The 72,089-nt window shown below is 38.9% G+C and overlaps 2 non-coding genes across 2 annotated transcripts; both read right to left on the bottom strand.

Annotated features, from left to right (window-relative positions):
* Positions 1 to 43,626: 43,626 nt before the first annotated feature.
* LOC112793965 (small nucleolar RNA R71) lies at positions 43,627 to 43,733 on the bottom strand. The gene has a single exon (XR_003198649.1). It is a non-coding gene; the product is annotated as a small nucleolar RNA R71 (small nucleolar RNA).
* A 13,214-nt stretch (positions 43,734 to 56,947) lies between these two features.
* Positions 56,948 to 57,055, bottom strand: LOC112793889 (small nucleolar RNA R71). Its single transcript, XR_003198577.1, has one exon. It is a non-coding gene; the product is annotated as a small nucleolar RNA R71 (small nucleolar RNA).
* Between the last annotated feature and the right edge of the window lie 15,034 nt (positions 57,056 to 72,089).

Genomic DNA, 72,089 nt, shown 5'->3' with positions numbered 1-72,089 from the left:
TACAGATCCCTTTTTATACCTTTTTTTAATAATTTTTTATTTTATTTTAATAAAAAAAATTAACACTACTAAAACATAAATAAACTAAAACGTTGCTTAATAAATAAATAAAAAAGTAATATTTTATGATTATTTTATATTTTTATTTAAAAGTATAATTTTACCTTGGTGTTCATTTTTTAAATATTAACTTTTTTAAAAAGGTATAATTTTTGTATATTAATTGTTTAATAATATTATAATATAAAAAAAATTTTATTAATTTTTCCCTTGAATACTGCACTAATATATATTATAATATTATAATATTAATAATATGAAAGGGTTTTAAAACTCCAAATAATACAAAAGTAATCTAACATCGACCAAGATAAACGGGTAGAGTTAGTGCTCTTTTGTTTTTCAGTTATAAAGAGTTAGTAGCTTTTTTTTTTCGGGAAGGGTAGAGAGTTGGTTCTTTTTTGTTTTTTGGTGAGGGAGAATTAGTATGTTAGTGTGTTTTATTGTGTATTTGGGCCAAGCTTTTAGGCCAACAACCAGCTGTTTCCGTTTTTTTATTGAAAAGAGTTTCTTGCCATTTTTATTATAAATTATATCGGAAATTAATTCTCTCAATTTTTTATAACAATTGAGAGAGTAAAATATGATCTCTCACTATTAATTTTATAAGTGGGATAAAAAATAAATATAAAAGAAAAAGCAATAAAAAGTTAAAGATCACATTTTATACTCTTAATTTTTTTAACAATTAAGAGAATCCATTCTCAATTATATCTATCTCTAAAATAACCAATTTAGATTGGTCGAATGATCTATTTATTCGTCTGTTTAAACAAGCGTCGGAGTTCACATTTTACCTTGTGTTTTAATGTGTTTATTTTAAAGTTTATATAAGCAAGTGTCGGGGTCAACATTAATTTGATTGATTACTTAAACTTGGATGATATTTTAAGATTTATATTAGGCTATAATTATATTTTAAAATATTTATTTATAATTTATTTATTATCTGATTGAACACAATTAAATCAATTAGATTAATGAACCAAGAATATTAGTTCTTACAAATTATATATATAAAATAAATATCTAATCTGTCCTATTTATTTTCTAGAAGGATAAAATAATTTCTGTTAAAAAAATATATATTTTAGTTCGTAATAAAATTATTTTGGGACAATATGATTTTTTATTAAAACATCCATAAAATAATAACGAAATTAGTATTATAATAGTTTTATTTGTAATTTGTGTTGGTTTTAAATTCCTACAAAATTCTTTGGTATAATAGAATCAACTACCATTAGTACTACCATCATCTTCTTTATTATTATTGTTATAATTTCTACCTCTAATACTTCAATTGTGTAGTCATATTTTGTTATTATCATTATCTTCTCTACTACTATCAACATCAACAACAACACTATTAATATTACTATTTTTTTCTCCCATCTTTTGTGTAATACTATTTTTTTTAAAATTTGTATTATAATTATTTTTTCTTCCTATAATATTACTTTAATGATCCTTCTTTATTTAAATATTATTGGTGAATGAATTTTTTTAAAATAAATTTATTAATAGTTTGTGAAAGTTAATTTTCATAAATTACAAATAAAATGAACATAAAATTAATTTATATTATTATTTAATACAATTTTTAATAAAAAATCGTAATGTGCCAAAATAATTTTGTTAGAGAACAAAATATTTTATTTTTTTACAAAAATTATCTTATTTTTCGAAAAAATAAATAAGAATTGGGTGTTCATTCGTAAATATACGAATATATGAATATACAAAAATAAAATCTCTGTGAAGATTTAACGAAAATCGAGGCATATTTCAATTTCAATAGCTGATATTTATTTACTATACTTACCAAAACTTGTGTGATTAAGAACCGGCAAAGGAGGCAATTAGGCATGCTGTGTCCAAAAACTATAAATACTTTTAAGAGTTTCAATACATATTCTCCCCGGATAGGGTGCAACATATTCGATTCAATGGTATACTTTAGTAGTAGTGGCATGGCCCTATGGTTTTTGTCTTTTCCAATTACTATGACTATAGTATCTTGACAAGGAAAAAATCAATACCACTAATAACAGGATGGGACAGGTTTAAATATAGGAAACTGTTTACTATTATAAACAACACAATTACTGCCCTCACTTTGCTTTTGCTGTAAAAATTACTTTAACCTTTGACATAAAAACACTTTTAATGCATTAATTTAGCAGCAGATTACGCCTAGATTAGTGAATTACATAAATTTCTTTTTCCTTTTTATTTTCATCATCTATTATTATTTTTTAATACATAAAACTAATGTTCCATTTGCACCGCTTTTTTAAGAAAATATATAAATTAACTATTTGATCAATTTAATCGGGCGTTTCTTACCATTTTTTTTGCTGTATTTTTAAGTTCAAATCAAAAACTAATTTATCATAAATTAAAATTATATTTAAAAATTTATTACTAATCAATAAATTATTTCAAGCATAAGGCGCAATTTAAATCCGGACTTGCTCTTTACCACTTAGCAGAAAACAGAAGCATGAACGTTGACGGACCCAGAGTAACCCAATTTAGTCGACATGAGTCTCTCTCTGGGAACTGGCTTTGGCTTCTGCCACTAGAATAGTCAACTCCTTTCATAATTTTAAAATAATAAAAATGGGACCAAAATGAACATGGGATTGGAATAACTGCTTTTATTAATTATTTAATCAACAGTATCAATATTTTCAGGAAAAAATAAAAAGATATTGGCCGATATAAAATTTTGGCGGCCATGACCACTGGAAACATCATGATCGACTTTGAGCCCAAAAAATTGAAGGCGTTGCTTTTCAAGAGGTAATAATGAAATGCATTGACAAAATAAACACGTCTGCGTGCAACATTGTATGTAGTAGGATGGATAGGCCTAAGGCCTTATAGTATTTTGATTTGATTTGATTTGATTTCCTTATCGTTATTCAAACGAAACCCTAACACAGTAACACATCTACATAAGTTGCAGCAGAGTCTATTCTAGTATTTCTATAGCAATGATATCTAGGTGAGTGGTGATTAAGATATTAGTAGCTTTAGCCCATAAAATACACAAAAGGGCAATGCATGTCATTTAGCAGATAAAAGTATGACATTATTCAACATTTTTGACACCGCAGTTAATTTTACTACATTGCAGTATTGCACTAGTAAGGTGGAAGGAATAATAAGTGAATGTAACTTACTCAAGTACATGTGCATGTGTGGCTGAGATAGCCGCCGAAGTTATTTATTTGAATCCGTTAGAAAGATAATGAGAAATCTTTAGTATGTGCATAATAGGTTGGTTATTTGGTTTAATAAGAATAAATAATAAAAATTATTTCATAAATTATCTAAATTTAAAAATTCACATTCAATTATTTCACATTAAATTTTAAATTTTAAATTTTTAAAAAATCAAGTTAGTTATTTCAAAAAAAATAATCATCCGAAATTTTAATTTACCAAAGCATTTTACTCTAATATTCTTTTTTTTTCAATCGGCAGCCACTCACTTTCATCAATAATCATCTTACTTCATTGCTTGGTTTGTCATATGCCACTCACCTTTAGTAAAAATAACCATCCGCTCAATAATAAAAATAATCATCCGCATACCTAATAAATTAAACATCTAACATATTTTAATTATATATAACTAAATCCAATCCAATCCAATCAAAATAATCATCAACATAAAAATTAAAATAACCATCTGCATATCTACTAAAATGACCACCCTAAATTGACCATTAAAATAGAAGAAGAAGGAGATGAATAAACAAAAGAAGTAACTATGATCATCCAACAATTTAGTTTTTATTAAAAAAAGGAAAAATGTATAATTTGACGCATGAGTCTTATGATTTGATGTAACCATACAATTGAAGAAAAAAATGGAAAAAAAGGTTAAATAGAGGAAGAGACATTGGTGAGAATCAAAAGTAAGCAATTGAGTATTTAATTTGATATCGCCTTCAAACACACGTGTGTTACATCTACCATACTCACATGATTAATTCAAACAACGGTGTCGTTGAGCTTCTGGCCGCGTATGTGGGAACCCGTGGCGGCGTCGGCGGCACGATCGGCCGAGAATTGCAATGGCGCAGGTGAGAGAGACAAGTCTGGCACAATAGACACGCGACGGAGAGGTAGGACTTGCCGTCCGCGATTATGGCTGCCGGCAGAGGGCGAGGCGCGTCGGACTGACTGGCAGAGGCAGAGGTGGTGTCGATAGGAGACTGCGGCGGCATCGGTATGGCCGACGGGGAGTGCAGCAGCGTGATGTGAGGACCAGAAAAGATGGCAGCGAATTTTAAACGTGTATTGGAAATTATGATGAGATTAGGAATAATCGTATGTAATGTGAATGAATTTAAATGCTAATCCTAATTTTTTAAAATTTAAAATTTAAAATTAAATAATTAATAATTTAATTTTTAATTTTAATTTTATCTTTTTTTTAATCCTATTATATACATAGTATATTAAAATCATTGTTTCCTACTTTCTCTATTTATTTAACAACTATTCTCTGTGTCTAATTGTCTATCATCTCAAGATATAGTCCTATGTAGGAAACTTAGCCCTGTATTGTTTGATTGTTTCACCGTTGGAGTAAATTTAAAGTACCTTAATTTAACAACAAATAATAATATTGGAAGCAGGGAACTCGAACTTTAATGACAGTTCTATTCGAGTTCCTTGATCCCTTTTTAGAATAATGCTAACTCCTCTTTCAGATTTGTTTGATGACCCCATCTACATAGAGACTTCATGTAGTAGGGTTTCAAAAACTTTCAGTGTATTCAGCAATGAAGTTGGCGAGGTATTGCGATTTGATGGCTGTCTGAGTTTCGTATCTTAAATTAAACTTGGACAGTTCTACTGCCCATTGTAGAATCCTCTCAGCCAAGTCCATTTTTCATAGGATATTTTTCATTGGTTGATTAGTGCGGACTTTAATAGTATGGGCTTGGAAGTAAGGTCGAAGCCTTCAGATGTAAGAACTAGGGCATAAGCAAACTTCTCGATCTTTTGATAATTTAGCTCTGCACTTTGTAAGGCTTTGCTGATGAAGTAGATAGGTTCCTGCCCCTTTTCATCTTGTCGGACCAGGGCTGAGGCTATAGCCTGACTTCTAACTGATAGGTATAGCACAAGTTCTTCCCTTTTTTCAGGTCGAGTAAGTCTGGGTGGTTTTTCCAAGAATGTCTTGAAGTCTTGGAAGGCCTGTTTGTATTCTGGGTCCATTCAAATTGCTTCCTATTTCAAGGGTTGCCTGAAACTGAAGATCGATCTTGGATGAAATCTTCTGATGTGATCGGAGCTGTTGTGTCTGACTTGCTGGATCTTGAGGTGCTGCTGATCCTTGATCACCGGAGGGTGGTGGTACCTACAAGAGACTCCGATGCTTAAGTTAGCACGGGATTTAGGCAGGTTTTTTGTAGAATTAGAGTATGAGTTAACCTGGGTGCTCTAGTGTATTTATAGTAGTATGGAGTGACCTTCCTTAGGATAAGTTAAGTTATCTTATCTTATCTTTTTGTGGGTGAGATCACTTATCTTTTGGCCAGCTGCCTTCAGGTGGGTTGTGTCCTTCTGCTTTGGGCCTTGGTGCACGAAAATTACAATCACACTTTGTAATTCCGCACAACTAACCAGCAAGTGCACTTGGTCGTCCAAGTAATACCTTACGTAAATAAGGGTCGATCCCACGGAGATTGCCGCCTTGAAGCAAGCTATGGTTATCTTATTATTCTTAGTCAGGATATCAATAGTGGTTCTTAGTTTTAATTGCGAAGAGTAAAAGAGCATGAATTAAATGATACTTGTTGTGCAGTAATGGAGAACAGGTTGAGGTTTTGGAGATGCTCTGTCTTCTGAATTTCTGATTTCCTACTATCATCTTCTTCACGCACGTAGGTCTCCTTCCATGGCAAGCTGTATATTGGTGGATCACCGTTGTCAATGGCTACCAACCGTCCTCTCAGTAAAAAGGGTCCATGTACATGGCTAATCATCTGTTGGTTCTCACCAATGTTAAAATAGGATCCATTGATCCTTTTGCGTCTGTCACTACACCCAACAGTCATGAGTTTGAAGCTCGTCACAGTCATCCCATCCCAGATCCTACTCGGAATACCACAGATAAGGTTTAGACTTTTCGGATCTCAGGAATGCTGCCAACTGTTTCTAGCTTATAGCACAAAGATTCTGATCTCAAGGAATTGAAGGCTCTGTTGTCAGGAGAGGCAATCAAACGCATGGGCCAGGAACCTAAGAGATATACATTCAATCTGAGGTAGAACGGAAGTGGTTGTCAGGCACACGTTCATAGGTTGAGAATGGTGATGAGTGTCACGGATCATCACATTCATCATGTTGAAGTGCGAATGAATATCTTAGAATAGAAACAAGCGTGATTGAATAGAAAACAGAAATAATTGCATTAATTCATCGAGACACAACAGAGCTCCTCACTCCCAACCATGGGGTTTAGAGACTCATGCCGTCAAAGATACAAATTCAGATGTCAAATGTCACGAGGTACAAAATAAATCTCTAAAAGTAGTTTTTATACTCAACTAGTAACCTAGGTTTTCAGAAAATGAGTAAACTAAGATAGATAGTGCAGAAATCCACTTCAGGGACCCACTTGGTGTGTGTTGGGGCTAAGCATTGAAGCTTTCACATGTAGAGGCCTTCTTTGGAGTTGAACACCAGTTTGTAACTTGTTTCTGGCGTTTGACTCTAGCTTGCAACTTGTTTCTGGCGTTTAACGCCAGAATAGGGCAGAAAGCTAGCATTGAATGCCAGTTTACGTCGTCTAAACTCGGGCAAAGTATGGACTATTATATATTATTGGAAAACCCTAGAAGTCTACTTTCTAACACAATTTGAGAGCGTGCCATTTGGGTTTCTGTAGCTCCAAAAATTTTATTTCGAGTGCAGGGAGGTCAGAATCCAACAGCATCAGCAGTTCTTTATCAGCCTCTGAATCAGATTTTTGCTTAGGTCCCTCAATTTCAGCCAGAAAATACATGAAATCACAGAAAAATACAAAAATTCATAGCAAAGTCCAGAAATGTGATTTTTACATAAAAACTAATAAAAAATACTAAAAAGTAGCTAGATCCTACTAAAAACTATAGGAAGATTCCCCCAAAAAGCGTATAAAATATCCGTTCATCACAACACCAAACTTAAACTATTGCTTGTCTCCAAGCAACTAGATAAACAAAATATGATAGCACTGATGAGCGGATAATTTATACGCTTTTTGGCATTGTTTTTAGGTAGTTTTTAGTAGGTTCTAGCCACTTTTTAATATGTTTTTATTAGTTTTCATGCAAAATTCATATTTCTGGACTTTACTATGAGTTTGTGTGTTTTTTTATGATTTCAGTTATTTTCTGGCTGAAATTGAGGGATCTGAGCAAAAATCTGATTCAGGCTGAAAAAGGACTGCTGATGCTGTTGGATTCTGACCTCCCTGCACTTGAAATGGATTTTCTGGAGCTACAGAAGTCAAGTTGGCGTGCTCTCAAATGCGTTGGAAAGTATATATTCAGGGCTTTTCAGCAATATATAATAGTCCATACTTTGCTCGAAGATAAATGATGTAAACTGGCATTTAACGCAAGTTCCATGTTCCATTCTGGCGTTAAACGCCAGAAACAGGTTACAAGTTGGAGTTAAACGCCCAAAATAGGTTACAACCTGACGTTTAACTCTAGAAACAGCCCAAGCATGCGAAAAGCTCAAGTCTCAGCCCCAGCACACACCAAGTAGGCCCCGGAAGTGGATTTCTGCACTATCTATCTCAGTTTACTCATTTTCTGTAAACCTAGGTTACTAGTTTAGTATTTAAACAACTTTTAGAGATTTATTCTATACCTCAGGACATTTTAGATCTGAACTTTGTATCTTTGATGGCATGAGTCTTTAAACTCCATTGTTGGGGGTGAGGAGCTCTGCTGTGTCTCGATGGATTAATGCAATTATTTCTATTTTCTATTCAAACACACTTGTTTCTATCTAAGATATTCATTCGCACTTCAATATGATGAATGTGATGATCCGTGACACTCATCACCATTCTCAATCTATGAACATATGCCTGACAACCACCTCCGTTCTACCTTAGATTGAATGAGTATCTCTTGGATTCCTTAATCAGAGTCTTCGTGGTATAAGCTAGAATCCATTGGCAGCATTCTTGAGAATCCGGAAAGTAACCTTGTCTGTGGTATTCCGAGTAGGATTCAGGGATTGAATGACTATGACGAGCTTCAAACTCACAAGGGTTGGGCGTAGTGACAGACGCAAAAGGATCAATGGATCCTATTCCAGCATGAGTGAGAACCGACAGATGATTAGCCGTGCGGTAACAGCGCACTTGGACCATTTTCACTGAGAGGACGGATGGTAGCCATTGACAACGGTGATCCACCAACACACAACTTGCCATAGGAGGAACCTTGCGTGCGTGAAGAAGAAGACGGAGGGAAAGCAGAGATTCAGAAGATAAAGCATCTCCAAAACTCTAACATATTCTCCATTATTGCATAACAAGTATTATTTAATCCATGCTTTTTATTTACTACCAATCAAAACTGAGAATTATTATTATTCTGACTAAGAGTTACAAGATAACCCTAGCTTGCTTCAAGCCAACAATCTCCGTGGGATTCGACCCTTACGCACGTAAGGTATTACTTGGACGACCCAGTGCACTTGCTGGTTAGTGGTACGAGTTGTGAAAAGTGTGATTTACAATTTCGTGCACCAAGTTCTTGGCGCCGTTGCCGGGGATTGTTCGAATTTGAACAACTAACGGTTTATCTTGGTAGTTAGATTAGGAAAAATTTGTCTTTTTGGTTTAGAGTCACTAGGATTGCATCTTTTATTGTTCCTTTTAAAAATCTTTCAAAAATATTATTTTTCTTCATTAGTTTTTAATTTTTCTTTGAGTCTTTTGTTTGAGTTTAGTTTCATATCTTAAGTTTGGTGTCAATTGCATGCTTTTCTTTGTCTTTCAATTTTCGAATTGCATGTTCTTTGTTCATCCTTGATCTTCAAGTTGTTCTTGTCTATTTTCCTTGTTTGATCTTTGGTTTGTCTTGTTTTGTGTCTTTTCTTGTTTTTCTTGTGCATTTTCAAATTTTTAATTTTCAAAAAAATTTTTTTATATATATTAAAAATACCTTTTTAAAATACGTTAAATTTATAGCTCAGTTGGCCAGAGCATTGTGCTTGTGTTCTTGGTAATTGGGTATCTTCCTTTTAAAAATTTTTTCAAAAATAATTTTTTTTTATTAAATCTTATGCCAAATTTTAAGTTTGGTGTTCTCTTGTTAATTTTCCTTTAGTTTTCAAAAATTTTATTTTGGTTTTCTAAAAATTTTAAGTTTGGTGTTCTTTCTTTTGTTCTTGTTGTTCTTGTGAGTCTTCAAAGTGTTCTTGAGTCTTCTTTGTATTTTAATCTTAAAATTTTTAACTTTGGTGTGCCTTGGTGTTTTCCCTCCAAAATTTTCGAAAACAAGGAGCATTGGATCTAAAAATTTTAAGTCTTGTGTCTTTTGTGTGTTTTTCTCTTTCATAATAAAATTCAAAAATAAAAAATATCTTTTCCTTTAATTTCTCATAATTTTCAAATTTCTTGGGTTGACTTGGTCAATTTTTTTTCAAATCATATCCTTTTAAGATTTTTAAAATCATATCTTTTTCAAAACCTCCTAATCACTTTTTCTCTCTCTTTATTTTTCAAAAATCCTCACCCATTTTCCATTTTATTTTATTTTTTTTAATTTCTATTTTCTAAAAAAATATTTTAATACTATTTGAATCTCCAATTCACAACATCTCCCTTTCTCCATCATGGACCTAAGTGGAAATGAACAGTCCAGAAGGACTCTGGGGTCATATGCTAACCCCACTACTGCTTCATATGGGAGTAGTATCTGTATACCTTCCATCGGAGTCAGTAGTTTTGAGTTGAATCCTCAGCTCATTATCATGGTGCAGCAAAGTTGCCAGTATTTCGGTCTTCCACAGGAAGAACCTACAGAGTTTCTGGCACAATTTTTACAAATTGCTGATACAGTACATGATAAGGAAGTAGATCAGGATGTCTACAGATTATTACTGTTTCCATTTGCTGTAAAAGACCAAGCTAAGAGGTGGTTAAATAACCAACCTAAGGCTAGCATAAGGACATGGAAGGAGCTGTCAGAAAAATTTCCGAATCAATATTTCCCTCCAAAATGGATGACACAGCTAAGGCTGAACATCCAAGGCTTTAAACAAGGAGATAATGAATCTCTTTATGATGCCTGGGAGAGATATAGAGAGATGCTAAGAAAATGCCTCTCTGAAATGTTTTCAGAGTGGGTGCAGTTAGACATCTTCTATTATGGGCTTACAGAGAAAGTTCAGATGTCTTTGGACCACTCAGCTGGTGGATCTATACACATGAGAAAGACAATTGAAGAAGCTCAAGAGCTCATTGATACAGTTGGCAGAAATCAGCATCTGTACCTAAGTAGTGAGTCTTCCATGAAAGAAGAGGCTAAAACAGTAACTGCTGAACTCAGTCCTGCAGAACAAGTTATTGAATTCAATCAGCAATTAGATTTTCTAACAAAACAGCTAGCCAAATTCAAGGAGATACTACAAGACACAAGAATGGCTAATATGAATATGAAAGTACAGTTGAAGCAAATAAAACAGCAGTTATCAAAACAAATAACAGAAGAGTGCCAAGCAGTTCAATTAAGAAGTGGAAAAATATTAAATATCTCACTTCAAAGCAGCAGGAAGCCAAGAAATGAACAAACTGCTACCCAAAATCCCTCTGAGGACAGTAAGAGCCCAGAGAGGAATAATTCTGGCGCTCAAACGCCAGAAAAGGGTGAAGAGCTGGCGTTAAACGCCCAACCCATGCTCAGTTCTGGCGTTCAAACACCACAAATAGGTAAGGAGTTGGCGTTAAACGCCCAATGGAAGCTCAGTTCTGGCGTTCAAACGCCAGAAATAGGTAAGGAGTTGGCGTCCAATGCCAATCCAGCTTCCAACTCTGGCATTCAAACGCAGTGAGGGATCAGACACATACAAATGCTGATAGCAACCCCTCTAAAAAGGCTTCTCCAACCACCTCTGTAGGAAATAAACCTGCAGCAACTAAGGTTGAGGAATACAAAGCCAAGATGCCTTATCCTCAGAAACTCCGCCAAGCGAAACAGGATAAGCAATTTTCCCGCTTTGCAGACTATCTCAGGACTCTTGAAATAAAGATTCCGTTTGCAGAGGCACTTGAGCAAATACCCTCTTATGCCAAGTTCATGAAAGAGATCTTAAGTTATAATAAGGATTGGAGAGAAACTGAAAAAGTTTACCTCACTGAAGAATGCAGTGCAGTCATTCTGAAAAGCTTACCAGAGAAGCTTAAAGATCCTGGAAGCTTTATGATACCATGCACATTAGAGGGTACTTGTACCAAGACAGCTTTATGTGATCTTGGGGCAAGTATCAACCTAGTACCTGCATCCACTATCAGAAAGCTTGGCTTGGCTAAAGAAGTCAAACCAACCAGGATCTGTCTTCAACTTGTTGATGGCTTCGTTAAATACCCATCAGGCATGATTGAGGATGTGATTGTCACAGTTGGGCCATTTGCATTTCCCACTGACTTTGTAGTGCTGGAGATGGAGGAGCACAAGAGTGCAACTCTCATCCTAGGAAGACCTTTTCTAGCAACTAGACTAACCCTCATTGATGTTGAAAAAGGGAAAGTGACCCTGAGAGTCAATGAGGATGAGTTCAGGTTGAATGTTGTTGAAGTAATGAAGCATCCAGACACATCAAATGACTGCATGAGCGTTGATGTTATTGACTCCCTGGTAGAGGAGATCAATATGGCTGAGAGTCTCGAGTCAGAGCTAGAGAATATCTTTAAAGATATTCAGCCTGATCTGGAGGAATCAGAGAAAATAATAAAACCTCTGAAAATCCCTCAGGAAGAGGAGAAACCTCCTAAACCTGAGCTCAAACCATTGCCACCATCCCTGAAATATGCATTTTTGGGAGAAGGTGACACTTTTTCTGTAATCATAAGCTTTGCTTTAAAACCACAGGAAGAGAAGGCACTAATTCAAGTACTAAGGACACACAAGACAGCTCTTGGGTGGTCCATAAGTGATCTTAAGGGCATTATCCCAGCCAGATACATGCACAAGATCCTATTGGAGGATAATGCTAAGCCAGTGGTTCAACCACAAAGGCGGCTAAATCCAACCATGAAGGAAGTGGTGCAGAAGGAGGTCACTAAATTACTAGAGGCTGAGATCATTTATCTTATTTCTGATAGCCCCTGGGTAAGCCCTGTCTAAGTCGTCCCTAAGAAGAGAGGCATGACAGTGGTTCATAATGAAAAGAATGAACTGGTTCTTACAAGAATAGTTACTGGGTGGCACATGTGCATTGACTACAGAAGACTCAATACAGCCACCAGAAAGGATCATTTTCCTTTACCATTCATAGGCCAGATGCTAGAAAGACTAGTAGGTCATGATTACTACTACTTTTTGGATGGCTATTCAGGTTACAACCAGATTGCAGTAGATCCCCAGAATCAAGAGAAAATAGCATTCACATGTCCATCTGGAGTATTTGCATACAGAAGGATACCATTTGGCCTGTGCAATGCACCTGCAACTTTTCAGAAATGCATGCTCTCTATTTTCTCTGATATGGTGAAAAAATTTCTGGAAGTCTTTATGGATGACTTCTCAGTATTTGGAGACTCATTCAGCTCCTGTCTTTACCATCTGGCACTTGTTCTAAAAAGGTGCCAAGAGACTAATCTAGTTTTAAACTGGGAAAAATGTCACTTTATGGTGATTGAAGGAATTGTCCTTAGGCACAAAATTTCGAACAAAGGAATAGAGGTGGATCAAGCTAAGGTGGAGGTAATTGAAAAATTACCACCACCTGTCAATGTTAAGGCAATCAGAAGCTTTCTGGGGTATGCAGGATTCTACAGAAGGTTTATAAAAGGATTTTTCAAAAATTGCAAAACCTCTGAGTAATCTGCTAGCTGCTAACACGCTGTTTATCTTTGATAAGGAGTGTCTGCAGGCGTTTGAGACTTTGAAAGCTAAGCTGGTCACAACACCAGTCATCTCTACACCAGACTGGACATTACCATTTGAATTAATGTGTGATGCCAGTGATCAAGCCATTGGTGCAGTGTTGGGACAGAGGCATGACAAGCTTCTACACGTCATTTATTATGCCAGCCGTGTTCTAAATGATGCACAGAAAAACTACACAACCACAGAAAAGGAATTGCTTGTAGTGGTTTATGCCATTGACAAGTTCAGATCCTATTTAGTAGGATCAAAAGTGATTGTGTACACTAACCATGCTGCTCTTAAATATATACTCACAAAGCAGGATTCAAAATCCAGGCTCATAAGATGGGTGTTGCTTCTGCAAGAGTTTGATATAGAAATAAGAGACAGAAAAGGGACAGAGAACCAAGTAGCAGATCACCTGTCCCGAATAGAACTAGTAGAAGGGGCGTCCCTCCCTCTTACTGAGATCTCTGAAACCTTTCTGGATGAGCAACTCTTTGCCATCCAGGAAGTACCATGGTTTGCAGACATTGCAAACTACAAGGCTGTGAGATTCATACCTGATGAGCGGATAATTTATACGCTTTTTGGCATTGTTTTTAGTATGTTTTTAGTATGTTTTAGTTAGTCTTTATTATATTTTTATTAGTTTTTAGTTAAAATTCACTTTTCTGGACTTTACTATGAGTTTGTGTGTTTTTCTGTGATTTCAGGTATTTTCTGGCTGAAATTGAGGGACCTGAGCAAAAATCTGATTCAGAGGCTGAAAAGGACTGCAAATGCTGTTGGATTCTGACCTCCCTACACTCGAAGTGGATTTTTGGAGCTACAGAAGCCCAATTGGCGCGCTCTCAACTGCGTTGGAAAGTAGACATCCTGGGATTTCTAGCAATGTATAATAGTTCATACTTTTCCCGAGATTTGATGGCCCAAACAGGCGTTCCAAGTCAGCTCAAGAATTCTGGCGTAAAACGCCGGAACTGGCACAAGAATGGCAGTTAAACACCCAAACTAGCACAAAAGCTGGCGTTTAACTCCAAGAAGAGTCTCTACACGAAAATGCTTCAATGCTCAGCCCAAGCACACACCAAGTGGGCCCGGAAGTGGATTTTTATGTAATTTACTCATCTTTGTAAACCCTAGGCTACTAGTTCTCTATAAATAGGACCTTTTACTATTGTATTCTCATCTTGGTAGCTAGCTTTGAGTAGTCTTATGCTATCTTAGATCATTGGGAGGCTGGCCATTCGGCCATGCCTAGACCTTGTTCTTATGTATTTTCAACGGTGGAGTTTCTACACACCATAGATTAAGGTGTGGAGCTCTGCTGTACCTCGAGTATTAATGCAATTACTATTGTTCTTCTATTCAATTCAGCTTGTTCTTGTTCTAAGATATCACTTGTTCCTCAACTTGATGAATGTGATGATCCGTGACACTCATCATTATTCTCACCTATGAACGTGTGCCTGACAACCACCTCCGTTCTACCTTAGATTGAGTGGATATCTCTTGGATCCCTTAATCGGAATCTTCGTGGTATAAGCTAGAATTGATGGCGGCATTCAAGAGAATCCGGAAGGTCTAAACCTTGTCTGTGGTATTCTGAGTAGGATTCAAGGATTGAATGACTGTGACGAGCTTCAAACTCGCGATTGTGGGGCGTTAGTGATAGACGCAAAAGAATCACTGGATTCTATTTCGACATGATCGAGAACCGACAACTGAATAGCCGTGCTGTGACAGAGCGCGTTGAACATTTTCACTGAGAGGACGGGACTGTAGCCATTGACAACAGTGATGCCCAACATACAGCTTGCCATGGAAAGGAGTAAGAAGGATTGGATGAAGACAGTAGGAAAGCAGAGAGACGGAAGGGACAAAGCATCTCCATACGCTTATCTGAAATTCTCACCAATGAATTACATAAGTATCTCTATCTTTATTTTATGTTTTATGTTATCCTCCATAACCATTTGAGTCCGCCTGACTGAGATTTACAAGATGAACATAGCTTGCTTCATACCAACAATCTCCGTGGGATTGACCCTTACTCGCGTAAGGTTTATTACTTGGACGACCCAGTGCACTTGCTGGTTAGTTGTGCGAAGTTGTGATAAAGAGTTGAGATTGCAATTGAGCGTACCATGTTGATGGCGCCATTGATGATCACAATTTTGTGCACCAATACCCAAAGAGTATAGTAGGCAGTAATCAAAGAAATTGATCTCAGATGCAAAGTACTTTCTGTGGGATGAACCATATCTCTTCAAGAGATGTGCAGACAAAATAATCCGTAGATGTGTGCCTAAAGAAGAAACACAGAAGACCATCTGGCATTGCCATGGATCACAGTATGGAGGACATTTTGGAAGTGAGCGAACAGTCACAAGAGTCCTCCAATGTGGCTTTTACTAGCCTACTCTCTATAAAGACTCCTGAGAGTTTGTACGTAATTGTGACAGTTGCCAAAGATCTGGCAATCTGCCTCACAATTATGCCATGCCTCAACAAGGGATCTTGGAGATTGAGTTGTTTGATGTATGGGGTATTGACTTCATGGGGCCTTTCCCACCATCATAGTCAAACACTTATATTCTGGTGGCAGCGGATTATGTATCCAAATGGGTGGAGGCTATTACAACACCCACTAATGATACTAAGACAGTGCTGAAATTCCTCCAGAAACATATCTTCAGCAGATTTGGTGTCCCTAGAGTACTAATCAGTGATGGGGGTGCTCATTTCTGCAATAAACAGCTTTACTCTGCTATGGTTCGATATGGAGTTAGCCACAGGGTGGCAACTCCATACCATCCACTGATAAATGGGTAAGCTGAAGTCTCTAATAGAGAACTTAAAAGAATCCTGGAACGGACTGTGATTAACTGTAGAAGGAATCGGGCAAGAAGCTTGGATGATGCTCTGTGGGCATACAGAACAGCATTCAAGACTCCTATAGGGACCTCTCCATACCATCTTTTGTATGGAAAAGCCTGTCACTTGCCAGTGGAACTGGAACGCAAGGCCTACTGGGCAACTAGATTTCTAAACCTTGATGCAAAGTTAGCTGGAGAAAAATGATTGCTCCAGTTAAATGAGCTAGAGGAATTCAGACTCAATACTTTCGAAAATGTAAAAATTTACAAAGAGAAAGCAAAACGATGGCATGATAAGAAGCTGTCATCCAGAGTCTTTGAGCCAGGGTAGAAAGTTTTACTGTTTAACTCTAGGCTTAGATTATTCCCTGGAAAGTTGAAATCCCAGTGGAGAGGACCATATGTGATTACAGGCGTGTCACCATATGGATATGTAGAGCTTCATGATAGTGACTCTGACAAAAAGTTCATTGTTAATGGGCAAAGAGTCAAGCATTATCTTAAAGGCAATGTTGAGCAAAAATGCTCAAGACTGAGACTGGATTAAAGCTCAGTAATAGTCCAGCTAAAGACGCTAAAGAAGCGCTTATTGGGAGGCAACCCAATTTTATCTATCTATGTTAAAATTCCATTGTTATTTTGTGTTTTCTTTAGGTTGATGATCATGTGAAGTCACAAAAACAACTGCAAAAATTAAAGCAAAATCAAAAACAGCATTAAAAATAGCACACCCTGGAGGATAAGCTTACTGGCGTTTAAACGCCAGTAAGAAGCATCAGACTGACATTTAACGCTAGAAAAGAGCATCAAGCTAGCGTTAAATGCCAGAAACAGGCTGCAAGTTGGCGTTTAACGCCAGAAACAAGCAGCAGTCTGGCGTTAAACGCTAGGATTGCACTAAGAGGGCGTTCAACACGCCTAAATGGTGCAGGGATGAGAAATCCTTGACACCTCAGGATCTGTGGACCCCACAGGATCCCCTCCTACCTCACCATTCAAATTCAAACCATTCCCCTCCCAAACCCACCCATTCACACACCTCCATCTCCTCCACTTCTCCTTATACTCCCTTCTTTCTTCTTTTGCTCGAGGATGAGCAAACCTTTTAAGTTTGGTGTGGAACCTTTTTGTTTTTCCATAACCTTTTATGGCACCTAAGGCCAGAGAAACCTCTAGAAAGAGGAAAGGGAAGGCAGTTGCTTCCACATCTGAGTCATGAGAGATGGAGAGGTTCATCTCAAGGGTCCATAGTTCAGTGGTAGAGCATTTGATTGCAGATCAAAGAGCCTTGAGGGAAGAGCAACAAAGGCAAGGAAGAGACATAGAGGAGCACCATTAGATCTTCAAAAGGAAGAACAAGCCGCCATCACTAAGGTGGACTTATTCCTTAACTTCCTTGTTCTTATTTTTCTATTTTTTCGATTTTCATACTTTATGTTTGTCTATGTTTTGTGTCTTTACTACATGATCATTATTGTCTAGTGTCTATGTCTTAAAGCTATGAATAACTCCATGAATCCTTCACCTCTCTTAAATGAAAAATGTTCTAAAAACAAAAGAACAAGAAGTACATGAGTTTTGAATTCATCCTTGAAATTAGTTTAATTATATTGATGTGGTGATAATACTTTTTGTTTTTTGAATGAATACTTGAACAGTGCATATTTTTTATATTAAATTTTATGAATGTTAAAATTGTTGGCTCTTGAAAGAATGATGAATAAGAGATATGTTATTGATAATCTGAAAAATCATAAAATTGATTCTTGAAGCAAGAAAAAGCAGTGAATAACAAAAGCTTTCGAAAAAAATGGCAAAAAAAAAATATAAAAGAAAAAGAAAAAGCAAGCAGAAAAAGCCAATAGCTCTTAAAACCAAAAGGCAAGGATAAAAGGATCCAAGGCTTTGAGCATCAATGGATAGGAGGGCCCAAGGAAATAAATCCAGGCCTAAGTGGCTAAATCAAGCTTTCCTTAACCATGTGCTTGTGGCATGCAGGTCCAAGTGAAAAGCTTGAGACTGAGCGGTTAAAGTCATGATCCAAAGCAAAAGAGTGTGCTTAAGAACTCTGGACACCTCTAATTGGGGACTTTAGCAAAGCTAAGTCACAATCTGAAAATGTTCACCCAGTTATGTGTTTGTGGCATTTATGTATCCGGTGGTAATATTGGAAAACAAAGTGCTTAGGGCCACGGCCAAGACTCATAAAGTAGCTGTGTTCAAGAATAAACATACTAAACAAGGAGAATCAATAACACTATATGAATTCTGAGTTCCTATAGATGCCAATCATTCTAAACTTCAAAGGATAAAGTGAGATGCCAAAACTGTTCAGAAGCAAAAAGCTATTAGTCCCGGTCATCTAATTAGAACTAAACTTCATTGATATTTTGGAATTTATAGTATATTCTCTTCTTTTTATCCTATTTGATATTCAGTTGCTTGGGGACAAGCAATAATTTAAGTTTGGTATTGTGATGAGCGGATAATTTATACGCTTTTTGGCATTATTTTTAGGTAGTTTTTAGTAGGTTCTAGCCACTTTTAGTATGTTTTTATTAGTTTTCATGCAAAATTCATATTCCTCAACTTTACTATGAGTTTGTGTATTTTTTTATGATTTCAGGTATTTTCTGGCTGAAATTTAGGGATCTGGGCAAAAATCTGATTCAGGCTGAAAAAGGACTGCTGATGTTGTTGGATTCTGACCTCCCTGCACTCGAAATGAATTTTATGGAGCTACAGGAGTCCGATTGGCGCGATCTCAATTGCGTTGGAAAGTAGACATCCAGGGCTTTCCAGAAATATATAATAGTCCATACTTTGCTTGAAGATAAATGACGTAAACTGGCGTTTAACGCCAGTTCCATGTTCCATTCTGGCATTAAACGCCAGAAACAGGTTACATGTTGGAGTTAAACGCCCAAAACAGGTTACAACCTTGCGTTTAACTCCAGAAACAGTTCAGACACATGAAAAGCTTAAGTCTCAACCCCAGCACACACCAAGTGAGCCCCCAGAAGTGGATTTCTGCAAACCTAGGTTACTAGTTTAGTATTTAAACAACTTTTAGAGATTTATTCTGTACCTCAGGGCATTTTAGATCTGAACTTTGTATCTTTGATGGCATGAGTCTCTAAACTCCATTGTTGGGGGTGAGGAGCTCTGCTGTGTCTCGATGGATTAATGCAATTATTTCTGTTTTCTTTTCAAACACGCTTGTATCTATCTAAGATATTCATTCGCACTTCAATATGATGAATGTGATGATCCGTGACACTCATCACCATTCTCAATCTATGAACGCGTGCCCAACAACCACCTCCGTTCTACTTTAGATTGAATGAGTATCTCTTGGATTCCTTAATCAGAGTCTTCGTGGTATAAGCTAGAATCCATTGGCAGCATTCTTGAGAATCTGGAAAGTCTAAACCTTGTCTGTGGTATTCCGAGTAGGATTCAGGGATTGAATAACTGTGACGAGCTTCAAACTCACAAGGGTTGGGCGTAGTGACAGACGCAAAAGGATCAATGGATCCTATTCCAGCATGAGTGAGAACCGACAGATGATTAGCCATGCGGTGACAGCGCACCTGGACAATTTTCACTGAGAGGACGGATGGTAGCCATTGACAATGGTGATCCACCAACACACAACTTGCCATATGAGGAACCTTGCGTGCATGAAGAAGAAGACAGGGGGAAAGCAGAGATTCAGAAGACAAAGCATCTCCAAAACTCTAACATATTCTCTATTATTGCATAACAAGTATTATTTAATCCATGCTTTTGATTTACTACCAATCAAAACTGAGAATTATTATTATCCTGACTAAGAGTTACAAGATAACCATAGCTTGCTTCAAGCCAACAATCTCTATGGGATTCGACCCTTACTCACGTAAGGTATTACTTAGATGACCCAGTGCACTTGCTGGTTAGTGGTACGAGTTGTGAAAAGTGTGATTTACAATTTCGTACACCAAGCACGAAGATCAAGAGGCAATCTCAGAGTTTTACATGAAGCTCAATTCTAATTAGATGAGCGGGACTAGTAGCTTTTTGCTTCTGAACAGTTTTGGCATCTCACTTCATCCTTTGAAGTTTAGAATGATTGGCATCCATAGGAACTTAGAATTTAGATAGTGTTATTGATTCTCCTAGTTTAGTATGTTGATTCTTGAACACAGCTACTTTATGAGTCTTGGCCGTGGCCCTAAGCACTTTGTCTTTCAGTATTACCACCGGATATATAAATGCGATAGACACATAACTGGGTGAACCTTTTTAGATTGTGACTCAGCTTTGCTAAAGTCCCCAATTATAGGTGTCCAGAGTTCTTAAGCACACTCTTTGGATAACGACTTTAACCACTCAGTCTCAAGCTTTTTACTTGGACCTGCATGCCACAAGCACATGGTTAGGGATAGCTTGATTCAGCCGCTTAGGCCAGGATTTTATTCCTTTTGCCCTCTTATCCCTTAGTGCTCAAAGCCTTGGATCCTTTTTATCCTTGCCTTTTGGTTTAAAGGGTTATTGGCTTTTTCTGCTTACTTTTTTCTTTTTTTTTTTTGCTTTTTCTTACTTCAAGAATCAATTTTATAATTTTTCAGATTATCAATAACATTTCTCTTTTTCATCATTCTTTCAAGAGCCAACAGTTTTAACATTCATAAACAACAAGATAAAAAATATGCACTTTTAAGCATTCTTTCAGAAAACAAAAAAGTGTTGCCACCACATATAAATAATTTGAATTTTTCTTATTAAGAACTCGAAAAAAATTGCCTCCTTATTCTAAAAATATCTGCTATTTCATTCATGTTTAATGATGATGAGAAAAATAAATTATAGCTTACTTGGAGATGATAAAAATAAAAATAAAAATACTAACTACTACTACTCATATGACTCCTAAAATAGATTTCTAATAGCAAAAGTGATCACAGAGTTAAGATAAGGACTCAACAACCAATTTTGGGAGATGGATGCTCCTTCAATCTGTGGGGTGTCTGGTCCCTCAAGGGAGAGCCTACGGCGCTTCAGTTCCTGTAGCTCATGCCTTTGCTTTTCTTGTTCTTTAAGCAGCTTGCAGATCATACTATTTTGATTTTGCTGTTCTTCCTTAAGTTGATCCATAGTTTCTTGCAGCTTGGTGACAGATGCTTCTAGGCAGGTCCAGTAGTCAATCTGAGGGATTTCTAGGAGGAACTCCTGCGCCCTCCTTTTGATGGAGTTTTCTTGTTCTTGTTGTCCCTCTATTGACTTCTTGGTGATTGGATGTTCGACTGGGATGAACTCATCTACTCCCATCTTCACCCCAGCCTCTTTACATAGCAGAGAAATCAAGTTTGGGTAAGCTAATGTGGCTTCCTTGGAGTTCTAATTTGCAATTGTGTAGAGCTCACAAGAAATCAGATGATGAATCTCCACTTTGTTTCCTTGCATAATACGATGGATCATCACTGCTCTCTTGATAGTGACTTCGAAGCGGTTGCTAGTAGGCAGTATGGAACGCCCAATGAAATCCAGCCAGCCCCTAGCAACTGGTTTGAGATCCCCTCTCTTGAGTTGGTTTGGAATACCTTTTGTGCTGGTTGTCCACTTGGTTACAGGGATGCATATGTCCTCTAGAATTTGGTCTAAGCGCTTATCATCACACACCATTCTCCTATTAAAGGATTTTGGATCATCTTGTAGTTGAGGCAGCTTGAAGACCTCTCTTATTTTGTTAAGGTGGAAGTAAATCATCTTCCCTCTGACCATGGTTCGAAAGGTATAGAAAGCGGTTCTAGTCATTCTCTGCCTCTCTGTTTGCCACAGATTTGAGTAGAATTCCTGAACCATATTTCTACCCACCTTTGTCTCAGGATTAGCTAGAATTTCCCAGCCTCTATTTCGAATCTGCTCTTGGATCTCCAGATATTCGCCTTCTTTCAGATCGAATTTAACTTCCGGGATCACTGACCTTAGACCCATTATTTTGTGGTAATGGTCCGAATGTTCCTTGGTTAAGAACCTCTCTTGATTCCAAAGTGATTTTGGATTATTCTCTTTCTTGCCTCTTGAAGTGGTTTGTTTTCCCTTAGGAGCCATAATCTTAGTGAGTCTTAGCTCAGTGATCACGCAAAACACACCAAACTTAGAGGTTTGCTTGTCCTCAAGCAAAAGAAAGGAAAGGAGAGGAGAAGGAGGAGAGCCACATTCGAATTGTGGAGGAGAGGGGTTAGCCGAATATTAATTTAAAAGGGAGGGTGGGTTCGAAAATTTTTGAAAAAGATATGATAGAAGATATGATTTGTAAAAGATAAGTATGAAATGCAAAATATGCAATTTTAAAATTTAAATGATATGAGAGAATTTTGAAAAAGATAAAATTAAATTGGAAAAGATATTATGATGAGTTGAAAAAGATTTGAAAAGATATTAAAAAGATAGATGGGTTTTGCAAAAGATTTGAAAAGAAATAAAAAAGATATATGAGTTTTGAAAAAAAAAGATTTGAAAAGAAGAAAAGATTTTTAAGATTAAGAGTTATTTTTGAAATTTGAAATTGAAAGATGAGGATTTGTAATATGTTTATGCAAGAAATTATGGATGAAAACAAAAAAAAAATAAAAAATTTGAGTTGGAAAATAAAACTACCTCATCTCCACGTTCTTGGTGTTAAATGCCCAACTGTTACCTGTTTTGGGCGTTTAACGCCCAATTGTAGCTTGTTTTGGGCGTTTAACGCCCAGTTGTTGCTTGTTTTGGGCGTTTAACGCCCAGCCAGGTGGCGTTAAACGCCAGAAAGCCTTTGTCACTGGGCGTTTTTCTAAACGCCCAGGATGCTGTAAGTCTGGCGTTAAACGCCAAGAATGGTACCCATTCTGGTGTTTAACGCCCAGAAAGGGATCCTTACTGGCATTAAATGCCCAGAATGGTGCCCATTCTGGCAGTTAACGCCCAAAAGTGCCTCTTATTGGCATTTTCGTGCCAGTGAGCTTCTTTTCTCTGCTATTTGCTCTGAATCCTTCTGTAACTCTGTGAACTATGTAAATGAGAATTAGTTCTGATGATAATTTATTAAACTCGCATAATTATTATTTAAATAACAAATAAACTACAGTAATGGCTGGGTTGCCTCCCAACAAGCGCTTCTTTATTGTCTTTAGCTGGACCTTACTGAGCTTTAATCTAGTCTCAGTTTTGAGCATTCTTGCTCAAAATTGCTTTCAAGATAATGTTTGACTCTCTGTCCATTAACAATGAACTTTTTGTCAGAGTCAATATCCTGAAGCTCTACATATCCATATGGTGACACGCCTGTAATCACATATGGTCCTCTCCACCGGGATTTTAGATAATTTCCCAGGGAATAGCCTGAGCCTAGAGTTTAACAGCAGAACCTTTTGTCCTGGCTCAAAGACTCTAGATGACAGGTTCTTATCATGCCATCTCTTTGCTTTCTCCTTGTAAATTTTGGCATTTTCAAAAGCATTGAGTCTGAATTCCTCTAGCTCATTCAGCTAGAGCAATCTTTTCTCTCCAGCTAATTTGGCATCAAGGTTTAGAAATCTGGTTGCCCAGTAGGCTTTATGCTCTAGTTCCACAAGCAGGTGACAGGCCTTCCCATACACAAGCTGGTATGGAGAGGTTCCTATAGGAGTCTTGAATGCTGTTCTGTATGCCCGTAGAGCATCATCCAAGCTCTTTGCCCAATCCTTTCTACAGGCAATTATAGTCCGTTCCAAGATTCTTTTTAGTTCTCTATTAGAGACTTCAGCTTGCCCACTGGTCTGTGGATGATATGGAGTTGCCACCTTGTGGCTAATTCCATATCAGACCATAGCGGTATAAAGCTGTTTATTGCAGAAATGAGTGCCTCCATCACTGATTAGTGCTCTAGGGACACCAAATCTGCTAAAGATATATTTCTGGAGGAACTTCAGTACTGTCTTAGTATCATTAGTGGGTGTTGCAATTGCCTCCACCCATTTAGATACATAGTCTACTGCCACCAGAATGTAAGTGTTTGAGTATGATGGTGGGAAAGGCCCCATGAAGTCAATACCCCATACATCAAACAACTCAATCTCTAAGATCCCTTGTTGAGGCATGGCATAACCATGAGGCAGATTACCAGTTCACTGGCAACTGTCACAGTTACGTACAAACTCTCGGGAGTCTCTATAGATTGTAGGCCAATAGAAGCCACATTAGAGGACTTTGGTGGCTATTCGCTCACCTCTGAAATGTCCTCTATATTGTGATCCATAGCAATGCCATAGGATCTTCTACGCCTCTTCTCTAGGCACGCACCTATGGATTAGTCCGTCTGCGCATCTCTTAAAGAGATATGGTTCATCCCACAAGTAGTACCTCGCATCAGAAAGTAGTTTTTTCTTTTGCTGCCTGCTGAACTCCTTAGGAATGAATCTTGCAGCTTTATAGTTTGTAATGTCTGCAAACCATGGCACTTTCTGAATGGCAAAGAGTTGCTCATCCGAAAAGGTTTCAGAGATCTCAGTGAGGGGGAGAGATATCCCTTCTACTGGTTCTATCCAGGACAGGTGGTCTGCTACTTGATTCTCTGTCCCTTTTCTGTCTCTTATTTCTATATCAAACACTTGCAGAAGCAACACCCATCTTATGAGCCTGGGTTTTGAATCTTGCTTTGTGAGTAAATATTTAAGAGCAACATGGTCAGTGTACACAATCACTTTTGATCCTACTAGATAGGATCTAAACTTGTCAATGGCATAAACCACTACAAGCAATTCTTTTTCTGTGGTTGTGTAATTCATTTGTGCGTCATTTAGAACACAGCTAGCATAGTAAATGACATGCAGAAGCTTATTATGCCTCTGTCCTAATACTGCACCAATAGCATGGTCACTGGCATCACACATTAATTCAAATGGTAATGTCCAGTCTGGTGCAGATATGACAGGTGCTGTGACCAACTTAACCTTCAAAGTCTCAAAAGCTTGCAGACACTCTGTGTCAAAGATAAATGGCGTGTCAGCAGCTAGCAGGTTGCTTAGGGGTTTTGCAATTTTTAATAAATCCTTTATAAACCTCCTATAGAATCCTGCATGTCCCAGAAAGCTTCTGATTGCCTTAACATTGGTAGGTGGTGGTAATCTTTCAATTACCTCTACCTTGGCTTGATCCACCTCTATCCCCTTGGTCGAAATTTTGTGTCCAAGGACAATTCCTTCAGTCACCATAAAGTGACATTTCTCCCAGTTTAAAACCAGGTTGGTCTCTTGGCACCTTTTCAGAACAAGTGCTAGATGGTCAAGACAGGAGCTGAATGAATCTCCAAATACTGAGAAGTCATCCATGAAGACTTCCAAAAATTTTTCTACCATATCAGAGAAAATAAAGAGCATGCATCTCTGAAAGGTTGCCGGTGCATTACACAGACCAAATGGCATCCTTCTGTAGGCAAATACTCCAGATGGACATGTGAATGCTGTTTTTTCTTGATCTTGGGGATCTACTGCAATTTGGTTGTAGCCTGAGTTGCCATCCAGAAAGCAGTAATAGTCATGACCTGCTAGCCTTTCTAGCATTTGGTTTATGGATGGTAAAGGAAAATGATCCTTTCTGGTGGCTATATTGAGTCTTCTGTAGTCAATACACATATGCCACCCTGTAACTGTTCTTGTAGGAACCAATTCATTTTTTTCATTATGAACCACTGTCATGCCTCCTTTTTTGGGTACAACTTGGACAGGGCTCACCCAGGGGCTATCAGAAATAGGATAAATAATCCCAGCCTTTAGTAATTTAGTGACCTCTTTCTGCACTACCTCCTTCATGGCTGGATTCAGCCGCCTTTGTGGTTGGACCACTGGTTTGGCATTATCCTCCAGTAGGATCTTGTACATGCATTTGGCTGGGCTAATGCCTTTGAGATCACTAATGGACCACCTAAGAGCTGTCTTGTGTGTTCTTAGCGCCTGAATTAGTGCTTTCTCTTCCTGTGGCTCTAAGGCAGAGCTTATGATTACAGGAAAAGTTTCACCTTCTCCCAGAAATGCATATTTTAGGGATGGTGGTAGTGGTTTGAGCTCGGGTTTAGGAGGTTTCTCCTCTTCTTGAGGAGTTTTTAGAGGTTCTTTTATTTCCTTTGGTACCTTTAGATCAGGCTGAACATCTTTAAAGATGTCCTCTAGCTCTGATTCGAGACTCTCAGCCATACTGATCTCCTTTACCAGAGAGTCAATAATATCAACTCTCATGCAGTCCTTTGATGTGTCTGGATGCTTCATTGCTTCAACAACATTCAGCCTAAACTCACCCTCATTGACTCTCAGGGTCACTTCCCCTTTTTGGACATCAATGAGTGTTCATCCAGTTGCTAGGAAAGATCTTCCTAGAATGAGTGTTGTACTCTTGTGCTCCTCTATTTCCAGCACTACAAAGTCAGTGGAAAAGGCAAATGGCCCAACTGTGACAATCATATCCTCAATTATGCCTGATGGGTATTTAATGGAGCCATTAGCAAGTTGAAGACAAATCCAGGTTGGTTTGACCTCTTCAGTCAACCCAAGCTTTCTGATAGTGGATGCAGGAATTAGGTTGATACTTGCCCCAAGATCACATAGAGCTATCTTGGTACAGGTACCCTCTAATGTGCATGGTATCATAAAGCTTCCAGAATCCTTAAACTTCTCTGGTAAGCTCTTTAAAATGATTGCACTGCATTCTTCAGTGAGAAAAACTTTTTCAGTTTCTCTCCAATCCTTCTTATGACTTAAGATCTCTTTCATGAACTTAGCATAAGAGGGTATTTGCTCAAGTGCCTCTACAAATGGAATCTTGATTTCAAGAGTCATGAGATAGTCTGCAAAGCGGGCAAATTGTTTATCTTGTTTCGCTTGGCGGAGTTTCTGAGGATAAGGTATTTTGGCTTTGTATTCTTCAACCTTGGTTGCTGCAGGTTCATTTCCTACAGAGTTAGGTTGAGAAGCCTTCTTGAGGGAGTTATTATCAGCACTTGCAAGTGTCTGACCCCTCATAGGCGTTTGAATTCCAGGATTGGGGGCTAGATTGGCATTTAACGCCAGATTCCCTCCCTTTTCTGGCATTTGAACGCCTGAACTGAACATGGGTTGGGCGTTTAACGCCAATTTTTCTCCCTTTTCTGGCGTTTGAACGCCAGAACTGGGTGTTTAACGCCAGTTTTTCACCCCTTTCTGGTGTTTGAATGCCAGAATCATTCCTCTCTGGGCTTACTTTCCTCAGAGGGATTTTGGGTAGTAGTCTGCTCATCCTCTATTATTTTTTCTTTTCTTGTCTTTCTGCTGCTTTAAGTTGAGGTATTCAATGTTTTTCCACTCCTTAATTGAATTGCTTGGCACTCTTCTATTATCTGTTTTGATAACAGCTGTCTTGTCTGGTCAAGTTGTGCTTCCATGTTCCTGTTAGAATCCTTAGTGCCTTGTAACATCGCTTTAAATTCTGCCAACTGTTCTTTCAGATAACATAATTTCTGATTGATTTCAGCAACTTGTTCTAGAGGACTAAGTTCAGTGGATACTGCCTTAGCCTCTTCTTTTATGGAGGACTCACTACTTAAGTACATATGCTGATTTCTAGCAACTGTATCAATGAGCTCTTGAGCCTCTTCAATTATTTTTCTCATGTGTATAGATCCACTAGCTGAGTGGTCTAGAGATATCTGAGCCTTTGTTGTAAGCCCGTAGTAGAAGATGTCTAACTGCACCCATTCTGAAAACATTTCAGAGGGGCATTTCCTTAGTATCTCTCTGTACCTCTCCCAGGCATTGTAAAGGAATTCATTATCCTCTTGTTTAAAGCCTTGGATGTCCAGCCTTAGCTGTGTCATCCTCTTAGGAGGGAAATATTGATTTAGGAATTTGTCTGACAATTGTTTCCATGTTCTTATGCTAGCTTTAGGTTGGTTATTTAACCACCTCTTAGCTTGGTCTTTTACAGCAAATGGAAACAGTAATAATCTGTAGACATCCTGATCTACTTCCTTATCATGTACTGTGTCAGTAATTTATGAGAACTGTGCCAGAAACTCAGTAGGTTCTTCCTGTGGAAGACCAGAATACTGGCAATTTTGCTGCACCATGATAATGAGCTGAGGATTCAACTCAAAACTACTGACTCTGATGGAGGGTATACAGATACTACTCCCATATGAAGCAGTAGTGGGGTTAGCATATGATCCTAGAGTCCTTCTGGACTGTTCATTTCCACTTAGGTCCATGATGTAGAAAGGGGAGACGATGTGGATTTATTTTATTTACTTTATTATATTTATTTATTAAATTATTTTTTCGAAACAAAAAGAATAAGAAAAAGGATATTAAAATAATAAAATAAATAAAAAATTTGAAAATATTTTGAGGATTTTTGAAAAAGAATGAGGGGAGAGAAAGTGGTTAGGAGTTTTTGAAAAAGATTTGATTTTTTTTAAAATATTAAAAAGATATGATTTGAAAAATTTTGACCAAGTTAACTGATGAGCGGATAATTTATACGCTTTTTGGCATTGTTTTTAGGTAGTTTTTAATAGGATATAGTTACTTTTAGGGATGTTTTCATTATTTTTTATGCTAAATTCACATTTCTAGACTTTACTATGAGTTTGTGAGTTTTTCTGTGATTTTAGGAAATTTCTGGCTGAAATTGAGGGACCTGAGCAAAACTCTGATAGAAGGCTAACAAAGGACTGCTGATGCTGTTGGATTCTGACCTTCCTGCACTCGAAATAGATTTTCTGGAGCTACAGAACTCCAAATGGCGCGCTCTCAACGGCGTTCAAAAGTAGCCATCCAGAGCTTTCCAGCAATATATAATAGTCCATACTTTATTCGTGATTAGATGACGTAAACTGGCGCTCAACACCAGTTCCATGCTGTATTCTAGAGTCAAACGCTAGAAACACGTCACGAACCAGAGTTGAACGCTAAAAACACGTTACAACTTGGCGTTCAACTCCAAAAGAAGCCTCTGCACGTGTAAAGCTCAAGCTCAGCCCAAGCACACACCAAGTGGGCCCCAGAAGTGGATTTCTGTATCAATTACTTACTTCTGTAAACCCTAGTAGCTAGTCTAGTATAAATAGGACATTTTACTATTGTATTCAGTGTCTTTTGACCACGTTACATCTTTGGTCTCGGTTTTAATTTATTATTCACCTTTTGAGACTATTGATCACGTTTTGGGGGGCTGGCCATTCGGCCATGCCTGAACCTACATCACTTATGTATTTTCAACGGTGGAGTTTCTACACACCATAGATTAAAGGTGTGGAGCTCTGCTGTACCTCGAGTTTTAATGTAATTACTACTATCTTTTATTCAAATTTAATCTTATTTCTGTTCTAAGATACTACTCGTACTTCAACCTAATGGATGTGATGATCCGTGACACTCATCATCATCCATCCCTATGAACGCGTGCCTGACAACCACTTCCATTCTACAAGTGAAAGCTAGAGTGTGTATCTCTTGGATTTCTGATGCACGACGCATGGTTGCCCTCACCTGACAACCGATCCTTCCATTCCGTGAGATCAGAGTCTTCGTGGTATAAGCTAGAATTGATGGCGGCATTCATGAGAATTCGAAAAGTCTAAACTTTGTCTGTGGTATTCCGAGTAGGATTCAGTGATTGAATGGCTGTGACGAGCTTCAAACCCGCGATTGTTGGGCGTAGTGACAGACACAAAAGGATCAAAGGATCTTATTCCGACATGATCGAGAACCGACATATGATTAGCCGTGCTGTGACAAGTGCATTTGGACCTTTTTCACTGAGAGGATGGGATGTAACCATTGACAACGGTGATGCCCTATATACAGCTTGCCATGGAAAGGAGTAAGAAGGATTGAAGGAAGGCAGTAAGAAAGCAGAGATTCAACAGGAACAAAGCATCTCCATATACTTATCTGAAATTCTCACCAATGATTTACATAAGTATTTCTATCTTTATTTTCTGTTTATTTATTATTATTATTATTCGAAAACTCCATAACCATTTGAATCAGCCTAACTGAGATCTACAAGATGACCATAGCTTGTTTCATACCAACAATCTCTGTGGGATCGACCCTTACTCACGTAAGGTTTATTACTTGGACGACCCAGTGCTCTTGCTGGTTAGTTGTGCGAAGTTGTGAAGAAAGTGCTGAGTTATAAACGCGCATTCCAAGTTGAGCGTCATTGTTAGAGATCACAATTTCGTGCACCAAGTTTTTGGCGCCGTTGCTGGGGATTGTTCGAGTTTGGACAATTGAAGGTTCATCTTGTTGCTCAGACTAGGTAATTTCCTTTTTTGTTTTATTTTCAAAAATTTTTCAAAAATCTTTCAAAAATTTATCACCTATTTTCGAAAATTTCAAAGTTTTCAAGAATGAATTCTAGAGTTTCATATAACATGTTTTAGCTTGGCTGGCTATTAAGCCATGTCTAATTCATAGGATTTTGATTGAGGACTTTGGATTCATTACTTTCTTTTTCCTATATGTTTTTCGAAAAATATAAAATAAAATACAAAAAATAATAAAATCATAAAAATAAAAAATATTTTGTATTTCTTGTTTGAGTCTTGAGTCAACCTTTAAGTTTGGTGTCAATAGCATTTTTCTAAAAATTTATGCATTTTTTGAAAATCCATGCATGGTGCCCTTCATGATCTTCAAGTTGTTCTTGGTAAGTCTTCTTGTTTGATCTTGATGTTTTCTTGTTTTGTATCTTTTGTTGTTTTTCATGTGCATTTTTGCATTTATAGTGTCTAAACATTAAAGATTTCTAAGTTTGGTGTCTTGCATGTTTTCTTTGCATTAAAATTTTTTCAAAAATATGTTCTTGATGTTCATCATGATCTTCAAAATGTTCTTGGTGTTCATCTTGACATTCATAGTGTTCTTGCATGCATCATATGTTTTGATCCAAAATTTTCATGTTTTGGGTCATAATTGTGTTTTTCTCTCTCATCATTAAAAATTAAAAAATATCTTTTCCTTTTTTTCTCTCAAAATTTCAAAAATTTGGGTTGACTTAGTCAAAATTTTTTTTAAATTAGTTGTTTCTTGTAAGTCAAGTCAAATTTTCAAATTTTAAAAATCTTATCTTTTCAAAACTTTTTCAAAAATTAAATCTTTTTCAATTTTCTTATTAATTTACGAAAATCCTTTAAAATATTTTTCAAAAATCTTTTTCTTAGTTTTATCTTTATTTTCGAAAATTATGCTGACAATTAATATGATTGATTCAAGAATTTGAAGTTTGTTACTTTCTTGTTAAGAAAGGTTCAATCTTTAAATTCTAGAATCTTATCTTTTAGTTTCTTGTTAGTAAAGTAATCAATTTTAATTTTAATCATATCTTTTTATCTTATCTTTTATATCATATCTTTTTCAAAAATTTGATTTTAAAATATCTTTTCTAACTTCTTATCTTCTTATCTTTTCAAAATTTGATTGTCAAATCTTTTTCAACTAACTAATTGACTTTTTGTTTGTTTCTTATCTTTTTCAAAACCACCTAACTACTTTTCCCTCTCTAATTTTCGAAAATTTCTCCTTCCTTTTTAAAATTCTTTTAATTAACTAATTGTTTTAAATTTTAATTTTAATTTTATTCCCCCTTTAATTTTCGAAAATCATTAACTCCTTTTCAAAAATTACTTTCGAAAACTTCTCTCTCTCATCTTATTCTATTTATTTATTCACTTACTAACACCTCTCTTCACCTCTCTTCATCTCAAATCACTGCCTCTATCCTCACCCTTGTGTTTGGATTATTCATTCTTCTTCACTCTTATTCCCTTTCATCTTCTACTAACAATAAAGAACCTCTTTATTGTGACATAGATGATTCCTCTTCTTTTTCTGTTCTCTTCTCTTTCATATGAGCAGGAACAAGGAAAAAGACATTCTTGTTGAAGCTGATCCAGAACCTAAAAGGACTCTGAAGAGAAAACTAAGAGAAGCTAAATTACTACAATCCAGAGACAACCTTGCTAAAATTTTTGAACAAGAAAAGGAGATGGCAGTCGAACCCAACAACAATAATGCAAGAAGGATGCTTGGTGATTATACTGCACCTACGTCCAAGTTTGATGGAAGAAGCATCTCAATTCCTGCCATTGGAGCAAACAATTTTGAGCTAAAACCTCAATTAGTTGCTCTAATGCAACAGAACTACAAGTTTTATAGACTTCCATCAGAAGATCCCTACCAGTTCTTAATTGAGTTCTTGCAGATCTGTGAGACTGTTAAGACTAATAGAGTAGATCCTGAAGTCTACAGACTCATGCTTTTTCCTTTTGTTGTAAGAGACAGAGCTAGAGCATGGTTGGACTCTCAACCTAAAGATAGCCTGGACTCCTGGGATAAGCTGGTCACAGCCTTCTTGGCTAAGTTCTTTCCTCCTCAAAAGCTGAGCAAGCTTAGAGTGGATGTTCAGACCTTCAAACAAAAAAATGGTGAATCCCTCTATGAAGTTTGGGAAAAATACAAGCAGATGACCAAAAGATGTCCTTCAGACATGTTTTCAGAATGGACCATGATAGATATATTCTATTATGGTCTATCTGAGTTCTCTAAGATGTCACTGGACCATTCTGCAGGTGGATCCATTCACCTAAAGAAAACGCATGTAGAGGCTCAAGAACTTATTGACATGGTTGCAAATAACCAGTTCATATACACTTCTGAGAGGAATTCCGTGAATAATGGAACGCCTCAGAGGAAGGGAGTTCTTGAAATTGATGCTCTGAATGCCATATTGGCTCAGAACAAAATGTTGACTCAGCAAGTCAACATGATTTCTCAAAGTCTGAATGGATGGCAAAATGCATCCAACAGTACTAAAGAGGCATCTTCTGAAGAAGAAGCTTATGATCCTGAGAACCCTACAATAGTAGAGGTAAATTACATGGGTAAACCTTATGGAAACACCTATAATTCATCATGGAGAAATCATCCAAATTTCTTATGGAAGGATCAACAAAAGCCTCAACAAGGCTTTAATAATGGTGGAAGAAACAGGCTTAGCAATAGCAAGCCTTTTCCATCATCTTCTGAGCAACAGACAGAGAATTCTGAACAGAGCTCCTCTAATTTAGCAAACATAGTCTCTGATCTATCTAAGGCCACTTTAAGTTTTATGAGTGAAACAAAATCCTCCATTAGAAATTTGGAGGTACAAGTGGGCTAGCTGGGTATGAAAGTAACTGAAACTCCTCCTAGTACTCTCCCAAGCAATACTGAAGAGAATCTAAAAAGAGAGTGCAAGGCCATTGACATAATCAAAATGGCCGAACCTAGGGAGAAAGGAGAGGACGTGAATCCCAATGAGGAAGATCTCATGGGATGTCTCTTAGGCAAGAAAGAGTCCCCTATGGAGGACCTAAAGGAAGCTGAGGCTCATATAGAGACCATAGAGATTCCATTAAACCTCCTTCTACCATTCATGAGCTCTGAAGACTATTCTTCCTCTGAAGAGGATGAAGATGTAACTGGAGAGCAAGTTACTCAATATCTAGAAGCCATTATGAAGCTGAATGCCAAATTATTTGGTAATGAGACTTGGAAGGTGAACCTCCCTTGCTCATTAGTGAACTAGATACGTGGGTTCAGCAAACTTTACCTCAAAAGAGACAAGATCCTGGCAAATTCTTAATACCCTGTACCATAGGCACCATGACCTTTGAGAAGGCTCTATGTGACCTAGGGTCAGGCATAAATCTTATGCCCCTCTCTGTAATGGAGAAGCTAGGAATCATTGAGGTACAACCTGCCATATTCTCCTTACAAATGGCAGATAAGTCAGTAAGACAAGCTTATGGATTAGTAGAGGATGTGTTAGTAAAGGTTGAAGGCCTTTAGATCCCTGCTGATTTCATAAGCTTAGACACTAGGAAGGAGGAGGATGAATGCATCATCCTTGGAAGACCTTTCCTAGCCACAGCAGGAGCTATGATAGATGTTAACAGAGGAGAATTAGTCCTTTAACTGAATGGGAACTACCTTGTGTTTAAGACCCAAGGGTATTCTTCTGTATACATGGAGAGGAAGCATGAAAAGCCTCTCTCAGTACAGAGTCAAACAAAGCCCCCACAATCAAACTCTAAGTTTGGTGTTGAGAGGCCACAGCCAAACTCTAAGTTTGGTGTTGAATCCCCACATCCAAATTCTAAGTTTGGTGTTGGGAGTCTACAACATTGACCTGATCACTTGTGAGGCTCCATGAGAGTCCACTGTCAAGCTATTGACATTAAAGAAGTGCTTATTGGCAGGCAACCCAATTTTTATTCATCTAATTTTATTTTTCTTTTATTGTTCTTTAATGTTTTATTAGGTTCATGATCATGTGGAGTCACGAAAAAAATACTAAAATTAAAAATGGAATAAAAAACAGCAGAAGAAAAATCACACCTTGGAGGAAGGACTTATTGGCGTTCAAACGCCAGTAAGGAGCATCTGGCTGGCGTTCAACGCCAGAACAGAGTATGGATCTGGCATTGAACGCCAGAAACAAGCAGCATCCTGGCGTTTGAACGCCAGGAATATACCCTGAGGAGAGCTGGCGCTGAATGCCAGAAACAAGCATGGAACTGGCGTTCAACGCCAGAAACATGCTGCAATTGGGCATTGAACACCCAAAATATGCATCACTTCGGCGTTTAAACACCAGAATTATATGCAAAAGGTGTTTTACATGCCTAATTGGTGCAGGGATGTAAATTCTTGACACCTCAGGATCTGTGGACCCCACAGGATCATCCCAGGATCTGTGGACCCCACAGGATCCCCACCTACCTCAACTCACCTTCTCTCCTCTTCTTCACATTCATCCTCTCTTCACACAACTCAATAACTCTCTTCCCCATTACCTCTTCACCACTCACATCCATCCATCCTCCCCACCTAAACCCACCCTAAATGGCCGAAACACAAACCTCTCTCCCTCTCCTCCATATCTTCTTCTTCTTCTATTCTTTCTTATTTTGCTCGAGGACGAGTAACATTCTAAGTTTAGTGTGGTAAAAACATAGCCTTTTTGTTTTTCCATAACCATTTATGGCACCTAAGGCCAGAGAAACCTCAAGAAAGAGGAAAGGGAAGGCAATTGCTTCCACCTCTGAGTCATGGGAGATGGAGAGATTCATCTCAAGGGTCTATAGCTCAGTAATAGAGCATTTGACTGCACATCAAGAGAGCATGAGGAACTCCCTCATCAAGAAATTCCTGAGATACCTCAGGGGATACATTTTCCTCCACAACTATTGGGAGCAACTAAGGATAGGAGCACCAAAATCACTAGGGATCATGCAACAGAGGCAAGGAAGAGACATAAAGGAGCTCAAAAAGCACCCTTAGTCCTTCAAAAGGCGCCACCCTCACTAAGATGGACTCATTCCTTAACTTCCTTGTTCTTATCTCTCTGTTTTTCGATTTTTATGCTATATGTTTGTTTATGTTTTGTGTCTCTACTTCATGATCATTAGTATTTAGTAACTATGTCTTAAGACTATGAATAAACTCCATGAATCCCTCACCTCTCTTAAATGAAAAATGTTTCTAATTCAAAAGAACAAGAAGTACATGAATTTCAAAATTATCCTTGAATTTAGTTTAATTATATTGATGTGGTGACAATACTTTCTGTTTTCTGAATGAATGCTTGAACAGTGCATAATTTTGATCTTGTTGTTTATGAATGTTAAAAATTGTTGGCTCTTGAAAGAATGATGAACAAAGAGAAATGTCATTGACAATCTGAAAAATCATGAAAATTGATTCTTGAAGCAAGAAAAAGCAGTTAATAGCAAAAGCTTGCGAAAAAAAAAAGTGAAAAAAATTAAATAGAAAAAAAAAAGAAAAAGCAAGCAGAAAAAGCCAATAGCCCTTAAAACCAAAAGGCAAGGGTAAAAAGGATCCAAGGCTTTGAGTATCAATGGATAGGAGGGCCCAAGGAAATAAAATCCAGGCCTAAGCGGCTAAATCAAGCTGTCCCTAACCATGTGCTTGTGGCATGCAGGTCCAAGTGAAAAGCTTGAGACTGAGTGGTTAAAGTCGTGATCCAAAGCAAAAAGAGTGTGCCTAAGAACTCTGGACACCTCTAACTGGGGACTTTAGCAAAGCTGAGTCACAATCTGAAAAGGTTCACCCAGCTATGTGTCTATGGCATTTATGTATCCGGTGGTAATACTGGAAAACAAAGTGCTTAGGGCCACGACCAAGACTCATAAAAGTAGCTGTGTTCAAGAATCAACAAACTTAACTAGGAGAATCAATAACACTATATGAAATTCTAAGTTCCTATAGATGCCAATCACTCTAAACTTCAAAGGAAAAAGTGAGATGCCAAAACTGTTCAGAGGCAAAAAGCTACAAGTCCCGCTCATCTAATTAGGACTAATATTCATTGATATTCTGGGATTTATAGTATATTCTCTTCTTTTTATCCTAATTGATTTTCAGTTGCTTGGGGACAAGCAACAATTTAAGTTTGGTGTTGTGATGAGCGGATAATTTATACGCTTTTTGGCATTATTTTTAGATAGTTTTTAGTATAATCTAGCTATTTTTAGGGATGTTTTCATTAGTTTTTATGCTAAATTCACATTTCTGGACTTTACTATGAGTTTGTGTGTTTTTCTGTGATTTCAGGTAATTTCTGGCTGAAATTGAGGGACCTGAGCAAAACTCTGATCGAAGGCTAACAAAGGATTGCTGATGTTGTTGGATTCTGACCTCCCTGCACTCGAAATGGATTTTCTGGAGCTATAGAACTCCAAATGGCTTTCTCAAGGGCTTTGGAAAGTAGACATCTAGAGCTTTCCAGCAATATATAATAGTTTATACTTTATTCGTGATTAAACGACATAAACTGGCGCTCAACGCCAGTTTCATGCTGCATTCGGGAGTCAAACGCCAGAAACACGTCACGAACCAGAGTTGAACGCCAAAAACACGTTACAACTTGGAGTTCAACTCCAAAAGAAGCCTCTGCACGTTTAAAGCTCGAGCTCAGCCCAAGCACACACCAAGTGGGCCCCGGAAGTGGATTTCTGCATCAATTACTTACTTCTATAAACCTTAGTAGCTAGTCTAGTATAAATAGGACATTTTATTATTGTATTAGACATTCTGGATTGTATTTTTGATCCTGTGATCACGTTTTGGGAGTTGGCCATTCGACCATGCCTAAACCTTCATCACTTATGTATTTTCAACGGTGGAGTTTCTACACACCATAGATTAAGGGTGTGGAGCTCTGCTATACCTCGAGTTTTAATGCAATTACTACTATCTTTTATTCAAATTCAATCTTATTTCTATTCTAAGATACTACTCGTACTTCAACCTGATGGATGTGATGATCCGTGATACTCATCATCATTCATCCCTATGAACGCGTGCCTGATAACCACTTCCGTTCTACAAGCGAAAGCTAGAGTGTGTATCTCTTGGATTCCTGATGCACGACGCATGGTTGCCCTTACCTGACAACCGAGCCTTCCATTTCGTGAGATCAGAATCTTCGTGGTATAAGCTAGAATTGATGGTGGCATTCATGAGAATCCGGAAAGTCTAAACCTTGTCTGTGGTATTCCGAGTAGGATTCCGGGATTGAATGACTGTGACAAGCTTCAAACTCGCGATTGTTGGGCGTGATGACAAACGCAAAAGAATCAAGGGATTCTATTCTGACATGATCGAGAACCGACAGATGATTAGCCGTGCCGTGACAGAGCATTTGGACCTTTTTCACTGAGAGGATGGGATGTAGCCATTGACAACAGTGATGCCCTACATACAGCTTTCCATGGAAAGGAGTAAGAAGGATTGGATGAAGGCAGTAGGAAAGCAGAGATTCAGAAGGAGCACAGCATCTTCATACGCCTATCTGAAATTCCTATCGGTGATCTACATAAGTATTTCTATCTTTATTTTCTGTTTATTTATTATTATTATTCGAAAACTCCATAACCATTTATTATCCGCCTGACTGAGATTTACAAGATGACCATAGCTTGCTTCATACCAACAATCTCCGTGGGATCGACCCTTACTCACGTAAGGTATTACTTGGACGACCCAGTGCACTTGCTGGTTAGTTGTGTGAGGTTGTGAAGAAAGTTCTGAGTTATAAACGTGCATACCAAGTTGAATGCCATTATTAGAGATCACAATTTCGTGCACCAGTCTTTCCCCAAAATGACAAAAAACTGTTGGTTCTTATAATCTGAATGACAAGGATTTTGATGGTGTGGGTTTTGCTACTGAGCTAATTGCGCCTCATGGTAAGATTCCTTTGGATGATGTGCCTTTTCTTCATCACCTTGATTTTATTACCAGTAATAGTATTCAGATGGCCAATATTGCTGCGGTTTTATCGCGGGTTGTTATGTAGTCTCCAAGTTCGTGCCACTAAAGCTTTTATGAAAAATGCCAAGTCTGAATATGATAGAATCAAGGGTTTGAAGGATGAGCTTGATGCTAGGGTGATTAAGCTGGAGTTGGATGTGGAGAGGGAGAAATCTCGAGCTACTACTGCTGAGGCATCGACCAATTTGGCTGAGGAAATGGCCAAGAAGTCCAAAGAGAGCTACACTTGCACATATGCCGAGTTGTTGGAGACTAGGGAGAGGCTTCAGTCTGCCCAAGCTAATTATGCCGAACTTCAAAGTCATCTAGTGGACTGTGTGACTGATGCATATGAGAACTTGAAGGCCCAAGTCCGAGTTCTTGCCCCTGAGCTCGGTCTAACTCTATTTAGTAGATAATATAGTGGAGGATGGCAAGATTGTGCCTGCCCCGGACAATAAAGATGAGGGTCCTCCTCTTGTGCAACCAGGGAAAGTCTCAGCAGCTTCAGCTTCTTCCGTCCCTTCAGAGGTTAATTATCCAGAGTCCAAGCCTGATGTGCAAATTCTGAACTGGTCGGATGGAATTGTTAATACTGTCCCGCTCTCGACCATTCCTCTTCCTTCAGCCAAGGATGCTTCTACTGGGGAGAATTTGAATCCTTTATGACTTTTCTGTGCTTATATTATAGTCCGACTTGTGGACTTTTGAACTTGTTTTTTGTAACTCTTTCTGTGGTTGACTTTTTTGACATTTGGTTGTTTTTTAGCAACTTTATTTTGCAAAAATAAAACACTTTTTAGTTAAACCTCATCAGGTCGCTTTCTATGGATTACTTTTTATAACTTCTTGCATTAATCTGCTTCTATCGCTTTCACCTTGCCGACTTCTTTATAATCGGTCGATGAATTTGGTTTTCACCTTGCCGACTTCTTTGTAATCGGGCGATGAATTTGGTTTTCACCTTGCCGACCTTTTTTGTTATCGGGCGATGAATTTTTGCATTTTATGAGATTAGATTAATGCATTTTGGTAGAAAACTTTTTAGGGAATTTGAAAACTTTATTCAAATAAAAAATAGAAATATAAACAGGAGTATATACATATGAGTGCTTACCCTTCTAGGTCAGACAATTTTGTAAACCTTGGCCCGGTGCCTCATTAAAAAACCTTTTCAGGAAAAAGAGTGCACCTTGACCTAAGATCTTTATTACTTTCTAATTATAGTACTTTCTTAGGATATAGGCATGCCATGACCTTGTTAGCTCTCGCCCCTCGAGGTCGGACACCTTGTAGTAACCTTTTCCCAGTACTTCTACAACTCGGTAAGGTCCTTTCCAGTTAGCTGCTAGCTTCCCTTCTCCTGAACAATCTGCTCCGATATCGTTTCGGATTAAGATAAGATCGTTGGTGGCGAAGCTTCGTTGGACTACCTTCTGATTATATCTCAAGGCCATCTGACGCTGTAGTGCTTCCTCTCTAATCCGAGCTCTTTCTCGGGCTGCTGGAAGTAGGTCGAGCTCCTCCATTTGAATTTGGGAGTTGGCTTCTTCATTGTAGAGGATCCTTCTAGGAGATCCTTCTTCTATTTCCACTGGAATCATTGCCTCCCTTCCATAAGCAAGTCGGAAGGGTGATTCTCCTGTGGTTGAATGTGGGGTTGTCCGATATGCCCAAAGGACTTGTGGGAGGTCTTCAGCCCAAGCTCCCTTTGCGTCATGTAATCTCCATTTTAACCAAGCCAGTATAACTTTGTTGGCAACTTCTGCCTGTTCGTTGGCTTGTGGGTGTTCTTCGGATGTAAACTGGTGCTTTATTTTTAGGTCAGCTACCAAGTTCCTGAAACCCGTATCGGTGAATTGAGTGCCATTATCTGTGGTAATGGAGTAAGGAACCCCGAACCTTGTGATAATATTTCTATATAGAAATTTCCAACTTCTTTGGGCGGTGGCGGTAGCTAAGGATTCTGCCTCAATCCATTTTATGAAATTGTCTATTCTTACAATGAGGAATTCAACTTGTCCTGGTACCTGGGGGAAAGGTCCAAGGAGGTCGAGCCCCCACTTTGCGAATGGCCAGGGCAACGTAACAGTGATGAGTTCCTCTGGTGGGGCGATACGGAAGTTAGCATGCTTTTGACATGGTGGGCACGTTTTGACGAACTTTGTCGCTTCCTTTTGCAAGGTTAGCCAGAAAAATCCAGCTCGGAGTACCTTTTTGGAAAGAGATCGTGCCCCAAGATGGTTGCCACACATACCACTGTGTATTTCTTCTTGAACTTCCTTTGTTTTAGAGGTCTGTGATGCCAAGGCATCTAGGCCAGTTTCACTGACCTTTTCTTTACTGTTTTAGGGTAGTTTCATGCATTTTCTTAGTGAATAAGGCAAGTTTTGGATGAAAATACACTTACACCTTGATTCAAGCAACTATTGTGAATTTCACATGATTTCATGAGGATTTTGCTAGAATTGAATGATAAATTGATAATGCATAATCTCATGATTTTGGTTAGAGCTTTGATGCACTTTATTTGCTTGATTTTAGGACAAAGGAAGTAAGGAAGAACCACGTTAGTACTCACGTTAATCTAGTTAACGTGACCACTAATGTGGAATGGTAAATAGCTTGCAACGTTAAGGAGAAAAGTGATCACCAATAACGCCTGCGAAGCCATCATAAGCCCACGTTAATTGCCACGTTAACTAAGTTAATATGGTAGTTAACCTGGAGACAAAAGAAAGCTCCAACGTTAGTGGTAAACGTGAACACCACTAACGTTCCAAGATTTGGCAATGAGCCACGTTAAGAGTCACGTTAACTTAGTTAACGTGAACTCTAACATGGAAGAGAGGAACAATGCCAACGTTAGTGACACTCACCTTTGTCACTAACGTTGGATCAACTAGCATTGCCCACGTTAGTTGTCACGTTAAGACCACTAACGTGAAAGTTAACGTGAGCTCTAACGTGGAAAGTAGGGGCACTTTGAGCGTTAGTGACAAAGGTAAATGTCACTAACGCTCTCGAAGGTGAGGCATAGCCACGTTAAGAGCCACGTTAGTTACACTAACGTGAACTCTAACGTAAGGACAAAGGGCATAAGGCAACGTTAATGAGAAAGGTGAGTCCCAATAACACTAGCGAAGATTCACAAGGCAACATTAGTGGTCACGTTAGTGCCACTAACGTTGGAGTTAACGTAGGCTATATAGGGGTTGGAACGTTAGTGAAAATTGTGATTGCCACTAACGTTCTCGAACCCACAATGTCACTAATTCATACTTCTCTGCAAGCTGGGCCCACTAAAGATTGGAACTGCTTCAACTCAAGATCCAAAGCCCACATCCAAGACTTGAAGAACTCACTAGAAGATCAAGAGGAGTAGTATATATAGGAGTAGTTTTGAACTATAGAGAAGCTTGGCACTTTGGAGAACTACTCTCTGTATATTTACTTTTCTGCACTTTTAGCTTGGATGTATTACTTTCTTCCATTTTTCATTTCTAGAGCTATGAACAACTAAACCCCTTTCATTGGGTTAGGGAGCTCTGTTGTAATTTGATGGATCAATTATAGTTTTCATTCTCTTCTTCTTTCTTCTCTTTTGATTTACTAGAAAGCTTTCGATCTTAATTCAATTGGTTAGTTGTCTTGGAAAAGAAACTCTCCATAATTGGATCTCCTTTGAACCTTGGAAAAGGGATGAGGAGATCATGCTAGAAATGCTTTCTCATGTTGGACCAAATTGAGGTCTAGGCGGATATAGTGACATGTAATCCTCCCAACACTTTGATTTGAAAATACATGTGGTAGAATCAGTGACCAAACTTCATCTCTTCCCATGAGCAATTAAATCAAGGAATTGGGAAATTGTTCAAGCTTAGAGAGATTGGATTACCAAGGAATTGGAATCCAATCACCTAAGATTGCCAAGGAGATCAATAGATGCATTGATTGAGGAAGAGATGAAAATGAACTTGATCCGGAGAATATAACATCTCCTGAGCCCAATGAATTCCCCATTTTTGATCTTCCCCATTCTCTTTATTTTCTGTCATTTATTTTCATGCTCATTACCCCAAATATCCATTTAAGATTCTGCACTTTAAATTCTACTATTTACTTTTCCGTCATTTCATTTTCTGCAATTCTCAAACCACACTCTGTTTAGCTCAACTAGAATACTCTTCCAACTAAAGTTGCTTAACCAATCAATCTCTGTGGGATTCGACCTCACTCTATTGTGAGTTTTTACTTGACGACAAATTCGGTATACTTGCCGAAGGGAAATTTGTTGAGAGACAAGTTTTCATGCATCAAATTTATGGCGCCATTGCCGGGGATTGATTTTGTATCAACAATGTTAAGTTGGAAGCTCGCTAGATTGAGCATTTTTCTTTTGTTTGTTTACTTTATTTAGTCATTTATTTTCACTTTGTTTAACTTCTTCCTCATCCTCTATACTCTCTCTGTTTTACTTTTTTCCTTGTTATTATCTACAATTCTGCTCACTAACCCACTAACTGTTTGATAATTTGCATCACTCACACTAACAATCACTCTAACAAGAATAACATCTTCATTTTATTTCTTGCTGCGTGTTTTGTTATTTGAATGACAGGGAGAAGAGGGGGCACCTCAATTTCCTTTGATTCAGAACCTGAGAGAACCCTCTGGAGATTAAGGAGGGAAGCAAGAGGGAAAGGAGTTATTAGTGCTGAGGAAGAGGAAGAGTACTTTGAACCCAACATGGAAGAGAACTTGAAAAATAATCATGAAGAAGAGGCTCACAACCATGCCAGAGAAGGTCCTGCAAATCATGCTAGGAAAGAAAGGAGAGTTCTAGGATCCTACATCAATCCAAATCCAGGAAACTGTGGGAGTAGCATCCAGAAGCCCACTATACATGACAATAACTTTGAACTAAAATCCCAGCTCATCACCCTTGTTCAGAAAAATTGCTCATTTGGAGGAAGTGCTCAAGAAGACCCCAATCAACATCTAACCACCTTCCTGAGAATTTATGACACTGTGAAGTCTAATGGAGTGCACCCGGATGTCTATAGGCTGCTGTTGTTCCCTTTTTCACTCAGGGACAAGGCATCCAAGTGGCTCGAATCATTTCCAAAGGAGAATTTGACAAATTGGAAAGATGTGGTGAACAAATTTTTGGAAAGATTCTATCCTCCTCAAAGAATTAACAGGCTGAGAGCTGAGGTACAGACTTTCAGGCAACAAGATGGGGAGACTCTCTATGAGGCATGGGAGAGGTTCAAGGACTTAACAAGAAGATGCCCACTAGATATGTTCAATAAATGTGTTCAACTTCACATTTTCTATGAAGGTCTTTCCTATAAGTCAAAGAAGGTTGTAGATCATTCATCAGGGGGCTCTCTAAACAAGAAGAAAATCATTGAAGAAGCCATAGATGTCATTGAAACAGTAGCTGAGAATGACTACTTCTATGCCTCTGAAAGAAGTAACACTCGAGGAGTAATGGAGCTGAACCACATAGATGCATTGCTAGCTTAAAACAAGGTGATCACCAAGCAGCTAGCAGATCTCACCAAGAAGGTGGAGGAAAACCAAGTTGCAGCAGTCATCACTTCATCACCAACTCAAGAAGGAGTGAATATAGGAGAAGAAAGTGACTGGGAACAAGCCAACTATGTTGGAAACTCACCTAGACAAATCCATGACCCATACTCCAAAACCTACAACTCTGGATGGAGAAATCACCCTAACTTTGGTTGGGGAAATCAACAAGACCAAGGTCAAGACCAGAGACGCCACAACCTCAACTCCAACAACAATGCAACCCACCAATATACCTCACAAAGATCCTATCAACACCCACCTAACCACCCTTCTCAACCACCTAATCTCAACCCACCACCACTAACAGAGGATAGACTTTCAAAGATTAAGACTCTACTTGAAGATTTATGCAGAGAAGTCCAAGACAACAAGGTGTTCAAGGAAGAAGTGCGAGCCAATATCAAAAACCAAGGAGAAAACATCAAGAGACTGGAGTCCCAAGTAGGGTATCTATCTCAACAAATTTCCAAACCCACTGATGGATTTCCTAGTGACACGGAGAAGATCCCAAGAGGAGAAACAAAGAAAGTAAGGTGGGAAGAACGTAAGATGATCACCACAAGTGATGAGAAGAGTATGAATGAAGTAGAACACCTCCAAGACAATCAAAAGGGAAACCAGGAAGAAAGGAGCCATGCACCGTAACCCACACTCAAAGAAGAGCGGAAGAAGAAGGAGACACTTAACCCATATGCACCCTTTCCCCAAAGGCTTAAATGTGGTGTAGCAGGGAGAATGTATTCAAGATTCCTCGACATGTTTGCATCTCTTGATGTAAATATACCATTTATTAAAGCCCTCCAGCAAATGCCTTTCTACATAAAGTATATAAAGGAGCTGTTAGCCAGAAAGAGTTCATTGAAAGGTAGATAAACAATAAAGATGAATAGGGATTGTAGTGCTCTCATTCAACCAGGGCCACCCACAAAGAGGAAGGATCCATGGAGTTTTCATATTCCCTGTGTCATAGGAGAAACAATGATTGATAAAGGACTCTGTGACCTGGGAGCGAGCATCAACTTAATGCCTCTATCCCTCATGAAAAAGCTTCAAATCAATGAGCTAACACCCACAGATGTAATCATTAAGTTGGCTGACAAAACTCAAAAATAGGCAATAGGAGTGGTTGAGAATGTGCTAGTGAAGGTTGGAAACTACTTCCTCCCCACAGACTTTGTTGTCCTGGAAATGGATGAGAACCCCATTTACCCCTTCATTCTAGGAAGGCCATTCTTAGCCACAGCCAGAGCACTCATAGATATGGAATGAGGAGAGCTAGTGTTGAGAATACATGATGATCAGCTCACTTTCAATATTTTCAACCTCTCACAAGAAGCAGATCATGATAACAAAGAGTTGATGGAGGAGCCAAACAAGGAAGCACAAGTACCACACATAAGGACTCCTGTGGTTAACAACCAATGTGATAAAAAAAAGCAACAACCAAGTATAATCCAAAAGGAACCAGACCCACCAGAATCACATGAATTAGACAACAAAACCATTCTCAAAAAGGAAACCACAAGGAACAAGTTGGCATCAACAAACAAAAAAAAGGTCCCAAGGGGATAGAAAAAGAAGAAAATCCCTACAGAAGATTTCTCGCCCAGAGATGAAGTAGTCTCTACATACTTCCCATCGATACCACCTCACCTCCCCACTATTCCATCCCAGATGCCTCCAGTGTACACCATCAACAAAATCTTGTCTCTAGAGCATATGGAGCTTATCAACAAGGCCAATAGACATAGGTTCACTGATTGAAAACTTGTCTCTAAACAAATTTCCCTTCGGCAAGTATACCGAATTGTCGTCAAGTAATAACTCACAAAAGAGTGAGGTCGAATCCCACAGAGATTAACGGATTAAGCAATCAATGGTTAATTGATTATCCTAGTTAGACGAATCATATTGGAGTGATAAGTAATAAGGAAATGTAAATAGCATAAAAGTAAAGAAAGCAATAAAGTGCAGAAAAGTAAAATGGCAAGAAAAGTAAATGTAAGAACTAAAAATAAAATGAACATTGGGATAAAGAGATATTGCAATCCTCCGGATCAAGTTCATTCTCATCTCTTCCTCAATCAATGCATTCATTGATCTCCTTGGCAATCTTAAGTGATTGGATCCCAATTCCTTGGCAAACCAATCTCTCTAAGCTTGAACAATTTCCCAATTCCTTGATTTAATTGCTCATGGGAAGAGATGAAGTTTGGTCACTGATTATACCACACACATTCATAGATCAAAGTATTGGTAGGATTAAATGTCACAATATCCATCCAACCCCCAACCTAATCCAATGTGAGAGAGCATTTCTAGCATGATTTTCTCATTCCTCTTCCAAGGTTCCGAGGAAATCCAAGTATGAGCAATTTCTCTTCCAAGACAATTACCCAATTGGATGAAGATCGAAAGCTCTCTATTAAAATCAAGAGAAAAGAAAGAAGAAGAAGAATAAGAACTACCATTGATCCATTGAATCACAATAGAACTCTCTAACCCAATGAAAAGAGTTAGTTGATCATTGCTCTACCAAAATAGAAAAGAAAGTAAGTGCAGAAAAATAAAGATGAAGATTAAATTGAAATTTAAACTTCAAAATTCATAAATGGAAGGTATAAAGAAAAGAAACTACTCCTAAGGAAGAAAAGAAGAGAAAAGGAAGAAGAGTGGTTGAGGGGAGGGGTCCGAAGACCCACTCCCCTTTGAGTGTGCCAATTCACAAAAGTTCGAATTGGTCTTCACTCTCTCCCCCTTCCTTCAATTCTCCGTTTCTAAATGATCTTGAATGTAAAGACTAAGGCCTTTGTATAGGCTCTCCTAAATTACAAAAAATGAAATTAAAAGCAAATTACAATTAAATGAAAATTCCTATTCTAGATCTTTCTTGTGGCCTTGATTGGTTGACAATTGTGGGCTTGCTTGCTTGAGCTTTGAAGTGGACTTAAGAGAGAAGTGAATCAAGTTGAGGTTCAGGTGCCTATCGTTCATGCTGCCGTTAGCCACACTAACGCTACAAGTGTGGCGTTAGTGCTAAAGTTATTGTGGCTAACGTTGCACTTGCTACCCAGTTGGTGTTTTTGGGGCTTAAAAGATGCCTCTTGTTTGTACTCCAATTTCATGCCCACTATAGACTATTATATATCTTTGAAAAGCTCTGAATGTCACCTTTCAAACGCAACTCGAATCATCTCAATTGGATCTCTATAACGCAAGTTATGCTCCTTTGAAGTGGATATGGTCGCTGGCATAGTCGCTAGCGTTACTGGAAAAAGTGAGTCACAATAACGCTAGCGATCAGGGCTTCATTATTGCCAGGTTCTGGAGTTCAAACTTAATGTCCACCCGATACTATTATGTATTGTTGGAAAGCTCTAGATGTCTACTTTCTAACTCTTTTGAAAGCGCATCATTTGGAGCTCTACAAGTTGAGTTACACTTCTTGGAAGTTGAAGAGGTCAGCTGGCCTTACTACAGGTTGATACCATGTTCATCTTTGCACTTTTGGGGCAGGTTTTTACCCTCAAATTTAGTGTCCACCATGTAGTGCCATATATGCTTGGAAATCCCTGGAATCCTACTTTCCAATGCCTTTGGAATCACTTCATTTAGAGTTTTGTTGCTCAAGTTATTCTTGTTTGAAGAAGGCATGGTCAGGCTGCCAGGTGAGATTTTTGCCTACGTTAACTTCCACGTTAACGTAGTTAACGTGGCCATTAACGTGGATTTTTTTGCTTTGCAGACGTTAGTGGAGATCACCTTTTCCACTAACGTTGGCATCTCCCTTTCCTTCTACGTTAACTTCCACGTTAATGTAGTTAACGTGGCCATTAACGTGGGTCTTTTTGCTTCGCAAACGTTAGTGGCACTCACTTTTTCCACTAATGTTGGCTTTTTCCTTTCCTTCCACGTTAGTTGTCATGTTAATGTAACTAACGTGGAGACTAACATGGGTCTTCTTGCACCTTCGCTAGCGTTATTGGCACTCACTTTTGCCACTAACGCTACTCCTTCTTCAAAGTTGATGCCATTAACGTTCCCACTAACGTTCCAACTTTTCTTCTTTCCATGTTAGTGCCCACGTTAGTAGCACTAATGTAGCCACTAACGTGGCTCTTCTCTGCTTCTTCTGGCCTGAAATCAAATAAACAAAGTGCATCAAGGTAACATACAAGATGATCTTTATATACTAAGTGTGCTAATAATACTTCAAAATCAAAACTTCACTTAGTGTGATCTATTTTATCATATTTACCCTGTATATTAGCTAAAATTCACCTTTGCTTGAGATTTTGTTTCATGCAGAGATTTTTCATGCTATTACTCATATATTGGCAATATTTGTATGAAAACTAAACAGAAATCTACTGAAATGACTACTAAAAGTAGGTAATGATGCACGCGCATCACAACACCAAACTTAAATCTTGCTTTTCCCTAAGCAAGTACTGAAACATAGGAAGAATGAAATGAAACAACAAGAAGATAAAATAGAAGTAGAATTCCTGGTTTATGGAGTTTCATGCATAGCAACTTAGGTTCTTTCCTTTTAGGTTTCAAGCCTTTATCTATTCCTTGGTCACTTTCTTGATTGCATCCTTTGAGACTCCTTTCTTGTTGATCCTTCCTAAAGTTTATTACATTTTTCTTTTGGCTAAGTGCTCTGTAAGAGGGCGACTCTTTATGATAAGTTTCCAGCCAACACTCCCGAACCAGTTGGTTCAAGGTGTTAGGCGTTAAAACACCCCTAAGGACTTACTCCCTCAAGTCTCTTTCCCTCATACATACACACCACAGGCACATGGTTTGTTATTTTTCCTTCTTGAGACCTTGGTGTCCAGTACCTCTTTGGGTTACTAAGTGTTCTGTAGCAAAGGTCACTCTTGATAGTGGACTTTCAGCTGATAATCCCGGATTAGTTAATCCAAGTTACCAAGTGATAAGGCACCCCTAAGAGCTTATTCATCCAAGCATATCCCTTGCACATGAACACCACAGACACATGCCTCAATCTTAAAACCCTTGGTGCCTAGCATTGTTTCTTATTGTGTTTCTTTTTTTTTTCACTTTTATTGCTCTTTTTCTTTTCTTAATGGGATCTTATTATTGAGTTTGTCTCATAGGATGTGTTTCAAGCATAGGACTTAGGATAGATAGTTGCTTTTTTTTTCCTTGTTTGGTGAACTAACTTAGCTTACTAATCATCCTACCAGAAACATTCAGAATTCACTTCACAAAATAACTCCACTCTTGTTCTTTTCATAACATTTTCTTTTTGATTAACTTAAAGGACAAGCATACAAGTAAGAAAGATGAAGGTGCAATGATAAGCGGTGAACCATGCTTATTACTAAAAGTAATCATAACAGAACAGAGGTAGACCACAAAATTCAAAACAAGAGACATTCATGATTGCTATAAGTCTACTGGGAGTAAATGAGAAGGAAAATAACTTTACAACCTTTGTAGCTCATCTTCGCCCTTGTTGTCCCTTCCTGCAGACTTCCTCCCTCCAATGACCATCTTAGAATAAGTGCTTTACAGGCAAGCAACAAGTAGGAGCAGTGGTGTTGAGATTGTGGTTCAACCATGAATGTCAAAAAAGAGAAACAAGATATGAGTAATGCATAAAATTAAGCAAGCTTGGTTAAAAAATGACACTACAGGCCTAAGAAGCAAAAGCATTATGATTGTACAAACAAGTGGTGTTGCTGGATACATTGCATAGAAAAATAACTGGCACACCAAACTTAGTGTGACACTTTCTCTTGGAATTGATGCAAGTATCCAGAAAGATTGAAAACAGATTGTTGCAGGGCAACACCAAACTTAGAATGTGATCATATGCCAATTTTATTTGAAAAGAAGCTAAGTAAAAGAAATTATTGTATTAATGACAAAATCACCAAGAGCCAGAGCTGTCTCCAATAGGGGCTTCTTGGTGAGGCATTAACACAAACAGTTACAGAGCATAGAAAATAAAGAACAAAGCAATTACATGAACAAACCAAAACAAAGGAAAATGTCTAATCTAGGTAATCAACCAACCGGTAGTTTGTTAATCACAATTAATCTCCGGCAACGGCGCCATAAACTTGACGCATGAAAACTTGTCTCTCAACAAATTTCCCTTTGGCAAGTATACCGAATTGTCGTCAAGTAATAACTCATAAAAGAGTAAGGTCGAATCCCACAGAGATTAACGAATTAAGCAATCAATGGTTAATTGATTATCCTAGTTAGACGAATCATATTGGAGTGATAAGTAACAAGAAAATGTAAATGGCATAAAAGTAAAGAAAGCAATAAAGTGCAGAAAAGTAAAATGGCAAGAAAAGTAAATGTAAGAACTAAAAATAAAATGAACATTGGGATCAAGAGATATTGCAATCCTCCGGATCAAGTTCATTCTCATCTCTTCCTCAATCAATGCATTCATTGATCTCCTTGGCAATCTTAAGTGATTGGATCCCAATTCCTTGGCAATCCAATCTCTCTAAGCTTGAACAATTTCCCAATTTCTTGATTTAATTGCTCATGGGAAGAGATGAAGTTTGGTCACTGATTATACCACACACATTCATAGATCAAATTATTGGTAGGATTAAATGTCACAATATCCATCCAACCCCCAACCTAATCCAATGTGAGAGAGCATTTCTAGCATGATTTCCTCATTCCTCTTCTAAGGTTCGGAGGAAATCCAAGTATGAGCAATTTCTCTTCCAAGACAATTACCCAATTGGATGAAGATCGAAAGCTCTCTAGTAAAATCAAGAAAAAAGAAAGAAGAAGAAGAATAAGAACTACAATTGATCCATTGAATCACAATAGAGCTCTCTAACCCAATGAAAAGAGTTAGTTGATCATTGATCTACCAAAATAGAAAAGAAAGAAAGTGCAAAAAAATAAAGATGACGATTAAACTGAAATTTAAACTTCAAAATTCATAAATGGAAGGTACAAAGAAAAGAAACTACTCCTAAGGAAGAAAAGAAGAGAAAAGGAAGAAGAGTGGTTGAGGGGAGGGGTCCGAAGACCCACTCCCCTTGGAGCGTGCCAATTCACAGAAGTTCAAATTGGTCTTCACTCTCTCCCCCTTCCTTCAATTCTCCGTTTTTGAATGATCTTGAATGTAAAGACTAAGGCCTTTATATAGGCTCTCCTAAATTACAAAAAATAAAATTAAAAGCAAATTACAATTAAATGAAAATTCCTATTCTAGATGCTTCTTGTGGCCTTGATTGGTTAACAATTGTGGGCTTGCTTGCTTGAGCTTTGAAGTGGAATTGAGAGAGAAGTGAATCAAGTTGAGGTTGAGGTGCCTACTACAACTCGAGTTACACTTCTTGGAAGGTGAAGAGGTCCGCTGGCCTTACTACATGTTGATACCATGTTAATCTTTGTAGTTTCGGGGCAGATTTTCCCCCTCAAATTTAGTGTTCACCATGTAGTGCCATATATGCTTGGAAAGCTCTGGAATCCTACTTTCCAATGATATTGGAATCACCTTATTGGGAGTTTTGTGGTTCAAGTTATTCTTGTTTGAAGAAGGCATGGTCAGGCTGCCAGGTGAGATTTTTGCCTACGTTAACTTCCACGTTAACATAGTTAACGTGGCCATTAACGTGGGTCTTTTTGCTTCGCAGATGTTAGTGGAGATCACCTTTTCCACTAACGTTGGCATCTCCCTTTCCTTCCACGTTAACTTCCATGTAGTTAACGTGGCCATTAACGTGGGTCTTTTTGCTTCGCAAACATTAGTGGCACTCACTTTTTCCACTAACGTTGGCTTTTCCCTTTCCTTCCACGTTAGTTCCCACGTTAATGTGACTAACGTGGAGACTAACATAGGTCTTCTTGCACCTTCGCTAGTGTTATTGGCACTCACTTTTGCCACTGACGCTGCTCCTTCTTCAAAGTTGATGCCATTAACGTTCCCACTAACGTTCCAACTTTCCTTCCTTCCACGTTAGTGCCCACGTTAGTAGCACTAACGTAGCCACTAACGTGGCTCTTCTCTACTTCTTTTGGCCTGAAATCAAACAAACAAAGTGCATCAAGGTAACATACAAGATGATCTTTATATACTAAGTGTGCTAATAATACTTCAAAATCAAAACTTCACTTAGTGTGATCTATTTTATCATATTTACCCTGTATATTAGCTAAAATTCACCTATGCTTGAGATTTTGTTTCATGCAGAGATTTTTCATGATATTACTCATATATTGTCAATATTTGTATGAAAACTAAACAAAAATCTACTGAAATGACTACTAAAAGTAGGCAATGATGCACGTGCATCATTAACTGCAAGGGGGGAGGATTTCAAGCACTATCAGCCACCTTGACAAGGACCAAACGTCAAGCTAATGACGCTAAAGAAGTGCTTCATGGGAGGTAACCCATGTTCTATGCCCTCTTCCTTTAATTTCTAATAGTAGTAATAAGGCAAATTTCATGGATTTTTAAATCAATTTTGACGACCAATATAAGACCCCTTTACATGCAGCGTATAGTACATGATAAGTTTGGTGTTCAAAGCACACCAAGTGAGCTTGAACACACTTTATGAGGTAAAATTATTCCCTAAACTTGTTGCACCATATGATCACAAACAAGTTTGGTGTATCAACGTTGCATGCATGGGAAATTTAGTGGTTGATTGATTTGCATTCATGGAAAGCATTTAGTCATATAAAAATAAAAGAAAAAGATTTTTTTTGCTAGTACACACCTTAAGTTTTCCCACCGAAAATTTTAAATTTACTATTTGCATTCTTTTTTTTCGAATATAGGGAATCAAAATGGACATTGATGGTACTTGATAGGACAATTAAGGAAGGGAGATTCGACCACTATACCAAGGAAATCTCACACTTGTCTCAAAGGGGAATATCTTTGGAAGTGTTGCCATGCAACATTGGGAGTTGGATAGCTTTGGAGACCAAACCAAGACCCTCATAAAAGAGGTGATCCTTGTGCTCATTCAATACTAAACCCCAATCGTCCACTGATGAGCGGATAATTTGTACGCTTTTTGGCATTGTTTTTAGTATGTTTTTAGTATGATCTAGTTAGTTTTTAGTATATTTTTATTAGTTTTTAGTTAAAATTCACTTTTCTGGACTTCACTATGAGATTGTGTGTTTTTCTGTTATTTCAGGTATTTTCTGGCTGAAATTGAGGGACCTGAGCAAAAATCTGATTCAGAGACTAAAAAGGACTGTAGATGCTGTTGGATTCTGACCTCCCTGCACTCGAAGTGAATTTTCTGGAGCTACAGAAGCCCAATTGGCGCGCTCTCAACGGCGTTGGAAAGTAGACATCCTGGGCTTTCCAGAAATATATGATAGTCCATACTTTGCCCAAGATTTGATGGCCCAAACCGGCGTTCAAAGTCACCCTCAGAAATCCCAGCGTTAAACGCTGGAACTGGCACCAAAATGGGAGTTAAACGCCCAAACTGGCATAAAAGCTGGCGTTTAACTCCAAGAGAAGTCTCTGCACGAAAATAATTCATTGCTCAGCCCAAGCACACACCAAGTGGGCCCGGAAGTGGATTTTTATGTCATTTACTCATTTCTGTAAACCTTAGGCTACTAGTTTTCTATAAGTAGGACCTTTTACTATTGTATTGAGATCATCGAGGGGTAGCTATCTTCATTGTTATGCTATCTTAGATCACTGGGAGGCTGGCCTCATGGCCATGCCTAGACCTTGTTCTTATGTATTTTCAACGGTGGAGTTTCTACACACCATAGATTAAGGTGTGGAGCTCTGCTGTACCTCGAGTATTAATGCAATTACTATTGTTCTTCCATTCAATTCCGCTTGTTCTTGTTCTAAGATATCACTTGTTCTTCAACTTGATGAATGTGATGATCCGTGACACTCATCATCATTCTCACCTATGAACGTGTGACTGACAACCACCTCCGTTCTACCTTCAAATGGGTGAATATCTCTTGGATTCCTGATTGCACGATGCATGGTTGATCGCCTGACAACCGAGTGCTCGCCTGACAACCGAGCCAACCATTCCGTGAGATCAGAGTCTTCGTGGTATAGGCTAGAACTGATGGCGGCATTCAAGAGAATCCGGAAGGTCTAACCTTGTCTGTGGTATTCTGAGTAGGATTCAATGATTGAATGACTGTGACGTGCTTCAAACTCCTAGCAGGCGGGGCGTTAGTGACAGACGCAAAAGAATCACTGGATTCTATTCCGGCCTGACCGAGAACCGACAGATGATTAGCCATGCTGTGACAGAGCATAGGAACATTTTCACTGAGAGGATGGGAGGTAGCCACTGACAACGGTGAAACCCTTGCATAAGCTTGCCATGGAAAGGAGTAAGAAGGATTGGATGAAGACAGTAGGAAAGCAGAGAGACGGAAGGGAAGGCATCTTCATGCGCTTATCTGAAGTTCCTACCAATGAATTACATAAGTACCTCTATCTTTATCTTTGTGTTTTATGCGTCTATCACTATATCCATTTGAGTTTGCCTGACTAAGATTTACAAGATGACCATAGCTTGCTTCATACTAACAATCTCCGTGGGATCGACCCTTACTCGCGTAAGGTTTATTACTTGGACGACCCAGTGCACTTGCTGGTTAGTTGTGCGAAGTTGTGTTAATGCCATGGTATTGAACACCAAGTTTTTGGGGTTCATGACCGGGGATTATGAGAGTTGTGAAAAGTATTGTTCACAATTTCGCGCACCAAGTTTTTGGCGCCGTTGCCGGGGATTGTTCAGTTTGGACAACTGACGGTTCATCTTGTTGCTTAGATTAGGTATTTATTTTTTTTTCGAAATTGTTGAAGAAGAATTCTAGAGTTTCATGATGATTTGTTGAAGTCTGGCTGGCTGAGAAGCCATGTCTAATCTCATTGGACCGAGGTTTCAACTTATCATCAGAAGAGCTTGTTGATTTTTATCAATCTTGCTTTTGGAGCAGTGATCTGCTAAGGCTTGGCTGGCCATTGGCCATGTCTAGTGTTTTGGACCGAAGCTTTCTTTGAAAGCTTGGCTGGCTGTGAAGCCATGTCTAATTCCTGGACCGGAGTCTTAGACTAGCATTGCACTGATTCCTGGAATTCTCATTAAGAATTTTGATATCTTTTTCCACTTAATTTTCGAAAAAGCACAAAAAAAAAATTTTACAAAATCATAAAAACCAAAAATATTTCTTGTTTGAGTCTAGTGTTTCATTTTAAGTTTGGTGTCAATTATATGCATCCATTCATGTGTCTTAAGGATCTTCAAGTTGTTCTTGATGATTTTCGTGCTCTGATCTTTAAATTCAATTGACTTGAGTGTTTTGTGTGTCTCATATGCATTCTCATTTTGTTAGTGTCAGTGGTATACAAACTGCTAAGTTTGGTGTCTTGCATGCATTGTTATTTGATTCTTGTTGCATTTTGATTTATCCTTATTATTAAAAATCCAAAAATATTTGTAATTTGTGTCTTTTCAAGTCAATAATACAGAAGAATTGAAGATTCAGAACATTCAGCAGAGGAATTGCACAGAAAAAGCTGGGCGTTCAAAACGCCCAGTGAAGAAGGACAGACTGGCGTTTAAACGCCAGCCAGGGTACCTGGTTGGGCGTTTAACGCCCAAAAGGGTATAGTTTTGGGCGTTAAACGCCAGAATGTGCACCATTCTGGGCGTTTAACGCCAGGATGGCTAAAGGGGGAAGATTTTGTTTTCAAATCCGATTTTTTTTCAAGTTTTCAAAATCTTTTTAAAATCAAATCTTTTTCAAATCAATTTTTCAATCAAATCTTTTTCAAAATCAATTTCTTTCCATTTTCAAAGATACTTACTATCAATTAATGATTTGATTCAACATTTCAAGTATGTTGCCTTTTCTGTTGAGAAAGGTTTAATGTTTGAATCATATCTTTTCTTGTTAGTCAAGTTTTTAATTTTCAAAATCAAATCTTTTTAAAATGTTTTTCAAATCATATCTTCTCAATCACATTTTTTTAAAACCAATCATATCTTCTTAACCACATCTTTTTCAAAATAGTTTTCAATCAAATCTTTTTGATTTCTAATTTCAAAATCTTTTTCAAAAAACACTTGATCTCTTTCCCACTTTCATTTTCGAAAATCAAGTAGTGTTTTCAAAAATGTTTTCAAAATCTTTTACTTAATTTTCGAAAATTACTTCCCTCCTTCTCATATCCTTCTATTTATGGACTAACACTATCCCTTAATGCAAAATTCGAACTCCATCTCCTTTGATAAGTTCGAATTTTCTACTTCTGTCTTCTACTTTTCTTTTCCTCTGACACCTAAAGGAATCTCTATACTGTGACATAGAGGATTCCACATTTTCTTGTTCCCTTCTCTTTCTTATGAGCAGGAGCAAAGACAAAAACATTCTTGTTGAGGCTGATCCTGAACCTAAAAGGACCTTGAAGAGAAAGCTAAGAGAAGCCAAAGCACAACTCTCTTTAGAGGACCTGACCGAATTCTTCAAAGAAGAAGAACCTATGGAAGCCGAAAACAACAACAATGCCAACAATGCAAGGAAGGTGCTGGGTGACTTCACTGCACCTACTCCCGATTTCTATGGGAGAAGCATCTCTATCCATGCCATTGGAGCAAACAACTTTGAGCTTAAGCCTCAATTAGTTTCTCTAATGCAACAGAATTGCAAGTTCCATGGACTTCCATTGGAAGATCCTCATCAGTTTTTAGCTGAATTCTTGCAAATCTGTGACACTGTCAAGACTAATGGGGTTGACCCTGAGGTCTACAGACTTATGCTATTCCCTTTTGCTGTAAGAGACAGAGCTAGAACATGGTTGGACTCACAACCTAAAGAAAGCCTGGACTCTTGGGAAAAGCTAGTCAATGCCTTCTTGGCAAAGTTCTTTCCACCTCAAAAATTGAGTAAGCTTAGAGTGGAAGTCCAAACCTTCAGACAGAAGGAAGGAGAATCCCTCTATGAAGCTTGGGAAAGATACAAACAATTAATCAGAAAGTGTCCTTCTGATATGCTTTCTCAATGGAGCATCATAGGTATTCTCTATGATGGTCTCTCTGAACTGTCCAAGATGTCTTTGGATAGCTCTGCTGGAGGATCTCTTCATCTGAAGAAGACGCCTACAGAAGCTCAAGAGCTGATTGAAATGGTTGCAAATAACCAATTCATGTACGCTTCTGAAAGAAATCCTGTGAACAATGGGACTAGTCAGAAGAAAGGAGTTATTGAGATTGACACTCTGAATGCCATATTGGCTCAGAACAAAATATTGACTCAACAAGTCAATATGATTTCTCAAAGTCTGTCTGGAATGCAAAATGCACCAAGCAGTACTAAAGAAGCTTCATCTGAGGAAGAAGCCTATGATCCTGAGAACCCTTCAATGGAAGAGGTGAATTACATGGGAGAACCCTATAGAAACACCTATAATCCTTCATGGAGAAATCATCCAAATTTTTCATGGAAGAATCAACAGAGACCCCAACAAGGTTTCAACAATAATAATGGTGGAAGAAACAGGTTTAGCAATAGCAAGCCTTTTCCATCATCTTCTCAGCAACAGACAGAGAGTTCTAAGCAGAATACCTCTGACTTAGCAACCATGGTCTCTGATCTGATCAAAACCACTCAAAGTTTCATGACTGAAACAAGGTCCTCCATTAGAAATTTGGAGGCACAAGTGGGTCAGCTGAGTAAGAAAATTACTGAACTCCCTCCTAGTACTCTTCCAAGCAATACAGAAGAAAATCCAAAAGGAGAGTGCAAAGCCATCAACATGGCCGAATTTTGGGAGGAAGAAGAGGCAGTGAACGCCACTGAGGAAGACCTCAATGGACGTCCACTGGCCTCCAATGAGTTTCCCAATGCGGAACCATGGGAATTTGAGGCTCAAACTGAGACCATAGAGATTCCATTGGACTTACTTTTGCCATTTATGAGCTCTGATGAGTATTCTTCCTCTGAAGAGGATGAGTATGTCACTGAAGAGCAAGTGGCTAAATACCTTGGAGCAATCATGAAGCTAAATGACAAGTTATTTGGAAATGAGACTTGGGAGGATGAACCCCCTTTGCTCACCAAAGAACTGGATGACTTGTCTAGGCAGAAATTACCTCAAAAGAGACAGGATCCTGGGAAGTTTTCAATACCTTGTACCATAGGCACCATGACCTTCAACAAGGCCTTGTGTGACTTAGGGTCAAGTGTAAACCTCATGCCTCTCTCTGTAATGGAGAAGTTAGGGATCTCTGAGGTACAAGCTGCAAAAATCTCACTAGAGATGGCAGACAACTCAAGAAAACAAGCCCATGGACTTGTAGAGGATGTTCTAGTTAAAGTTGAAGACCATTACATCCCTACTGATTTCATAATCCTAGAGACTGGGAAGTGCATGGATGAATCCATCATCCTTGGCAGACCCTTCCTAGCCACAGCAAAGGCTGTGATTGATGTTGATAGAGGAGAGTTGATCATTCAAGTGAATGAAGAATCCTTGGTGTTTAAGGCCCAAGGATATCCCTTTGTCATCATGGAGAGGAAGCATGAAGAGCTTCTCTCAAAAACAGAGCCCCCACAGTCAAACTCTAAGTTTGGTGTTGGGAGGCCACAACCAACTTCTAAGTTTGGTGTTGAACCCCCACATTCAAACTCTAAGTTTGGGGTTGGGAGGTTCCAACATAGCTCTGAGCATTTCTGAGGCTCCATGAGAGTCCTCTGTCAAGCTAATGACATTAAAGAAGCGCTTGTTGGGAGGCAACCCAATGTTTTATAATTAACTATTTTCCTTTGTCATTTTATGTTTTTTTATGTAGGTTGATGATCATGAGAAGTCACAAAATCAATGAAAAATGCAAAAACAGAATGAAAAACAGGAAGAAAAACAGCACACCCTAGAGGACGCACCTACTGGCGTTTAAACGCTAGTGAGGTTAGCGGATGGGCGTTTAACGCCCAGTCTGGCACCATTCTGGGCGTTTAACGCCAGAAAGGGGCACCAGACTGGCGTTAAACGCCAGAAAAGGGCAAGAAGCTGGCGTTAAACGCCAGAAATGGGCACCAGCCCGGCGTTTAACGCCAGAATTGGCACAAAATGAGATTTTGCTTGCCATTTGGTGCAGGGATGACTTTTCCTTGACACCTCAGGATCTGTGGACCCCACAGGATCCCCACTTACCCCACCACTCTCTCTCTTCTTCACCCATTCACCAATCACCTCAACACCTCTTCCCCAAAAACCCTTCACCTATCAAATCCCATCTTTCTCTTCACCACTCACATCCATCCTTCATAAAACCTCACCTACCTCACCATTCAAATTCAAACTACTTACCCACCCAAACCCACCCTCCCTTGACCGAACCCTACCCTTCCCCCACTCCTATATAAACCCTCCTTCACTCCCTCATTTTAACACAACATACACACCACTTCTCCCCTTCTTGGCCGAAAACAAAAGCCATTCCCTTTCCCCTCATTTCTTCTTCTTCTACTCTCTTCTTTCTTCTTTTGCTCGAGGACGAGCAAACCTTTTAAGTTTGGTGTGGTAAAAGCACTGCTTTTTGTTTTTCCATAACCATTTATGGCATCCAAGGCCGGAGAAACCTCTAGAAAGAGGAAAGGGAAGGCAAAAGCTTCCACCTCCGAGTCATGGGAGATGGAGAGATTCATCTCAAGGGTGCATCAAGACCACTTCTATGAAGTTGTGGCCTTGAAGAAGGTGATCCCCGAGGTCCCTTTTTCACTCAAAAAGAGTGAATATCTGGAGATCCAACATGAGATCCGAAGAAGAGGTTGGGAAGTTCTTACCAACCCCATTCAACAAGTCGGAATCTTGATGGTTCAAGAGTTCTATGCCAATGCATGGATCACCAAGAACCATGATCAAAGTGTGAACCCGGATCCAAAGAATTATCTTACTATGGTTCGGGGGAATACTTGGATTTCAGTCCGGAAAGTGTAAGGTTGGCATTCAACTTGCCCATGATGCAAGGAGATGAACATCCTTACACTAGAAGGGTCAACTTTGATCAAAGGTTGGACCAAGTCCTCACAGTCATATGTGAAGAGGGCGCCCAATGGAAGAGAGATTCAAGAGGGAAGCCGGTTCAATTGAGAAGGCATGACCTCAAACCCGTGGCTAGAGGATGGTTGGAGTTTATCCAACGCTCAATCATTCCCACTAGCAACCGGTCCGAAGTTACCATAGACCGGGCTATCATGATTCATAGCATCATGATTGGAGAAGAAATAGAAGTTCATGAGGTTATAGCTCAAGAACTTTATAAGGTGGCGGACAAGTCCTCTACCTTGGCAAGGTTAGCCTTTCCTCATCTCATTTGTCACCTCTGTTATTCAGTTGGAGTAGACATAGAGAGAGACATCCCTATTGATGAGGACAAGCCCATCACTAAGAAGAGGATGGAGCACACAAGAGACCCCACTCATCATGAGATCCCTGAGATACCTCAAGGGATGCACTTTCTTCCACAAAACTATTGGGAGCAACTAAATACCTCCCTAGGAGAATTGAGTTCCAACATGGGACAACTAAGGGTGGAGCATCAAGAACACTCCATCATCCTCCATGAAATTAGAGAAGATCAAAGAATCATGAGAGAGGAGCAACAAAGACAAGGAAGAGACATTGAGGAGCTCAAGCACTCCATAGGATCTTCAAGAGGAAGAAAGAGCCGCCATCACTAAGGTGGACCCGTTCTTTGATTTCCTTGTTCTTTATTCTTCTATTTTTCGAATTTTATGCTTATGTTTATCTATGTTTGTGTCTTGTGATCATTAGTGTCTATGCCTTAAAGTTATGAATGTCCTATGAATCCATCACCTCTCTTAAATAAAAACATGCTTAATTGAAAAAGAAAAAGAATTGCATGAATTTTGAATTTTATAACAGTTTAATTATTTTGATGTGGTGGCAATACTTTTGTTCTCTGAATGTATGCTTAAACAGTGCATATGTCTTTTGAATTTGTGGTTCATGAATGTTGGCTCTTGAAAGAATGATGAAAAAGGAGACATGTTACTGAGGATCTGAAAAATCATAAAAATGATTCTTGAAGCAAGAAAAAGCAATGAAAAAAAAATCGAAAAAAATAGAGAAAAAAGAAGAAAAACGAAAAAAAAAATATAATAAAGTTGTGATCCAAGGCAGAAAGAGTGTGCTTAAGAACCCTGGACACCTCTAATTGGGGACTCTAGCAAAGCTGAGTCACAATCTGAAAAGGTTCACCCAATTATGTGTCTATGGCATGTATGTATCCGGTGGTAATACTGGAAGACAGAGTGCTTTGGGCCACGGCCAAGACTCAATAAGTAGCTATGTTCAAGAATCATCATACTTTACTAGGAGAATCAATAACACTATCTGGATTCTAAGTTCCTAAAGAAGCCAACCATTCTGAATTTCAAAGGATAGAGTGAGATGCCAAAACTATTCAGAGGCAAAAAGCTAAAAGCCCCGCTCATCTAATTAATACTGATCTTCATAGATGTTTTTGGAATTCATTGCATATTCTCTTCTTTTTATCTTATTTGATTTTCAGTTGCTTGGGGACAAGCAACAATTTAAGTTTGGTGTTGTGATGAGCGGATAATTTGTACGCTTTTTGGCATTGTTTTTAGTATGTTTTTAGTATGATCTAGTTAGTTTTTAGTATATTTTTATTAGTTTTTAGTTAAAATTCACTTTTCTGGACTTCACTATGAGATTGTGTGTTTTTCTGTGATTTCAGGTATTTTCTGGCTGAAATTGAGGGACCTGAGCAAAAATCTGATTCAGAGACTAAAAAGGACTGCAGATGCTGTTGGATTCTGACCTCCCTGCACTCGAAGTATATTTTCTGGAGCTACAGAAGCCCAATTGGCGCGCTCTCAATGGCGTTGGAAAGTAGACATCCTGGGCTTTCCAGCAATATATGATAGTCCATACTTTGCCCAAGATTTGATGGCCCAAACCGGCGTTCAAAGTCACCCTCAGAAATCCCAGCGTTAAACGCTGGAACTGGCACCAAAATGGGAGTTAAACGCCCAAACTGGCATAAAAGCTGGCATTTAACTCCAAGAGAAGTCTCTGCACGAAAATGCTTCATTGCTCAGCACAAGCACACACCAAGTGGGCCCGGAAGTGGATTTTTATGTCATTTACTCATTTCTGTAAACCTTAGGCTACTAGTTTTCTATAAGTAGGACCTTTTACTATTGTATTGAGATCATCGAGGGGTAGCTATCTTCATTGTTATGCTATCTTAGATCACTGGGAGGCTGGCCTCATGGCCATGCCTAGACCTTGTTCTTATGTATTTTCAACGGTGGAGTTTCTACACACCATAGATTAAGGTGTGGAGCTCTGCTGTACCTCGAGTATTAATGCAATTACTATTGTTCTTCCATTCAATTCCGCTTGTTCTTGTTCTAAGATATCACTTGTTCTTCAACTTGATGAATGTGATGATCCGTGACACTCATCATCATTCTCACCTATGAACGTGTGACTGACAACCACCTCCGTTCTACCTTCGATTGGGTGAATATCTCTTGGATTTCTGATTGCACGATGCATGGTTGATCGCCTGACAACCGAGTGCTCGCCTGACAACCGAGCCAACCATTCCGTGAGATCAGAGTCTTCGTGGTATAGGCTAGAACTGATGGCGGCATTCAAGAGAATCCGGAAGGTCTAACCTTGTCTGTGGTATTCTGAGTAGGATGCAATGATTGAATGACTGTGACGTGCTTCAAACTCCTAACAGGCGGGGCGTTAGTGACAGACGCAAAAGAATCACTGGATTCTATTCCGGCCTGACCGAGAACCGACAGATGATTAGCCATGCTGTGACAGAGCATAGGAACATTTTCACTGAGAGGATGGGAGGTAGCCACTGACAACGGTGAAACCCTTGCATAAGCTTGCCATGGAAAGGAGTAAGAAGGATTGGATGAAGACAGTAGGAAAGCAGAGAGACGGAAGGGAAGGCATCTTCATGCGCTTATCTGAAGTTCCTACCAATGAATTACATAAGTACCTCTATCTTTATCTTTGTGTTTTATGCGTCTATCACTATATCCATTTGAGTTTGCCTGACTAAGATTTACAAGATGACCATAGCTTGCTTCATACTAACAATCTCCGTGGGATCGACCCTTACTCGTGTAAGGTTTATTACTTGGACAACCCAGTGCACTTGCTGGTTAGTTGTGCGAAGTTGTGTTAATGCCATGGTATTGAACACCAAGTTTTTGGGGTTCATGACCGGGGATTATGAGAGTTGTGAAAAGTATTGTTCACAATTTCGCGCACCATCCACTATCAAACAACACCATCAATCCACACCCTTCAATCATTTGCCATCTTCATATAAAAATCCCTTCACACAACCTCTCCGTACACACTTCTTACTCTCATTCATCTCCCTTCCTTTTCTCGGATACACACACTTCATCCTCCTCCAAAAAGTTTCACACACTCTCCTAGCCACGTCTAGTAAACCGCAACCACTCATCAATCATCTTGCATGGCATCCTCAAGCTCCAAGAGGTAAAAAGGAAAGGAGCCCATGGAGCAACCTCCTTTCGACGCCGGGAGATTCAAAACTGCCTTTCATGAGCTTCAATATGAATGGATCAAGAACAAAAAAATATTGCCAGAGTTGACATTCCAATTCAATGAGGATGAATGCCCTAAAATTAGAGAAAAGATTGCACAGTAGGGTTGGCAAAAGCTCACCAATCCAAAGACAAAGATAAATGCAAACTTCATCAAGGAGTTCTATACAAATGTAGTCAGATAAGACAGCACTAGAGTCCCCACCTTCAAAAGTTATGTGAGAGGAATAGAGGTGGACTTTAGCCCCACTGCTATAACAAGGACTCTTCAACTGAAATCACCACATTTTGATGAGCCTAGCTATTAAGTAAGAATAAGTAATGCCCCTAATGAAGATGAACTTGAAGAAATCATGAGTGATATGTGTGTTATTGGGTCTGATTGGGAGAGATACTCGGACAAGAGGCCGAAGTTCATTAGGAGAGGAGACCTTATCCCAGAAGCCAAGGGATGGTTTGAGCTAGTGAGGAGGTCTATCCTTCCAGCCGCAAACAATTCTGAGGTCAATATAGCTCGAGCCACCATGGTGCATTGCCTAGTGAAGGAATCCAGGATTCAGCAGAAAAGAATGATCCAGGTGCTAGACTTTGGTACCCCAGCACCATCCTGCGGCTATGCATGAAAGCCAAAGTGGTATTCGAAGACAACAATCCACAATGGGTGGATCTTGGGAGATTAGTCACATTCCAACGCATACACTATGTGACACCTGCTCAACAACAAAGAAGACCTCGAATAGGAAAAAGAATTGCACAAGAATAATCCCACCTAGAAGAACCTCACCAAGAAGAACCCCAACAAACAGGGCACCAGCAAGAAGGACGATTTGATCCAACCAACATAAATCTGTATCACATCAAGGAAGCCATTGTGTATATGGCGAGTAGCTATATGGAGGGACAAGAACAGCAACTACATGTCCAAGCTCAAAGGATGGATCATCAAGAAAAACTACTCTCTAGTTGGATGGATCAACAAAGAGAGTGGCAGAAACAACAAATGGAGTTACAACAGGTGCATTACTCCCAGCTCACCCAAGCCATCAATCAAGTGTCCGAAAGGCAAGAAAGTCAAGATAAACGCCTTCAAGAACTCAACCAACGCCAGATGGCTCAAATGAAAGCATTCAATGAATTCATTGTGCTCAATGAAGGAAGGCAACTGCATCGAGAAGAATTCAGCATAAACACTCAGGCCAAGTTAAACTATATGACTGGGCATATGCATAACTTGCACCCTGCCATCCCAAGTTATGAGGCAGTCTGCAAGGACTTAACAGAGCAAGAAAAGGGGAAGGTGAAACAGCAAAAGGAAGCATTAAAGAAGAAGATGGAAGATGCTGGTTTCTGGAAAAAGGTGATAGGAAAGCGCAAAGGGAATAGGGACTCAAGCAATCAAGAAGGATCCCAAGACAAAGGAACATGATCATTTCAGGTGGTGGAGTCCCTTTTCTATCTAATTTACAGCTTTAAATAAGGAAAATCATATATGAAATAGAACATGCTTCCATGGTAGCTTAGGATTTTTAATTCTGCATTTAAATTTTTTATTGCTTAGGTTATGTTTATTAAGCTTGATGTCTCTAGTGTTCACCTCCACCCTTCCTACTTGTATGCTTGTCCTTTAAGTTAATCAAGAAAAGAAAATGTTATAAAAAACAAGAGTGGAGTTATATTGTGAAGTAAGTTCTGAATGTTTGTGGTAGGATGATTAGTAAGCTAAGTTGGTTCACCAAACAAGGAAAGAAGGCAACTATCTATCCTGAATCCTATGCTTGAAACACATCCTATGAGACTAACTAAATAATAAGATCTTAATAAGAAAAGAGAAAGAGCAATAAAAGTGAAAAGGAAAGAAACACAATAAGAAACAATGCTAGGCACCAAGGGTTTAAAGATTGAGGCATGTGTCTGTGGTGTTTATGTGCAAAGGATATGCTTGGATGAATAAGCTCTTAGGGGTGCCTCATCACTTGCTAACTTGGATTAACTAATCCGGGATTACCAGCTGAAAGTCCACTATCAAGAGTGACCGTTGCTGCAGAACACTTAGTAACCCAAAGAGGTGCTGGACACCAAGGTCTCAAGAAAGAAAAATAACAAACCATGTGCCTGTGGTGTGTATGTATGAGGGAAAGAGACTTGGAAGAGTAAGTCCGTAGGGGTGTCTTAACACCTAGCACCTTGAGCCAACTGGTTCGGGAGTGTTGACTAAAAGCTTATCATAAAGAGTCGCCCTCTTACAGAGCACTTAGCCAAAAGAAGAATGTAATAAACCTTGGATAAGAAGGAAGGATCAACAATTAAGAAGTCTCAAAGGGTGTAATCAAGAGAGTGACCAAGGATTTGATAAAGGCCTGAAACCTAGTAAAGGAAAGAACCTAAGTTGCTATGCATGAAACCCCATAAACCAAGAATTCTACTTCTATTTTATCTTCTTGCTCTTTCATTCATTCTTCCTATGTTTCAGTACTTGCTTAGGGACAAGCAAGCTTTAAGTTTGGTGTTGTGATGCCAGGGCATCTAGGCCAGTTTCACTGACCTTTTCTTTATTATTTTAAAGTAGTTTCATGCATTTTCTTAGTGAATAAGGCAAGTTTTGGATGAAAATACACTTACACCTTGATTCAAGCAACTATTGTGAATTTCAAATGATTTCATGAGGATTTTGCTAGAATTGAATGATAAATTGATGATGCATAATCTCATGATTTTGGTTAGAGCTTTGAAGCACTTTATTTGCTTGATTTCAGGACAAAGGAAGCAAGGAAGAACCACGTTAGTACTCACGTTAATCTAGTTAACGTGACCACTAACGTGGAATGGTAAATAGCTTGCAACGTTAAGGAGAAAAGTGATCACCAATAATGCCTGTGAAGCCATCATAAGCCCACGTTAATTGCCACGTTAACTAAGTTAACGTGGTAGTTAACGTGGAGACAAAAAAAAGCTCCAACGTTAGTGGTAAACGTGAACACCACTAACTTTCCAAGATTTGGCAATGAGCCACGTTAAGAGTCACGTTAACTTAGTTAATGTGAACTCTAATGTGGAAGAGAGGAACAATGCCAACGTTAGTGACACTCACCTTTGTCACTAACGTTGGATCAACTAGCATTGCCCACATTAGTGGTCATGTTAAGACCACTAACGTGAAAGTTAACGTGAGCTCTAACGTGGAAAGTAGGGGCACTTTGAGCGTTAGTGACAAAGGTAAGTGTCACTAACGCTCTTGAAGGTGAGGCATAGCCACGTTAAGAGCCACGTTAGTTATACTAACGTAAACTCTAACGTAAGGACAAGGGGCATAAGGCAACGTTAATGGGAAAGGTGAGTCCCAATAACGTTTTCGAAGGATTATAAGCCAACGTTATTGGGAAAGGTGAGTCCCAATAACGCTAGCGAAGATTCACAAGGCAACGTTAGTGGTCACGTTAGTGCCACTAACATTGGAGTTAACGTAGGCTATATGGGGGTTGGAACGTTAGTGAAAATTGTGATTGCCACTAACGTTCTCGAACCCACAATGTCACTTAACGTTAACTTCACTAACGCCCATGCCTAATTCATACTTCTCTGTAAGCTGGGCCCACTAAAGATTGGAACTACTTCAACTCAAGATCCAAAGCCCACATCCAAGACTTGAAGAACTCACTAGAAGATCAAGAGGAGTAGTATATATAGGAGTAGTTTTGAACTATAGAGAAGCTTGGCACTTTGGAGAACTACTATCTGTATATTTACTTTTTTGCACTTTTAGCTTGGATGTATTACTTTCTTCCATTTTTCATTTCTAGAGCTATGAACAACTAAACCCCTTTCATTGGGTTAGGGAGCTCTGTTGTAATTTGATGGATCAATTATAGTTTTCATTCTCTTCTTCTTTCTTCTCTTTTGATTTACTAGAAAGCTTTTGATCTTAATTCAATTGGTTAGTTGTCTTGGAAAAGAAACTCTCCATAATTGGATCTCCTTTGAGCCTTGGAAAAGGGATGAGGAGATCATGCTAGAAATGCTTTCTCATGTTGGACCAAATTGGGGTCTAGGCGGATATAGTGACATGTAATCCTCCCAACACTTTGATTTGGAAATACATGTGGTATAATCAGTGACCAAACTTCATCTCTTCCCATGAGCAATTAAATCAAGGAATTTGGCAATTGTTCAAGCTTAGAGAGATTGGATTACCAAGGAATTGGAATCCAATCACCTAAGATTGCCAAGGAGATCAATAGATGCATTGATTGAGGAAGAGATGAAAATGAACATGATCTGGAGAATACAACATCTCCTGAGCCCAATGAATTCCCCATTTCTGATCTTCCCCATTCTCTTTATTTTCTGTCATTTATTTTCATGCTCATTACCCAAATTCCCATTTAAGATTCTGCACTTTAAATTCTGCTATTTACTTTTCCGTCATTTTATTTTCTGCAATTCTCAAACCACACTTTGTTTAGCTCAGCTAGCATACTCTTCCAACTAAAGTTGCTTGACTAATCAATCCCTGTGGAATTCGACCTCACTCTATTGTGAGTTTTTACTTGACGACATATTCGGTATACTTGCCGAAGGGAAATTTGTTGAGAGACAAGTTTTCATGCATCAGTCAGCACACATTTTAGGAGGGGTGCTGAAATCCCTCTCCTGTATAGGATGTTGCCCACTATGGTGTAGTATTGTGCTTCTCGTATTAGCCTTTTCGCTTTCTTTTTATCTGTGGGAAGTATCTCAGACTTGAGGTAGTTGATTATGGGGGTCATCCATCCATGATCCTGACCTGATATGGTTAGGACCTTTTCTTCCTCCGAGATTGATGGATTTTGCAATGTTTCTTGGACGAGGCTTCTATTATTGCCCCCTGGTTTGGTGCTGGATAGTTTTGAAAGTGCATCAGCTCGGGCATTCTGTTCCCGAGGTATATGTCGGACCTCATATCCCCCAAACTGTCCAAGCTATTCTTTGGTTTTGTCTAGGTATTTTTTCATAGTGGGATCCTTAGCTTGGTAGTTCCCTTCTATTTGTTAGGTAACTACTTGTGAATCGCTAAAGATGGTAAGCTTTTGAACTCCTACCTCCCTAGCCAGCCTCAAACCAGCCAGTAGTGCCTCATATTCAGCTTGATTATTTGAGGTAGAGAATTCAAACTTTAGTGATAGCTCAATTTGGGTTCCTCGATCACTTTCGATAATTACACACCTGCGCCACTCCCAGTTTTGTTTGAAGACCCGTCCACGTAGAGAATCCATTTTGTGGGAGTTCCTGGGGTGTCCGTGTATTCAGCAATGAAGTCAGCCAGATACCGTAATTTTATGGCCGTCTGAGCTCCATATCAAAGATCGAATTCGGATAACTTGACTGCCCACTGTAGAATTTTTTCAGCTAAATCTGTTTTCTGCAGGATGCCTTTTATGGGCTAGTTGGTCCGAACTCTGATAGTGTGAGCTTGAAAGTATGGGCGGAGTCACCGAGAGGTGAGGATGAGGGCGTAGGTGAACCTTTGTATCTTTTGATAGTTTAGTTCGGCCCCTTGTAAAGCCTTGCTGATAAAGTAGACGAGTTGTTGTCCACTTTCGTCTTCTCTGACTAGTGTTGATGCTATCGCCCGACTTCCCACTGCGAGGTATAATATAAGTTCCTCACTTTCCCGTGGTCGAGTAAGGATGGGTGGTTGCCCCAAGAATTTTTTGAAATCTTGGAAGACTTGTTCGCACTCCCTTGTCCATTCAAACCTCTTTCTCTTCCTTAATATTGCATAAAAGGGAAAAGATCTTATAGCTGATCCAGCTAGAAATCTGGACAGAGCTGCCAGTCTGCCGTTGAGCTGTTGTACCTCTTTGATGCAAGTCGGACTTTTCATGTTGAGTATAGCTCGGCATTTATCTGGGTTCGCCTCGATTCCTCTTTGGGTGAGCATGAAGCCCAATAATTTGCCGGCTTCTACCACGAAGGTGCACTTTGCGGGGTTAAGTCGCATACCATGCTTTCTTATGGTGTCGAACACTTTAGCGAGGTCGGATAACAACGATTCCTCACTTTGTGTTTTTACCATCATGTCGTCTACATAGACTTCCATTAGTTTTCCGATGTGGTCGGCGAAGACTTTGTTCATCAGTCTTTGGTAGGTAGCTCCTACGTTATTGACTCCGAAGGGCATAACTATATAGCAATAGTTTGTGTTTCGAGGGTTACCTGAAGCTGTAGGTCGATCTCAGACGAGATCTTCTGTACTGGTCGGAGCTGTTGTATCCGATCTGTTTGGATTTGGTGGTGGTACTGATCCTCGTCCTCGGAGGGTAGGGGGTATCTGCAAGGGACTCCGATGCTTAAGTTAGCAAGGGTATTAAGCAGGTATTGAGTAAAATCAGAGCATGGTTATACCTGGGTGCTCTAGTGTATTTATAATGGTGTTGAGCGACCTTCTTAGATAAGATAAGTTAGTTATCTTATCTTATCTTTGAGTGAGGTCATCTTATCTTCAAGGGAACCGCCCTTCTCTCTGTAGGCTTGGGCTGCCTCTGGATTTGGGTCGTGTTCCTCTATTTGGCCCCTTTTCTGGGCTTTCCTGGCAATTTGGCCGAGCTCTTTGAGAAGAGGTCGGATAGTCTGACCTGAAGAGGTCGGTCGCTTTATCGCCAGACATCCCCAGTCGGACAGCTTGACCCAGGGTATTAACAGTGCCCCTGCTCGAGCTCGGCTTTTATTTTGGAGGTCGAGTCTTAGTTTGAGGACTTCGAACCTTCTCGGGTGAAGCCGAACTCGAGCATTTTGTCGATTTCATCTTTGTAGAGTTCCTTTTTGAATGCGGAATGTTTCCTCTTTCGTTTCATCTGAAATGCGTGCTTTTGTAATAGCGTTCTAGCCTTGGGAATGTGCGAGGGTTTTAATGCCCTCATTAATTAGTTTTTAATGCCCCGTTTTTCTTTTATTTTGAACTTTACACACAGAAACGGTTTTCCTCTTCTCTGTAACTTCCCCTTTTCTTTCTTCATTTTTCTATTTTCGCCTGTCATCTACATTTTCGCGTTTCTCTTTGTTTGGTAATCGTGGGCACTTTCTTTGCTTTCGACGGCCACTCCTGATTTCTCCGTCTTCAACTTCCTTCCGTACTCTTCTCCGTTTCCATGTTGGTTTTGCTTTTTCTTTCGTCGTCTATTTCTGCTGCTCTGTATTTGATTCTTTGATGAAGTTTTGATTTTGAGTGAGTGCATGTTGGAAAGCTTGAATCTTTTCATATTATCATGCTGGGTTTATCACTGTGATGCATGTTTTCTGGTTTCCCGTTGACCTTATGTATGCTTTTGGGTGAATTTTCCTGGTTTGGCTCCTTTAGAGCTTCGTATGTTACCGCTGCTTTCTGAATTGTTGTTTTTGAGAAAGGTTGCTCCTTTTGATGGCTTTTTGTCCTGTTGATCATTTTTCTTTGATGGAGACGATATTTTTTCTTTGATTTTCACATTTTTCTTCTCGGGATGCTACTTGTTGGGAGAGGGTTATTTTCTCTGCTGAGGGTTTCATTGGGATGTTCAGCTTTTGTAGATTTTTTCTGAGACTTTATTCTGTCATTGCCTCCAAAGGATACCCCTGGACCTCGGTGTGCGTCTTGGGGTCTTCCTTTTACTGTTTGTGTGCTCGAGGTCGCGTTGTCCGAGTTGCTTCTATATTGCCCGAGTTTGTTTTTGGGTTAGTAATCCGTTTCCTTTTCTTTGTTTGTAGGATTAGTTGGCCATGTCCTCTCGCAAAAATATTGTTGAGGCGTCTTTTAAGGTTCCTGAGGGGATGTCCGATTGGTTGGACTCCCTTGTGTTGCAATGTGTATCTCTTGCTAACTCAGAGTTCTGTGTGGAGCTTAGGAAACACCATCAGATATGTAGTAGTGAGAATCAAGAACGCAACTATGAGTTAGTGGCACCCGATTCTGACGACAGGGTCTGCTTTCCTGTTCTAACCCAGGGGGAGCGTCCCTTCTTTTATGCATATGATTTCTTTTTTAGCCAGATGAACATTATCCTTCCCTTTACTTCCTTTGAGACCGACCTGTTATGGTCTTGTAATGTAGCCGCATCTCATCTTCATCCGAATTCTTGGGGTTTTATTAAGATTTTTCAGCTGGTTTGTCATGAATTCGGTGTTACGCCCTCTTTAACTCTTTTCCTGTATCTGTTTATGTTGACCAAGCCTGGAACTACCAAAAAGAAAGCTTCTTGGATTTCTTTTAGGTCGGCCTAGGGACATAAGGTTTTTTTCATGTATGATGAGTCTTTCCGAGATTTTAAGAATTACTTTTTCAAGATCCGAGCTGTTGAAGGAGCTCGTCTTTTCTTTTTGAATGAGAATGGCGAGCCTCGTTTTCCTTTAGACTGGCAGAGGAATGTAGTGGTATCTAGGTATACCTGGGAGATGTTAGACGAGTTTGAGCAGGCTTTTGTTGCTTC

The sequence above is a fragment of the Arachis hypogaea genome, chromosome 3 (genome assembly GCF_003086295.3).
Source record: "Arachis hypogaea cultivar Tifrunner chromosome 3, arahy.Tifrunner.gnm2.J5K5, whole genome shotgun sequence".
Taxonomy (NCBI): Eukaryota; Viridiplantae; Streptophyta; class Magnoliopsida; order Fabales; family Fabaceae; genus Arachis; species Arachis hypogaea.
The sequence above is the reverse complement of the archived record's forward strand: the minus strand, read 5'-3'. Positions and strand labels throughout refer to the sequence as shown.